General features: G+C 34.1%; 1 protein-coding gene across 1 annotated transcript; it reads right to left on the bottom strand.

Annotated features, from left to right (window-relative positions):
• Positions 1 to 50,940: 50,940 nt before the first annotated feature.
• LOC101696299 (centromere protein H-like) lies at positions 50,941 to 51,629 on the bottom strand. The gene is given in 2 exon segments (XM_087193038.1): positions 50,941 to 51,138; positions 51,141 to 51,629. Coding segments are annotated over 2 exon segments (627 nt in total). The 3' UTR covers positions 50,941 to 51,000.
• Between the last annotated feature and the right edge of the window lie 20,460 nt (positions 51,630 to 72,089).

Below are 72,089 nucleotides of genomic sequence, written 5' to 3'. Positions count from 1 at the left end.
TACATTTTATAACTCTTTATCCAGAATGATTTATATCCAAAGACTGTAGAGGATGTTTCCATTAAGTTTTTATTCCAAAAACAAGATCTGTTAAGATTTTCATTTTGTCCCCTCAGAACAGGTTACAGCATATTGAAGTCTGAATTCAAATATCAGTACATTTGACTTTTTTGGTCTTTATAAATGCAATTAGTAAGAGATCTTTGAGGGGAGGGAGGTCTAATGTAATATGGTTGATATGATGGTTAATATTGATCTAGACTTAATTGGCTTGAGAGGCACTTAGGAGACAAGGAAAGTAATCTGAGTGTGTCTGAGTGGGACGTAGGGGTACAAGCTTGGGGCACTATATCTGGTCGTTGTCCCCCTCCTGTCTGGCTCTTTCCCTACTCTCTTTTTCCTGAATACCATTAGCTGAACAGTTTCCTTCCTCCAAAGCCCTTCTCCATTATTTTTCTGTCTTAAAGCTAGTTCACCATGGACTGAAACCTCTGAAACCATGAGCCAAAATAAACTCCTTCTTTAAATTGTCAGTGCCAGGTATTTTGTCCCAGTCATGGGAAAACTGGCCAATACAACTGATATTTTTAGAGTGCAATTTGAACATAGAAGCAGGGAGAACAGCATATGAAGATGGAGACAGAAACTGAAGTGTTGCACCTGCAAGCTGAGGAATGCCTAGAGTTACCCACCATATGTCAGAAAAAGGAAGGCTATTCCCTGAATGGCTTCTGCTAGAACACAGTACTGCTAACAACTTGATTTCAGACTCTAGGCTCCACAACTGTTAGAGTAAAAAACTGATTTGTGGTAATGTTTTATGGCAGCCCTAGGAATCCAATATGGGACCAAAAATTAACTCTAATAATTTGAGTTATTGTATCCAGAAATTCAGTTTATAATGTTATTCTCTGATTCTTGTGGTCACTGGCTAGAAACATAACCCAGCCAGGGGTTTTCATTATTTTCTGAAGTTGACCAGAAATGGCTAGTATTAAATACTAGGAGTAATGTAAGCCTTCACAGAGCCGAAATTGAATAAGCACTGTCTTTCCAAGCCTAGGTCTCTTGGATTTGATGTAGAAGGAACAATATAACCATAATTGATGGTAACCTTCCATTGTTTGCAGTTAATATCTTTTCTTTTATTTTGGTTTTATATATTTGTTTACTAAAATACTGGCAAAAAGGAGAATAGGGGAGCATTGTATGACATACCAATATTTTAAAAAATAATTAGGAAACATTGCTCTGGCAGTGTTATGAGATTTAAGAGGCACTGGAATTAGGAAAATGAACTTTAGAACTGTTTCCAACCACTAATAGTATCAAATGGGGACCCTTGTCTATAGGAAACTATAAGGCTACTTAATTTCTAGAATACATAAACTTGGTACTGGATGATCTGTGAGTTGTTTTTAATGTATTAAGAAAAACAGAGTGAGAGAGAGAGAGATGCTTAACATTTACTCATAAGACTTTCCCTATTTTTAAAAATTTCAGGTGTATTTGATTTTGTCTTCAGTGAAGTGAGCTTAGTTTTTAAACCTTGAAGAACTAGTGGAAAAAAGAAAATGTTTTAGTGTCTATTCATTTTTAATGAGCAAAACAGTGTACTAAGGGAAAATAACATAAATGTTTTTAATGTGGCAGCTCAGGGTCATTGCCTTAGGGCTGGTTCATTCTGCACAGTGTGTGCTCATAGGTGGCCAGATCCCCATAGTCTGCTCTATCAGAAAGCTCAATTACAGACAGAAAAAAACAGAACCAAGGTTATTTCTTCTAGCTTTGGAATTGAGAACGATTTTCTTTTTCAGAGAAATATATAAATGCTACTCTGAATTCTATAAGGATATGTACATAGAAGAGTTAAAATAATTTCAAAAATGATGTGCTATATTAATTGCCAAAATATGAAGCTACTTTATATTCATTTATACTGAAAGTAGGACACACTTGACAGCTATTAATCCATACAGTAATTAACATTAGCTTTGCAAGCTGAAGATAATATAAAAAGCTTATGCTGAGATGCAAAATGTTTCAATAGATCATAATTGACACACCAACTTCAGTTTCTGATTAATCATTTTTTGTTAGATTATTTCATAGGCTACACCTAATTAATGAAAATAAATACAAAAATTGCTACTATGCACTGGATGTCCAAATAAAACTTATAATTTTGCTTTGCTATTACTTTTTATATATTTATTAAAGTTTGGAAGATTTTATATGAGATTTTTATTACTATGAAGTCATTTAATTTAAAAACTAAAGCAATCCTTTTATATCTTTTTGTAGATTTCAAAGAATATATTAAAAGTTTTACTATGGGAAAATTTAATTCTTAAATCATATTTAATAAAGACTGAAGATGTGAAGGATCGTTATACTCCAATGACTTATTTTCTTCAAAAATTTTTATTTTTATATAAAATTTAAAATCTATTGGCAATATTTTAAGAAAACATGAAATTATGACTTTAAAATTATCACCTATAAAATCAATCCTAAGTCAATAATTGGTTTTTCTAAATGAAAAAATTTGACAATTTATTATTACTAAAATTGCTAAAATATTATTCTTGCATTCAGAATTCCCCTGAATTTGGTCATACCAAATATGACCAAATATTTTTCTTTAAATGTAAAAGCCAAATTTCTTTTGGATGTTGGAATGCTGTGATAAAGTGTCTGAAATAGTGAATGTGTTACTTGTGAGAAAACACCAACATTAAAGGTACCAATAAGCTAAAGTCTGGTTTCTTTTTCACCCTGGGACACATGCTTTTATCCTATGTCAGGAGGACAGATTATATTACTAGTCTATTTAGTCACATAAAATTAATTCCACTTTTTCAAAGAATTCTTATGTTCTAAATCGTTAATATAGAACAACTCAATACCCTAAAAAACTATTGACTTAGCAATGCATTTGAGGTATTTCACATTTTAATCTTTTTATCATTTTAATCAAATTCCATTTTGAAAATCTCAGTTATCTATTCATAGTTCTCAGACTATTATCCAAAACAGATACTGATTTATATTCCTGGACAACTCACAGGAATATCTTTAGGTCAAAAAGTCATTTAATGCATTTTAACTTTGAGTCAAGGGCCACTTCTAAAAGAGCATATGCTTATTTGGCTTGAATCTTTATTTGGATTTTAAACAAAAACCATAAAAGATGAATTCTTTCAAAAATACTGTAGCATGAACAAAAATTATCTGTGTATGCAATAGTAATTTTGAAAGTATTATTCATACTCTTTCAGTAAATACTAAGCAGGATTTTTTGACTATTTTTATGTGAAAAGAACATCATAATTATATAGAAGACTAACATTTCTTTATATCTGTGTTGTGCTCCTGAAAAGCGTGGTATAATTTATAGTTGAAATGTGAGTATCATCTAATTCAGTCCAGTCAACTATGTGTTACTGTGGGCCTTGCTCTCCAGAATTTGGGGACTTCAAGATAGAGTATACTATAAGCCAGTAACATGTACCCCCAAGAAAGATCTCTTCCTTCTTCACAGGGCAATCTTGCCTCTCTCTACATAGTTCCAGTTCTTTTAACTCCCCTCTATACCTGAAATCCCTGCCTCTTTCCATTTTCCAGCACTTCTTGCATCTTGAGATTTTCACTGTAAGATACAAGCTAACCCACTTTTTAATCTTATTGGCTTTAACCTTGGAATGTATCTACTCCTGGGAAGTATAAAAGGTTTCCCAAAGGGTACAAATGAAGTCCTTTCTATCAGTTTCTTCTCTCCTCACCTTTCTAGTTGCTCATCTCTTACTTTACAAAAGAGGTATTTACTTCTCAGCTATCTTGTCTTCTTATGCTGTAGTGTGCTTAGAGTTAACAACCCTAAGGTGCCTAATAAAGGAATAATTTCAAATTTATATATTTTTAATGTTAGCAAGACCCATTTTCCATCTTTGAGAGAAAGGACAATTCTGAGAACTAGGAGAGAGATCATGGTGATTGGAATTGGCATTAATACAAAATCTAATTTGAAAAATGATTTCAATCTCTTTGTGATAGCTGATCTAATTTGGCTTATTGATTAAACAATGACACGTCTGTAATACCTGAGTTTGCCAATTGTTTCATATGGTGGATATTTTGTATATTCATTAAACTAGACTTGTAGCTCCAAAGTTTTCCTGGAAATGTATTTAAAACATATGATAAATTTATTCTTTTTAATGAAAAATATTAAACTGGAAAATACGTGTTGAGCTTTAAAATAAGATGATTTTCCCAAACTATTTAAGTATTCCAGTTTAAATTGAAGATTTTTACATGAAATTAAGTGATTATTTTGATGCCTTCAAAAAAATTAAAATGTGAATGACTAATAATTGGAAAAATTTTGCATTTGTATACTTGAACAAAACTGAAAGGAGTTACAAATCAAATTGTTAAATAACAAATCAATAAAAAACTTGTGATTTCTAGCCTATAATTCCAAAAAATTTAAATCATTGAGTAAAATATTATTTAAAATACCTTTAGTTCTCATTTACACAATTATTTCCCAGTACACACTTCTAAATATATATATGACTATAAGTTTTAGTATGTACTTGGTTCATTCTAGCAATGAGTATTTTGATTTAACTTTTGTTAAGATAATTATTTTAATAATAATCCATTAGCAAAATTTATAACATTTTGTGTTGTGAATTTTACTAATCCTATGGCACTAGTAACTGAAATCAAAACCCAATCTGGGGCTGGGGATTTAGCTGTGTTTCGCCACCTGCTGCGCAAGCGCAAGAACCAGAATACGATCCCCGGCACACACAAAAAAAAGTAAAACCTTAATTTGGATAACTTCTCTTAAAATTTAGAAATATCTAATTAGAGGAATAAAAATTGAATTTCAAATGTGTTGTAGAGTATGTACAAAAAAGAATTGTTCATTTTAGGAAGATTTTATGGGAGATTAATGAAAGATGTTAGGATAAAATTCTATTGCATATGTGGAACCGTAATAAAAGTTATAAATGAAAATTTAGACATCATAAAATTAATGCTAATTAAATAAATATTTGTTAACATTTTTGAATGGATGATTATTATCAAACATAGCCATGGCATTAGTATACATTTTATAGGTAAAACACTAATGTAAACAAATAAATCTAAATGTAAATTTAAATATAAATTTAAACTATGAGTTTAATATTTATAATATTTAACGTCTTACAACTATTTAACTCATAGTTTAAATATTTAGATGGCAGCCTAAATTGTGCAACAATGTGCATAATTTTTCAAATTCTTATAGCTACTACTTAAGGAAAATTACTTGGAAACCAATGTGGCATTCCATCCTTTTATTCTATTTGTCAGAGTTGTTGAGGAAGGGCTATTATTGCTCTGCACAGCCTACTGGAGCTTTCTAGAATGTCATCACTTCCTTATTCCTTTGCTCCTGTGTTCTTTGTTTTTCTTTTCTTTTGCTATGGCAAACCATTTTGCTTGAAAAATTAAAATCAGACAGATGCAATTACAAGAATCGCTTTCTGAAAAATAGCTGTCACAGGATCTAAGTCCAAGTTACATGTCCCCCACAGCCCTAGTATAATTTTTGAACCGTATTGATGTCTAACCTCCTTCTCATTTTTGACCTTAGATTAAATTAAAAGATAATTTTTAACTTAGTCCTTAGAGCTATCATAAAAAAAGAAGCTGCCACATCTGTTCTTTACTTTTCTAGACTCTTGACTACAAATGAACAGGAGTAATGTTTTCTCTCTTTCCTTTCCCATTCTGTCTCTTTCTTTCTCTTCCTTCTTTTCCTTTTTATAAACAGCATTCATTTATGAGTATGAAGAAGGCACATGGAGTCTATATGCCCTTTATATTTACTCTTTCTTGTTAGAATTCAATGCAAGCTGATTAGCCCTTTGTTAGTCTGGATTTCTTTAATTACACTAACAAAATTTGAACATACAGCCCAGAATTATTTCCTGGGGTTTTACTTTATGATGGAAATGTAGGCTTTGTATGGTTTGTTGGATTGAATTTAATTATGATGCTGGATTCGGTCCTTAGGCATTCTCTAAACCCTTTAGAAAAAAGTTTAAGTTAAAATAAAAGCACATAAGCAGTAATCATCTGTCCTAAATGCAGATTTGTGTCTGTACCTTGGTACTTTATTAGAGGAGATTAGCTTGCCAGGGAGAAAATTTGTATGATTATTATATTTTGAATATGCCCTTCTAACCTCAGCGACTATATGCAAAGGAGATACTGCTAATGAAAAATTAGAGAAGACCTTTAATATTTGTAATTATTACTTATTATGTAAATTTGGAGCTAATTTAAGAGCATATCCATATTAGGATAATTTATCTTAATGGAACTACTTAATAAGTACATCTTAATTTCCCATTGGCCAGGTTTATAATTAACACTTATGCTTTAAACCTTGTATAATGATTTCTAACTTGATTTTATTTTATATAATGGAATAGAGAAGTAGAATAATGTTTTAATTGTTTTTGAAATTTTTGAAGTATTTATATTTTACTTAAAAGTCAAAATATTTAAAAGTAAGTGTACAACTTCTTGCAAAAAATCATTCTCAACATAGTAAATAAAATCATATTATCTTTTTTTCTGCTTTATGATTTCATTTTATCAGTTGATTTTATTCCCTAGAGAAAAAGAAAAATATCAAACAGATAATGTAGGCTACTTTACATTGCTCGTACTTTGAAGGCAAAAAAACTTAGCTCAGTATTTTTGCTGTTCCATTACACAATAGTTTCCATCTTATTACCAGAGCTTCTTGCAAATATTAGTAGTATAATTATCAGTAATAACCATTGCAATGTGTATAATTAAATGCTCTGTAGGCATTTTGTCATTTTATATAAACAATAATAGGATGAAAGGATGAATAATAGGATTTTCTCATCTGAAATTTAGGTAAATTGTTCACATATAAATGACAGATCCAAGATGTAAATAAATACCATAGTACTATGAAAAGTAGTTATACTTCTTAATTTTCACACTAATACAGAGTTTGCATTTCAAATGTCAGATTTTAATGATTATTTATTCACAAATCCATCATTTTCAAGTAGAACTAAGCATGTAGTCTTCTGATACATTTTAACAAAGGGAAGTAGAATTCAGATCTTTAGAGTTTTCAAACAGGTTCTTTTTTTTTTTTTGCTGTTACAGTCTTGAGGATATTTTTTAAACTACGATGACTGCTGTATATAGACTATTCATTAATAAAGTTTATAACTGTTGCCTGCCACTGACTCTTTTTTGGGAGATTAAAATAGCCTGAAACTTTTTTCAGACCATAGAGAGATGAAAAGTGAAGGGGCACTTTGACAGCCTTGCCGTTTCTCGGCACACAGTAATTATTGTTGCATTTTATATACTGAAGTGCACTCACCTCAAATTAATCAAAACAATTAAATTGAAAGAATAGAGTTTTTCCAAATTCAGAATGTCCTTCTCCAGGCCAGAAAATGATTTTTTTGTACAATAACATAACGATTTTTTTTTTGGTACCAGGAATCGAACTTGGGACCTTGAGTTTGCCAGGCAGGCGCCTGCACCACTGAGCTAAAGCCCTAGCCCCATCATAAAAATTTTAATCACCAAGAAGAAAGACAAACTAGCTAAAAGTTTTCATCTTCTCTTTATTTTCTCTTCATGTGCACTTTTACACAGCAACTTAAGTTTCACCTGTACCATGTTTAGCCCAGTGGTCTCTAGAAATGCTGCTGTGCATAGAGCCATGATTGTTACTGAATGGCTGAGGACAGGTGAAAAAATTGTTGCTGTAACCTACTGAAGCTGATATGCTAGGAAATATGAGGTGTTATAGTTCTATTTAGTTAGATTTTCTAGGGACAATTTTGGTAAAAGGCAAAAGATTTATGCAATCTGAAGAGAAACCAGAGTAAAACTAGGGACAATTTTGGGCTTAAGTTGAAATCCAATTAAAGTTTCTTTGTGATTTCAGGATAACAAAATCCTTTTTCCTTTTTTAATAGAATGCCATTGAACAAGATTCCAAAACAAAGGAAGGATTATCCAGGGGATTAATAGATGTTATTAATTTTCCTTTAATGCCAGCTAACAAAAAATAGGTCAAAGATCTTGACCAAATATACTCAACAATGTAGTACTAAGTGAACATTTCAAAAGGAAAACATAATTATTAGTTGGAGGGATGGTTTCATTTTTCCATAACCTAAATCTACTAATTAAGTATATGTTTAAAGTTTGGGACTATTTTGTATCTTATTTATTTCTTCATTAAGTATATATTCATTGTTTCAATATTTATCTTATGAATCAGGCATTGTAAAGAATCTGAATTTTAATTGGAAATTAGATGGTGAAGATGGAAGGGGGAAAATTGCTGATCACACAAGAAATGACATATAAGAAATAGGAAATAATAATTTCAGATATAAGTCCTGGAGGTTGCCAGAGCAGGTGGAATCCAGGACAATAGAAAAACAAAAGAGATAGCCAAATGGTAGCACTAGGAGGCAGACAAATTGAAGTACTTGGGTGATATTTGAACTTGGACTTAGAAAACTATCTTACTCATTTGATCGTATCCTAAAGAAATAATACCATGCAATTATGATTATAAAATAATCAATTATTTAATGAAGACATGTGATTTAAACAGCCTGAAAGGTTTTCTGCTTAAAATTCTTCACTATATTAAAAAATAAAATAAAGAGAAATATATTATTTCTGTTAATATAAAATAATGCATGTCCAGGTAAGTGAATTCTTATTCAAGTTGAAAGCTAAATTATTTAATTTTACACTCTATTATAGATTTTTTATACTACTTTTAAATATTTGATCATCAGTTTTTACTCAATATGTTTTAAATATTTGAAATATAATGAGCATATTCAGAAACCACAAATTTTAAACTCTACATATTCTACAAATATATTTTGTTAATTTGACAATTAACATTTCTCTCACTGTGCCTTTGTTTTCTATTATATTTAAATGTACTTCTATTTCAAAGTTGATGTCTCCTAACAGTGCTTCTAAACTTTGTATTGTTTGTGGCTTCTTGTCTTTTGTGAACTTGCTTGACAGTTATTCTACAAGTAGTAACATTCAACTTGATTTAAAGATTACTATAAAAACACCCAGGCTTCTATATATATAGTGGCAGAGCTGTTATGACCCTGAACTTTAAAGTTTTCAATCTTTTTAATCATTTCCATTCATGAGTTTTCATTGTACCACTGCAAAGACAAATCTCACTTGATTGCTATGTTCAAAACTTAAATAAATAGGTGTTTTTCATAGTTACTTAAACCAAGAAGAAAATAGCTAAGCTAATTATGATACAAAACTTCCATCAGAATGATTTTGTAAAAATTCTTAGAGAATAATAAATATACAGAGCCTTTATGCCTTCATTCACAAATACTGTTAAATTTTGGGGGACATTATCATTGCAACTTTTTGTTCCAGTTAATACTAAAACGTCTTCTATAGCCAATCCCTCTTCAGCAGAAATATCTGGAGTATTTCCCTAGGAAAGAGCTTTGATAAGTCCTTAGTGGTCTGAAGAGCAACAAACAATGCCATTTAAATGTTGAATTGGCCACCTGATTTTGAGGAGTTTCAGTGGTAAAATTGAAGAGTCCTGGAAAAGCTTCAACAAGTGGTCAGTGGATGTACTAATTGTTGATGTGCAGTGTTTAAGGTTTCCCTAAAGACAATGATCTGAATAATCAATATATTTGAATTTTATTGATATAAGAGAAATACCTAAAATATGGAGACATTATTGCTTTCCTCTGCCATACTAGAGACAATATCTGATAAGGTTTTGAAGTTTTGGTGAATACATAAAAAGTCCCATCTAAATGAGGAGGTTTGGTATTTTCACATGCACCAGTTACTATATAGAAAAATAAAATTTTCTGCTACTTTCAGCTACTTGCCTTAAGTGTAGTGAAGAGTGACCATGGGCATTGTAATGACTCCCTGCGAATGCCACAGAAAAAATAGTCATGCAATATTGTCATTTCTTTCATCTCCAAATGTCAATTTCTATCATTCATTAGTAAAATAAAGACCACAACTTGCATTTATTCTGATAGTCTGCTTGAATTTTTAAATGTAACACAGTTTTAAAATATTTTGGGGCTGAGGATTTAGCTCAGTGATTTCGCCGCCTCCTGCACAAGCGCAAGGACCCGAGTTCGATCCCCGGTACCAAAAATAAATAAATAAAATAAAATAAAATAAAATAAAATAAAATATTTTCTATCTTTAGATGTTTAGACAAAACTTAAAACTTTGAATACACTCCAATCTTCCAGTTCTTTTCCTGGTCTCCTAACACAGATGGCTTTCACGTCAGAGCTCTGACTTTTGCTCATTCTTCTACTGGGACAACACTTCCCAGAACTTTCCATAGCCTCCTCTTCCTCAGCCACATGCCAAGTTGCTGTCAACTTCCTGAAGCTCTCCACTGAGCATTTGCTATTCATAGCATGTTTCTTCTTACTGTTAGCCTTCAGTGATGTTATCCTAATTTTACTTCCTATTTAAGTCTCAACAATATCTAAAAGTGCCTTCTCCTTAATTATTTATTTGTTTATTGTCTGTTTATCTTCCTACTCTGTATAGTGCTGTTCTTTAGCCTATTGCAGTGCTTGTCAGAGACCCGGGACTCAGTGGTCTGTAACTCTTTGTTATGAGTTGCCTAGAGTACTGCACAATCAGTAATGCTGTTATTCTTCTAGCGGGGGACACTGTAGTTTCCTATGTGCAGTGTTACTGTCAGGTGTATAAATAAGAATGCACACATCCTCTGAAAAAAGGGTGCAAGATGCTCTGCAGGTCTGTCAATAGCACCTCAAAATAAGACTCAAAGATTAATAGTTTTCCAATATTAGTCTTCTTTTACACTATTTTAGGTTAAATATTTATGTTAATTCACCCTTTAGAAGATTGTTATGGAATTTTCATAGATTCAATGTATTTTAATTTTAATCATTTTTCTTTAGATGTTCAGAATTTTACTGTTCTACATATTTTGCATGATCTCTTAATATTCCAATGGTTCATTACTTTTTTACTCTACTAGATGTCCCAGTTTTAATTTGTACAACCCTGCTCCCAACGTAACATCAACCACCTTCCCCAAGATTTCTGGTTACTCCCAGTGGAAAATCAGTACTAACTTACAGCATCTCTGTGTTGCCTGAATTGATTTGAGTCCACATCCAAAGACAGGTGTAGAAACTATTTTATAGATAGGTACATAGGTAGTAAAAAGATAGATAAATGGATTGATGATTTTGATAAAATGTTTATAATCCAATTGTAACATGGAAATGCTTTTACTTTTTATACTTTATATTTTTCTACTTTCTCCCTTATACTGGATAATTAATTAGCTTGCTAATAAAAATAGCATACTCATTTACTCTGTGTGAGAAAAATAGCCAGAAGAAAATAATTCAATATTAATGTGAGTAATGAAAGTACTGAATAAACTCAAGAATTTCTCTGGATTTTCTTTGGTTCTTTGATTGCGTCTGACTTTGCATACACAGTAAAGGTATTTCATGCAGTTGTCCACTGTTGTCATTTGTGTGACTGTATAATTGCTATCTAAAGGACCATTTAGTTGATAATTTCCATTTTCTTTCTACTTGTGGGCATTGTTACTACGATACTTGATTATTATAACTTCTGAGATGGTGAAAGCCTTAAAATAATGGTCTTTTCTTGCTAATTCATAAACAACTAGAGAAAAAGAAGGCTTTACATACTAGTATAAGGAAATAAGAAGATTCCAGCATGATAATTCCCCAGGTTCTGGGTGTTTCATTTTGCCATTGTTTTGTTTATCTACGTAATGGTTTATTATAAAATTATATATATATGTATAAATTCTAATCATACAAATACATTTATGTTTTATATAGAAAATTTTCCCATATTACTGTTTAATATTTAGTAATGTTATAACACTCTTATTTTAAATTTTTAATTTGGTCAAATTCCTTCCTGAATTAAACCTATTTAATTTGTATTGCTCCCTTTTCTGATCTTTGTTTGTTTTACTTTTATGATATGCTGAATGCATGCATTAATATTTTCAATACATCATTAATATTTTGTATTATGCTGAGTTTTGTTCTCCTAATATCCAAGTGGTATAGCTTCTAAAGACTTCCCAGTGTGACTAGGTATGGAGGAGATGGCAGTGATATTAATGAGCCTGACCTGGGTAGGTCTTGGCTAATGGGTGTGTTCATGCTTAGTTTAAAAATAAGTTATGGATTATAAAGGCTAAATGTTTAATGGGTTATATAACTTAGGTGTGTGTATTTAATAAGTAAAATCTGTATCTACATGATGAAAATTGTTAATCACACATATCTCAGTACATGTTTGTGATTAAGCGATGCATAATCTCTATAGTGAATGAAGGAGCAATGTGTAAGTAGGGGTTGATGGCAGCAGAGGGCCCACAAAAGAGGAAAGGGGCCAGATTTCGTCAAACTTTAGTTTGGAAATGTGATAAAAAGGGTCAGGACCTATATCCATTGGGATTGGCCCAAAGGAAGTCATTCATCCGTACTAAAAATTTTTGAAGACATTATAAAACCCCTCCTAAACCTTTGGGACAGCAAAACAAAAATGAAGAAGGGACAGTGTCATTTCACACTAATAGATATTTTATTTATATCTAGAGGGAAGACAGAGAGAGAGTTGACTCACAAGAAGATGTGAGGGACAAAGAGCCAATTTAACAGTTCCTCATAAATAAAGGAATTCCCCAACTCACCATGATCACCTGTTTTGTTACCTAAAAAGAAGGCAATCCATTTTTTCAATGAATACTCTAAAATTGTTTTCTTCCAGAAAACAAATTAAGTTATATTCCAAAGTCAGCCAGAGTTGAGCATAAAGTGCTGTACCAGGGAATCTATTTAACTATTAAATGCTAGTAATCTGCAGCTCAGAAACTGATGTCCTTTAATCAACAATGAATGACTAAACATCGAACTGCATAGTATATTAAATCATTTCTAAGCTTCAGGCCTCATTTGAGTGTTTTTTAAATCTAATGAAGCTTTTCATTTTACATTTCAAGGATGTGACTCCCCTGACACCTGCTGGTGTAGGCCATGCAAGTGATTGGCAGCTGGGCTGGCTCCTGGGTTAATCCGTCTGTCCAGGCCCTAGGCTTAGGGGTTGGAGTCCTCTGTTCCTCTCGATCTGGCCCTGCTTTCCAGGCTTTTCCTTGCAGAGGTCATGGATCTGGTTTTAAACTGTGCAGATTGTTTGCAGGTGAGAGTGACCGCTCAGAAGACTAGGAAGCTACCTCCAGTCTCAAAGTCTAGAGCTACACAGAAGGCGGTTGGTTATTGGAGATCATGGTGGAGCAGTTATACGCTTTGGTGCAAAGAAGGGAGAAACAGTGATGTTCAAGACATTACTAGGGAGAAGGTTGTAAAGCTGGAGCTAGGAGGGGTTCTTAGCACACCTCAGGAGAAAATCTTTACTGCTGCAGGGTCTGAGATTAGAGGGAAAACAGTTCCTTTCTTTTGAAACAAGCCTCACAGAATGCCTTACAGCTATGCATTTTTAAAAAATAAAGAATGTGTTCTTCTAAAAATTTTAGAATTAACATATTCGAGGTTTTTCATTATCTTTAACTCTGACAGATACAATATGTGTAGAAATTTTATGAAAAGGAAACGGCTTAAAACTATAAAATTACTGTTTAGTATTTCTTTACATTCTGAAAACGCTATTAGCAATTTCAAATTTTGCTCAAAAAATTTTAAAAATCACAAAAATAACACAATTTAAGAATTTTATAAGCAATCTTAGATATCAGAAATAAATGAAGCAATATCAAATTTTGAGGGGAAATAAAATATAAGATACAAACCTACTATTCCAGTCACACCTAATCAATTGGAATTAAAACATTCTGGGGCCAGGCATGTGGCTCAGTGGCACCGTGCCTGCCTGGCTAGCACAAGGTCCTGAGTTAAAAACTGCTGGTACCACTAAAGAAAAAAAAGAAAAAAAATTCTAAAATTTTTAGATAGACAAAAATCCTGAAACATATATGCATGTGTATATATGTGTTTATATATATTTGAAAAAGGACTATTAGAGAGAGAGAGAGAGAGAGAGAAGAAATTGGGAAATATGCACCTTACTTCATAAAAGAATAAAACAAAACAAAGCAAAAAACCCCACAACCGACCATGTCTTAAAGAAAGAAAGAGGTCAACACAGACTAAATGGTATAGAAGCAGTTGAGGATGAACTAGAAGCTTTGTAAGAAACTAGAAAAAACTTAAAAAACATTACTTAGCTCATTTGTTTACCATTAGGATTGCTTATGCTAAGATGCCTCATGGTTTAGTTAAATTTAATTTAAAATCAACCCCATGAGAACATTACATTTATACTGAACATGGGAAACCGGAAGCCATTTATTTATACTTTGAGTAGAGGCCAAAAATGGGAGTCAGTGTTTTAATTATGACTTTGTCCTTACCTGACTTCCTGACATTCCCTTATACTACTATCACATAGACCCATTTCTAAACACAAAAGTCCTACTTGTCTCCTTCATTCTCTCCTTCTTTGGAGCTGCCAAAATAAATAAAATGTAAGACAAAGAAAAGTCTTTGAGAAGACAAAATAGTTTTACAAGTAAAAGGGAGGAAAGGAGATGACAGGGAGATATAAATAGAAATAGCACAGGGCTTGGAGAAAATTCTTAGAGAAATTGTAGAGAAAAATAACAAATGTCTTGAAGCAATCTTTCAGATGAGGAAAAATTCATGGAGATTTTTATTAAGTAAACATTGCAATTCTCAGCATCCTCAAGATATACAGATGTAGATACATAAAAACACATACATATATGAAAATATGTGTTTGTAAAATACATACTTTAAATATTTTTTGACAGCTGTATTTTTGAGAATGGTATAATACATGAGGTAGAACCTGAATTCAAGTTAAAACAAAAGAAAAGGACTGATCTTTTTCTGGTTTAGACAAACTAGTAGCATATATTTCATAGTCTTTCTTCCATCTCTTCCTCCTTTGATCATTTTATATGAAGGCACATTCAAGGCTAGCAGGTTTCTTGAGAGGAAATATAAAAGTTAATTTTATTTTTTTATTTTGTAGCCTATTTTTTTAACTTAGTTCTTTTCCACCTTTAGATCTTTAGAGTCCGTATTTATGGACAGGCCCCATACCCTGGTGCATACATTTGTTATAAAATGATAATAATAATGCCTTCCTCTCTATTGACAACTCTATGGCTGAGCTATATAACCTCCATTATTCTGTTTACAAGGGTGATACACAACCTAAGACCTGCTCACTAGTAGCCGAACTTCACATTTTCTCTAATATGGTGTTATCTTACACAATTGTTCTTTTATAGGAAAAAAAAAAGCCTTCCTTTTTTCTATTTTTAAAGAATCATGTTTTTGGACTTTATGTACTTTTGACCACACTGATGACAACAGTGCTATAGAGAAATGATTTTTACCTTTTATAAATGAGATATTACTAAATGCAACTTTGATTCAGTAAGTCTGGGATGCAGTCCTCCCTTCTACATTAAACTTCTGCCAAGCTCCTGGTGACCTCAGTGGCACTAACCAGCAAGGGCTTCAGAGTAATGGAAAAGGGTGGACAGAACCTGAGTCTCAACACACCCAAACAGAACAACGTGTTTCATGTCCTTGATCATTTACCTGAGGATTGATAAATGAAAGAGAAATAAAGTAACATAACTTAAAACCATTGCATTTTATTTTTAAATTTTTACTAGGACACATTTGCAGTAAATAATGATTACATTTATTGTAGGGAATTGGTACACGTACACAATACTTAGTTCTTTTTTCCCTTTCCTCTCCAGCCCCCTTTTATTTTTAATGTTTTTGAACTTTTTCCCCCTTTTTTTTTTTGCCAGCATCACATTCATTTATTTATCTTAAAAGTCCTTATAAAGTTAAAATCACACATACAGATTAATAACCAGAACAATAAGGCAAAAACATATAAAACAATTACACTTAGTCAAGATACACTTTTGGATACATTGTCCATGCTAAACCACTGCATTTTAAAATTCTCTTCATTACAGCTACAAAAGTCCATATTAAACCTCATGCCTTTCATCCTCAAGCTCCCTCATGAGCCAAGATGGCAGCATGAGCTCCAGTCATAATATCTATATTCTCTTCAGTAGCAGAAAACGTAGAATGCAAAGAGGATATCTTTGTTTCTAAGGAAACTTCCAACAATTCCCATACAACTCTTCTGCTTGTAGAACTTAGTCACATGCACATACTTTTCTGAATGAGAGTGAAAAATTTAGTTTGGATTCTGATCAGTTATAGTTATATCATAAGAAAGGTGATTACAGAATTTATTCTACAACCAGCATGTTCTGATTGTGAAATGACATGCTGTGAGCATTATCCTAGATCCTAGCTCTGCTTAGGCAAATTATAATACATGCATATATTCATTATAAAATGGAAAAGAATGAATATTAAAATACAAAACTAATCATTGAGGTCATATAATGCTCTGAGAATCATCTGATGAGAGTGTCAAAAAATGAGACATGTCAAAGAATTCACACGCTTGGATGCATCTTTCTATAAAACCTTGGTTTATTTCTGAGGAGATTTTATTAGAAATTATATTTATAACTTCCCTTTATGAAGGATAATTATCTTCTGAGCAAAAAAGGTTTACATATATAGTGAGGGAAACCTAAGAAAAATTATTCTTTCTAGTCCTGAGATACAGTACTATGGAGTGCTGAGTCTACTTCCGGAAAGGGCTACCTGGTATTGGGGAACGGTGGTGGCTGCTGTCCAATGGAAAATATGAGAGGAAGTGCAATGCGTGGTAAAGGCTGACAGTGCTCTACAAGCTCAGCCTGTGAGACGCTACCTTCCCTAAAGGAAATATCCCTATGCTGGCTGAGTAGAAAAGCCCAACTATGTATAAGCTGGGAGAACCCAGGGAGCTATCAAATAGCAAAACATGAGTAATTATCTAGTGACAAGGCTTTGAAACTGATGTTTGTATGCATCATTTGGCTGAAGATTTTGGTTCAGGACATTCAGACCAAAGGGTTTTAGATTCACAAATATTCAAAGATAGAATAATCTCAGGTTGAGCCAATATTGAATGAAACCTCCATTTTTAAACTTAACCTGATGCAATATAAACATTCTACAGCTTTTTTATATTTATTTATTTATTTATTTATTTATTTATTTATTTTTTACCATCATACAAAAAAGAATTTTATTTTGGGAAACTGATTTCTAATTTATGGCAAGTTTTACTTTCAGAAATAAAACCACAGAACAAAACAATCTAATTCAACCTTAAATGCTGGCATGCTGAGCAAGGAATGTTCTTATTCATTGTAGGAGTTCCTTCTTTACACTGTCAGGTACCAGGGCTCTGCCTTTTGGAGTGATTTCAGCCACCAAGCCATCAACAGTAACATGTTCTAGTCCTTTTTCTTTAATTACCGCTTTACAGTGTGTCTTATTGAATGTGGCTGGAAGGATCAGCTGAAGGCACACTGTAAACAGCTTTTTTTATTTTTAATTATTCATGGGCCAGGCCAATGGAGGAGAAAGATTAGATCTTTCCCCTGAAAGGGGGTAACAAATTGCTTGGAGGACAGTTTGTTAGTAGGATTAATATAGAGCTTGACAGGAAATGACAGAGTAGAGCAAATATAATCACTGGGTGTTGTAAAGGCGTCTTCAGTGGGTTTTGGTAACACAGTCATAGGTACTCATATTCAAGCTTCCTAATGCTGACTAGGAAAAGAAGAGAAACTGAGTAAGCCAAAAACCAAGATCCAACTTAAGCTCATAATACTGTGGCATCTGCAAAGCTACGATGGAGAAGAGCGATAAGAAATCATTTGGATCTCAGGTTAACCACTGAAAAATATGCTGCACATAGCCACTGTTTCTTAGACAGATGCCTTTTCTCTGCATTTATGGAATAAATATTTCAATATTATATCCTCCTTCATTTTCCAATCTCTTTCAAATAGAAGCAGGGCTCTGAGTGGAGCTGAAGCTGGAAGCAAAGACAGAAGGATTTCAACAGTCAGTCCCAGTACTGCACTACTCATGATTGTCATGATCAAATATTTCTAGGCAAATATTGGCACTATGTCGTAGTATAAATTGGCTCTGCCCTCTCACCTTGTTTTCATAAACTTATTTAGAAATGGTTTAAGTGAATGTTTCTTGAAGGGATAAGGAAAAGGAGCTGGGTTTAGTGAAAGTAAATTCTCCTTCTGTGCTTTGATGTGATCCCATCAAAGGGATCACAGGGAGGCACAGGGAGGCACAGGGAGAACAGATTCTAACTTCTTCAGGCAGCATAGCCAGGCCGGCCACACACATGCCTGTTTCATTCACCTGTTACTCCTGAGATTCTCAGAGTTAGATAAAGGCCAAGTACAAGCACCAATTATCTGTCCCTGGTTATAGTCTAAGGTGGTGTACTGGATCCTGCCTCCAATTCTTCATGAATAAAAATTTGTTAATTTTAACTTATTTTTTAGTACAAAGATAAGTTAAAAAGGAACTCTAGGCCAGGAATGATAGGTATCTTACCTCTGAAAGAAATACAACTTGAATTTAGAATATGTATCATAATGTAAAATTCCAAGGATGTGTAGCATTTTTTAAAGAAATCAAATCTAATTTCATAGCTGGAAGCCATAAACATATGAATATGTCAAAAATTTTAAATTAATAAGATCATCTCTCTATTGCACAAATATTTGTCTGACCTTTACCCCATCTCATGGGGTCTGCAAGAAGTAGGGGAAAATGCAATTAGATAATTGAATGGATACCAAAGGATGGACTTGGATAATTCCACTCGATAGTGGATTGCCCTCCCAAATTGCTATGAAACCAGTGACCTTTAGTACTGCTTCAGCTTGAATGTTTCTATGCACTGACAACTCATATGTTGAAACATTGACTCTCAAGGTGATCAGGAGGTGGGTTACTTGGGAAGTGATTAGGCCAGGAGGGTGGAGCCCTTATGATTAGGATAAATTCTCCTATAAAAGAGAGCTTATTTAACACCTTCTACTCTGTCAGAACGCAGAAAGAAAGCATCACAATCCAGCAAGGAAAATATCTAACGAGGATTTGAACCCTTGCCAGACACCGAACCTGCCATCAGTACACCTTGCTGTGCCCTGTACCCTGCAGAACTGTGATCAATGAATTTCTGGTGTTTATAAACCAAGTTGTTTTCCTTCTGAGCTCTCACTGAAAAGCCGGGATGTGGGGGGGGCTGCTAAACAGCAGCAGAGGAGGGGTACGGGGGTGTCTCTCCCTCATCATTTCCACTGTGTCACACAGTGGATAAAGGGTAGAGGCCCTGGGGAGAAGTTGTCCTAGATGGCTCTACTGGAATTAGAGTGTTTGTAAGAGTAAGGAGGGTCCAGGCCTTCCTATCTTGGCATCTTTCTTTCATTATTTTCCTTTCAGCTCAAGGTACAGTGAGAACTTATTGCTGTGCCTTTGTTACATTCTACAATTTTTGGCACAAATATTTTTGTAAGTTTAGGCTAGCAAAATCTGTTCATTTATTTAAAATACATCAATGTGCCAGGAAGGACTGTGGAAGACAAGGACAAAGAATATGATAAAAATAGTTCTGGTCAAGACTATTTTTGTCAGACTTACAGAAAATATTCTGAGTATTTTACACAGGGTAAGCCCTTGAACTGGGGGGAGATAGGCTATAATGAAATATCATCATTATAGAAAACTAAAAACATCTTGAGTTTAGGGATTTCCACTTGACTTTTGCATAGGATTGTTCTTTATTGGATATAGTACTAAAAAAACCTTTTCTGAAGACACAGAGATTTTACTGAATTGCCTTTAGAAAAAATATACAAACAATATAGGGTTACAAGAACTTAGGAATATGCTGGCCAAACAACCTTTGGAAAACTAGTACAGAGGAGACCTAAAAGAATGAGTAGTGTCCTGACTACCCTTCTTTGTCCTTATTTGTATCCATGTAGTTTTTTTTTTTCCACTAAGCTTCTTGGTACATTTTAGGTATACAATACAGTTACATTCATCACTGGAATCTTGTATCTTTTAATGGCCTAAAGGTTGAACTGTGTAAAGAGCCTACCACAATGGACAAGAGTTTTTACCAACTAGTATCTATTTGACAGTGAGTACTAACATACCTTCACCTCAAATTACAATCCCTTAAGATAGGCTGCAAAGCAAGGTATAGCTGAAAGTTTGACTTTCTCCTTACTCCAGGATAAAGCAGTTATCTCAGGGGAGATGGGTAAGAAGTGTACAGAGCCATTTGCACAGATCTTGAGGTGGGAGAAAGATGAATGAAAAATAATCACGACTAAATATTCTGGGCCAAAGATGTAGGACACTCTCTAATAATTAAATTTTGCCAAATTGCAAAGTAAATAGATATCACTAATGGGTGCTGTGCTAATTAGTAATCTGTAGTAACATCTCACTAATGGAGTGTTTTATTAATCTGTAACTGCAAAAACAGAGCAAATAATTGATATTTCCCAGTGAATATCAATGCATGTTTTGAAAGCATTGCATAATCAATTTAATTTTACTAGAAAGAAAATGGTTATAAACCTGATATAAGGCTAATTTATTTAGCATCAGATGGCATAGGAAGTCAATCCTAAATTTAAGACTTGTCTCAAGTGTCAGCTTGCCCATCACTGTTTAGAAGTTCCTGAAATTAGGATATATGGAAAACTTTTATTTGGTACCCTACAGTCAGAATACAGGAAGCAATGTGGGGTTATTCAATCATTCCCCCTGTACTAATCAGGAACAAAATGTCAGCCCAGTTGGCTCAGGGAAAATGGAGACTGCACATAGCATTTTTACATATCTCTAATTCCACCAGATAATGTCACTGACATTTCAGTTGGTTCCTTGAAATTAAAAAAAAAGATAATGTAAATAAAATAAAGACTTTTGGTTGCTTATTATCCTGCTCTTTTGGATATGTGCAAGAGACACAGTGAAGGAGTGGTTGAGGATATGAGGATATTTTAGGAGAAGTTCTTGGACTTAATCCTTGGAGGATGTTGAATTGAGCAAGCTCTAGAGCTTTTAACTAAGAGAATGTTTAGTGATACCTCACTGGTTAGCAGTTTGTGATTTTGTTCACTGATTTTGCTAAGATTTTATAGTAACTTTAGGGAATATATTGCATAACAGAAAACAGTATCCACAGATGTGATGGTTTTTGTTGATTAATATTTTCATTATCTTTATTAAATTTTTAAGGAATCCTTCATGTGTAAATATTGTGCATTATTTTTCAGTATTTAATGAATTTCCTATGCAGAAAAAGAAATTACGTGTATGTGAATAGACAGACAAACAGACAGACACACATACCCCCCAAATTCTATCTTGTTAATTCTAGAAACCATAACACTTTAACTTGCTTAGAGAAGATATACTTATGGGTTATTTTCTTCACAGAGCAGTTATTATATATATATATATAGATATATATATATAATATATGCATGCCTTCATACTCAAATTTACAACTGAAAACTATACAACAGTGCTATTCATTTCATTTAAACAGTGATAAAGGTCAGTGTTTCAAATTAACAAGGAAATGTACAGTTTTACGATAAAATAGCTTAAATGTAGAAGCCTCACTGTTTAATAGTTAGATGATGTGACAGAATTTTTGTTTTCAAACTCCCCTCTTGCAAAGTTACCCTGTTTTATGTTAAACCTCTGGATAACTGGCACAGGAAAGCAGGTAGTATCTGACAAGTTCAAGGCTTGTAAACTTGATTACTAAAGTATTCTAAAATAAAGAAGGAGGCAGATGGAGTGATAAATTATTAATCCAGGTAGATACATTGTCTTTTCAGATAGTGTGGTCTGATATCATTAAGAATTGCTGTTCAGGTAGAAAGGGATGCACATCACAGCAGTGTGTGTTGCTGTGGAACTGTGAATTCTCCTCATAATTGTCCAAAAGTCCTGCTCCATTTCTCACTTATCTCCCAGCAGCCATTATTTCAGACTACAATGCTGAGAAATTTTCTACAGCTGCTAAAATCTGCGTTTTAAAAAAGACAATATTTTTTCTCAGAAAAAGAACAAAAATGTGCTCACCAAATAAGAGACACAATTTAGACACTTCTGGAATAAATTTGGAAATATCCTCCCCATGTCCACTAGAGAAAGATCTGTTCATTTTTACTACGGCATCTTTTAGATATTATCTAAAGAAGATTAAAAATTGCAGCACAAATTTCAGGTGCCTCACTAAAACTAGTTATCTGAATAAGACAGAGAAGCATGTAACTGTAATAATTTTAGAAATTTCTTCAGCAGTGATACAAATTGTTTTAATAGAATTTCCTTCCAATTTAAATTTTTTCATATATATATAAATAACTGTTTTAGGACATTTTTGAGTCAATGGGAAGTCAATACAAGACAACCACAAAAAATGAGTTCTCAGACAAAGAAGTAAAAGCAGCAAACAAATATATGAAAAAATGTTCAACATCACTTGTCATTGAAGAGATGCAGATGAAAACAACCCTGAGATTCCACTTCACCCCAGAAAGAATGGCTGCTATCAAAAAATCAACAAATAACAAATGCTGGCAGGGGTGTGGGGAGAAAGGAACCCTTCTCCATTGTTGGTGGGAGTGCAGACTGGTTCAATGGCTGTGGAAATCAGTATGGAGATACCTCAAAGAACTAGGACTGGAGGTCCCATATGACTCCGCTATTCCCCTGCTGGGTATCTTCCCAAAAGAATTAAAAGAATCATACCACAGAGATATATGTGCACCCATGTTTATAGTGGCACAGTTTGTGATAGGTAAAGCTTGGAAGCAGCCCAAGTGCCCAAGTGCCCATCAACTGGAAACTGGATAAAGAAAATGTGGTTTTTTAATAAAATGGAGTACTACTCAGCCTAAAAAATGAAAAACTAGAATCATTTATAGCTAAATGGATGCACATTGAGGCGATACTCTTAAGTGAAATAAATAGGACACACATGTGTAAATACCAAATAGTTTCACTAGTGTGAGAAACTGATAGTGTAAACAAGGATTAAAATGATTAAAATGAATAATCGATAATTTGAAATAGGAAAAAAGGTCCAAAGATGAAGGAGTGAAGGGAGGGGAAGGGGAAAGGAAAAGAGGGAAAGGAAAAACTATGAGAAAAAGAAAAAAAAATGGAAATGAAATCCATGCAAATATGTAAGGGTGGAAGGGTTGAAGGGTGCACAAGTAATGGGGAAAAAAATAAGAACCAAGATACATCATGTACAGGTACAAACACCCAATGATAAATGTAAATGAATTGTATACCTAAAATGTACCAATAAAATTAATTTTAAAAAAACAACAAATAGAACAGAAAAAAATGAGTATAAATATATATATTCAATAAGTATACATATAATCTTCTATCATGACCTTAGTGAATGCAATGGAATAAAAACAATATACTTCTTTAAAAAAGTCTTTTACACCTTCTGCTCAGGGCTGAAAATGTATTGACATAGTAACCTGAAAGAGTACAGAAATTTTATCTAATTCCTAAGAAGTAAAAATTTGGTAGCATATTTATCTCAACTAAGATATTAAATTTTGTTTGTTTTCTTTGCATGCCTTTAAACTTTGGCTACAAATTTATGGTCTCTTTTTTTTTCAGAAAATGGAGTGGTGTTTTGTAGCAGTTATTAATATTTAAAGTGGATTACAAAACAGTGACAATATGACCCTGTAGCAGCCACAGAGCTGCTTTGGCTATAATCAAATTGCATGGCTTTTATGAAAATAAGAACAAAGAAAAGCAATTCCAACTTTAAGATCAATTTGAGAAGAAAAAATTAGATTTCAAGAGTTCTGCTTATTTATCGGCTGCATTCCTCAAATCACCAAGACTCATCAGGGTCACTGGCATGAAAAGTCATGCTATTGGCAGCAGTATCTGTAATATTTAATAGTGCATACTTACATGCTACATAAGAAAGAGTATTAAGCAGAATCTCCCTTTTTAAAAATGGTTTTCCCTAATGTATATGTTTTTAAAAGTGATTTTCTTTGGAAATTCATTCAACTCTTTTGTTATACTAAACTCTAGGCACCTTTGAAATGCTACTTTGAAAATAGTCGTTTTAGTACACATATACATACTATTGGCAGGCTTTTCACAGCGCAATTGAGTTTTCAATACTATTTTTTTAGAAAAACAGACAAACTAGATCTAATTATTCAGTAGATTCTTTGGGGTTTTCCATGTTGATAGACATAACAGTGGCATAAAAAATTTTTCTTGTCTTTCTAATTTATATGTTTAATTTCCTGACTCAGCTCTCTAGGAAGGAAGGAATGTAGGAGATATTTTTTGTGTTTCACTGGACTTTGGGGAAGTATTTTTAAATTTTGTACCTTAAGAATATTTTCTGAATATTATTTTCATAAATGTAATTTATGTACATAACTTATCTTCTGTTCCCTATAGACTTAATTATGTTAACAGATATTTTAAAAATTGAATTAAAACTTTAAATTTTACCAAACACTTTTTCCACATGAATTGATGTTAAATAACTTGAATTTATGTAGAAAAAGTGAAAAAATTAAGAAGTTGGAATGCAAAATAATAAATTTACTCTGTGCAAAAAGAGGAGAGAAGAAGGCAGGAGAGAAAGAGAAAGGAATTAAAATAAAAGAATCCAGCTGTATCCTACAACCCAAGATGATTGTAAACTACATGTACTGCCAACATGTACTAATTTTTTTAAAAGAGAGGATAGGCAATCTGAACTGAAATATATACATATTTCATATATATTTGTTATATATATGCATATATATCACAAAACCAAAAAGTAAAAATATGAAAGTTACTGCCTTATTTTACATTTTTAATTTTAAAAGATACACTTAGAAAATGATAACACAAATCACAAATTTGAAAAAGTTATGTTCGATTTATTTACCTAAAAGGGATATTGTTTATATATATATATTTATATATATATATGATAAACTATGAAAATGCAATAACATTGTCAACAGTGATCTTTTTATAAATATTTATATTAGCATTTTTATTTTTATCAAATACTGGTGGCAGCATAATTGTTCTTTGAAAAGTTAGTCTATAAACCAGGTACAGTACCTCCATACAATGGAACATTACTCGGAATAAAAAAGATACAAGCCACATGCAATAGCATGGGTAAATCTCAAATACATTCTGCTCCATGAATGAAGCCCATTTTAAAGGTTACACATGGTATGATTCTATTTATGTGATATTCTGGAAAAGGAAAAATTATAGAGACAGAAATAGATCAGGGATTTTCAAGGATTAAAGGTATGGAGTGGGAGAGAATACAAAAAACATTATAAGAGGATCTCTGGACGTGCAGAGTAGTCCTGCTGGTGGTGGTGTTTATAAGATTCTATGCATCTTCTAAAGTTCATGGAAATGTACACTGAAAAAAGAAAGAAAGAAAGAAAGAAAGAAAGAAAGAAAAAGAACTTTCCTGCAAACATTAAGAGACTAGCTTTCCAGGGATTTAGCTCAGTGCTTCCACCACCTGCCTTGCTAGCGCAAGGTCCTGAGTTTGATCCCTGGTACCAAAAAAAAAAAGAGAGAGAGGGAGAGAGAGAGACTAGCTAAAAGAATATTCTAATAGAGTTAAATGATTTAATTAGTTGCTTTGATCTTTTGTTATATTACTCTCATTTTTCATAGATTTTAATATGTTTTAATTTCAATATTAGATGTATGTATTGCAGGAGTATAAAATATGAATGGAAACACATTTTATTTATGAGATGATCAATTTGCTTTTTCAGAAGAGAATTCTTTTTGTGCTGTCATAGGGACTTACAAGCTGGGCCTGCCGATGCCAATGAGTAACTAAAAGCAGGATAAATCTTAGCATCTCTCCCTTTGTTTTATTTATTGTTTGGTTATCTCACAACATTGCATCAGATCCTTGCTCAGCTATGCATATAGGCATGTTAATCATTTAGAAATGTCTGAAACCTAGCAATACAAGATTTATTCGCTCTAAATTTATCCAATCTACCTCATCCACCTTTAAGATTAGGGACACCGAAAGAAGAGTAAGGTAGTTGTATTCACGGAAATATCCAACTGGCAGAGATAAAGAAGTCTAGAAATCTCCTGTCATCACCCTGAAGTTGCAGTCATTGCAGGCTCCAAGGAAAGCAGTCTTGCTAACCCCCCCTTGATGTGGTAACCCTCTCCCAAGGAGGAGCAAATGCCCCAGAAGGAAACCCATGCTGCTCTCCTGACAGGCGCCTGCATCTCACACTGCTTTGCTCACTCAGGCAAAGAGGGCTCTCCTAGGACCTTGCCAAACCAGTCCTGAGCTGGCGATGATCAGCCAGTCCTCAGCTGGACCAGGATCACCTACCCTGCAGGCCATGCAAACACTAGCTATCCAGAACCCCAATCCTTGTCTTGTTTCCCTTTCCTTTAAAAGCCAGAGTTTCTGTCAGCTCTTCTAAGACAGTTCTTGTACTTTTTAACTGCTTTTCCCAGCATGGTTGTGTTGATTAAAGCTCCCTTCTTGCCCATCACTGCTACTTGTCCCCTTACTTGGTATTTGGGATGGGTGGCTGGGCATGGCTATCGCACCTCTGTACCGGAGCTGTTACCCTTAAACTCTGGTAACAGTGCCACAAACAAATTTAACTTTTATCTGGCTTCCCTCTCATTTATTTAACCTTTAATCTCTATACTCTAGAAGTATTTTTATGCTAAATCAAATGAGATTTATGAGAACTCAAATTATTTCAAATATGCATTTTTTCTTTTTTTCCCAGTTAATGATTATTTGTTGTTCTTATTATCATATACTAAGTTTTTGTGTGAAGTATAATCCATGTTTCCAGGTTCTTCTTTAATTTTAATAGATCAGTATGTATTATGCTTTCTCTAGCCTTATGATAAATTCTATGTCATCTTGTTATCAGGTTCTGAGGTGCTGGGGACTCTTTGCAGAGATTCTTCCTAGGTTCTTCTTGTCCTAAACCAAGCACTGCACAAAACAAGCATAATAGGTAGCAAGGTTTTATATTTATTAAAGGTAGGAAAAGAAATATGCTCTTCAGAGCAAGGATTTTTTAGCCTCAATTTTTCCTAGACTATCTCATCCCCCCTTCATGACTGGAGATACCAAGATAAGAGGAACTAAAATGATTTTCAGGGTTTCAGGGATACCCATTGCCAGCTTTTACAAGGTCCAGTTCCAGACCCCTCTGAATCAATGTCTGGAAGACTTCAAACATACTGTGACCTCATTTTCCAAGAAAAGCAGAGCCCGGCAGACCACCCTGTGATGAGCTCACTTTCCCAAGCAGGACAGAAACAATTACCCTTTGACAGGAACCTAGGCAGTACCCTTTCTAAGTAAGAAGAAATCATCTCCTGAAAACCTAATTGGCCCTCAAGCCATAAGGATTCCTCCAGACATGAGACCTGAGATGATTGGCTGGACCTTGGGCCACCTCAGCCAGTTCTTGAAAGCTGGCCTTGCTTTTTTTGTGAGCAGGCCAGTCTGAATGCATCATAGAGAGCCCCTTCCTGTTGCTCAAGTTGGATTCCTTTTCCTATTCTTCCTCATTTTAAAACTCTGACTAATAAATTGGCCTATGCTGCACACTGAAGCATCTTGAAATTCTTTTTTCCATCATGTGAATTAAAAAACTACAGGCTGAGCGGAATCCTTTTTGAGGGACCTCCTTAAGATGTCATCCGGTTACAAAAGTACCTATGCTTATTTCTCTCAGTTAATCGGTTTAATTGGGTAGCTTATAGATCAGCTTTTGAAACATGATAGGTTCTCAATAAATTTTGGTTAAAATTATCAATGCTTCTAGTCATAATGATTAAATAGTTTTGAAGTAAGAGAGTTAACCAAAAAACCCCAATAGCCTGTGCCTGAACTTTACCCCTCTTCCTCCATTTTTGTGTCAGCAGTAATACAGGCAGTAGGTAGAGCCTTAGGTACAGAATGGAAGCCCCATTGTGCATTGTACCTCAGAGTTCAGGACAGGCAAAGTGGGTCAATTAGACAGTTAAAACTACTCTATCCAAAGTGATTTTGGAGACTGGTGAGAACTGGCGCAGCCTCCTTCCTTTGTTTCTTTGGCCCTCCTTCAGGCACGTTGTACTCCTTACAAGGCTGGGTATACTCCTTTTGAGATTATGTTTGAGAGACCTCCCCCCTTGCTTCCCCAAATCAAGGACCCCCTTTTGGCAGAATTGACTAATGAACCTCTGTTAAAGTATTTACAGGTGCTTCAACAGGTCCAGGAAAAAGTCCATCACAATGTTTTTGAGGTCTTACTGCTCCCCAGCTCAAGGCCAGCCCACTCATTCCAGCCTGGAGACTCAGTGCTGATAAAGAGCTTTACCAAGGAAGGACTGAAGCCACAGTGGAAGGCGCCACATCTCATTGTCCTTCACCACCCTCTGCCATCAGGTTGACTGGGATCCCCACTTGGATTCATCACACCTGAATGAAGGCCTCTCCAAAAGAGTGGACTCTCAAGCTAGAACCGGAGCCACTTAAGACTTAAGACCCTAAAATGATTCTCCTCCTTCTGTGCTTGATTTGCCCTTGTTACTGTTGGGACACTTATCAAGGCTCAGGCCATGGTTTTAGGTTCCTTATGTCTTCTACTGAGGTTGGTTTTAAAAAAATGTTTAATTGGTTCCCATGGCTCACACCATTGATCTCCTCTATTGCAGGCCCTCTTACTCTTGTCCTGCTTGGACTCATGATAGACCCATGTATAATCAACTGCTTAGTTTCTACAAGATTGTATCTCCTCTGTAAAGTTAATAGTGTTAAGGTCTTCTTATAACCTCCTTGACATTGACGAAGAGTCAACAGTTTGACTCGATTTCCAAAGAAAGTGGGGAATGAAGTAAGTGAGTTAACCAAAAAACCTCCCAATAGCCTGTGCCTGAACTTTACCCCTCTTCCTCCCCTGACTCTCTGTTCAAAGTGATAAGTTAACCAGCACATAGCTTATCTTTCGGTTAAGAACAAAGGACAGGGCATGTTATACTGCAGCCCTAACCATAAAGATAGGAATTTCCTGCTGGATACCAAAATTGGATTTTAATCTGACTTACAATCTGCTTCTGTACCCCTGTGCTTGCTCAAAGATGAGATCATGACATTCTATTGTGTGGTTTTTCCCTTGAAGAACTGGGCTTCCCTGCTTGACTGGTACCAAGGAAGATGGGAGCGCAAGCTCGTCCTTGGTCACCGGCTATTTAAAAGACTCCTTTAATTTGGACATTTTCGGGGTGTGATTTTTTTCACTAAGACAGCTATCAGTTTTACCTCTCAAAAAGTAACACTGTATCATTACTCTCTATTAGTGTATTATCTGAATATCTATCTGCTTCCTCATATCTATTTATGATAAGTAAAGTTCTAGGACATGTAATAATTGCTAATAAATTAGCGTGTGTAGAGTAGTTGAAACCAGGCCTGGTGGTCCAGACCTATGATACCAGAACTCTGTGAGTCTGAGGCAGGAGGATCAGAAGTTCAAGCCCCACCTGGAAAAATTAGTGACCTAGTGAGACCCTGTCAGGAAATGAAAAATAAAGGGGTGGGATGTAACTCAGTGCAAAGGCCTTGGTTTCAACTCTCAGTATCACAAATAAATCACCACCATCATCATCAAATTAAAAAGTGGAATAAGTTGACATCACAAAGAATCCCAAATATCAATATTTCTATTATTTATTCCTTACGTTTGTTTAATATCAATGATGTCAATAGTTTCAGATATAATTATATAAGTAGGAAGTTTTACACCAACTCTGCTACAACAGATTACCAAGTGAGCTGTATTTCATGCAAATATTTAGATTTATTTTTATGACCTTCATAATTATTTTAATCTCCATAATACTTTCCATAGGAAACTCTATTAAAATGACATTGTTCACCTACTCAGTTGCACAATTCATTTGAAAATATGGTTAAGTCCCTTTTATTTAAGCACAAAGATTGCAGGAAAAATAATTCAGTTTCACCTAGAGAGGACACTTGAACAGATCAGATTTGTCAGTAAACACCATTTAAGTCACTAAAGTTGCTTTATTTAACCAAAAGGCCACAATAGCCTTCACATTCTCTTCTAATGACTACACTTTAGACAGGCTTCTTCCTGTAGGCACTTAACCTTCCTTTTTCTTAGAACATTTACATAAAACTTGCAATTGCAAATTTTATGCCCCTTTGAAACTTGTATATACTCTCTCCTTAAAGAAAGCCTCTTTCTAATTTTATGACCCAGAAAGTCTTTCTCAATGACCCTGGAACTGTCTTTTAGAAATGTAAACCTGGTAGAAGCTAGTGCCCCTGACTCCAGGTTTCTGTGAAAGGGCAGCAGCCTAACATCCTTGGGCACCATGCTCTAAGTTGTAAAACTACTTCAGGTCCTGCAGATAGGAGGAGAAACTTCTTTTCCTTTCTCTAAAGCCAATTAGCAAACCCTGATGGCCTGCAATCCTCCAGCCCATTTTTAAAAACCCTCCCACTTTTTCTTTGCTGGAGCTGAGTATTTAGACTTGGATTTTACTCTTGTCCCTTCTGCCAGTGATGGGCATACAATTACATCAACAGGTTTGTGCTGAGTACATTGTAGTTACTCACATGAAACAAACAAACAAACAAACAAATAAAAAGACAATTATCTTTATAATGGTTAAGTTATACTAGTAAAATTTCTTTCTACAAAAGTGGATTTCAATATTAGAAAAAGCCTCCTCTTGGATTTAGTAATATTAATTCAAGTGCTGAAGAGAGAAGAATGCAAAATATTACAGAAGTTACCAATGAAGGGGAAATACTCTTTCCAAAATATCTTTTGAGAAAAACATAGTGTCAATAAATAGCCCTCACCACAATAAGAGTAACTAAGGTATAATCCCAAAATCTTATCAGACAACCCCTGCAGAAGTACTTTAACTTACAAACTCTATGATTATAAAATAAAAATGGTAGATGGGATGGATAGAGTTTATTTCTGAGAAGCTTATTTCTTTAGGTTAAATAGAATAGTATAATTGTTTTCTTGATTTATTCAGGAAAGAAAGGATACAAAAAACAAAAATCAGTTTAAAAAGAGGCAAAGAAAACAATAATTTAGAGATAAAAAGTGCAGCTTCAGGACACAAGTGAGGCTTATTTATTTATATATTTATTTATTTTTTGTATCGGGGATCAAACACGGTTCCTTGTGCTTGCAGAGCAGGTGGCAGAACAACTGAGCTAAATCCTCAGCAAGTGAAGATTTTTTAAATGTGTTTTTTTTTCCCCTCCCCCCCAAGACACAATACACCTGGGCAACTGCAAATGGGTTTGGCCCTTCTGTTTTTATGTGCAATAAGCCTTTTTAACCTATGAATTGACCACTTTTTTTCACTTTTAAAATGGGATTTTTCCTAGGAGTGAGCCATAGCTCTCACCTATCCTGGCTGTCACCTAAGAATAGATGACACCTTTGCCCCACAAAAAAACTTTTCACCTTTGGTCTGTAAACTGAGTCCCCTCTTTCCTTAGAGTCTCAAAAAATACAGATTTCCACTCCAAAATCTCCCATAAAATAGCCAGCACCAGACTATCAGATCTATCTTACTGACACATCCTGAAGATTTTTTTTCCATTTTGGAAGTCAGCACACCTGCAGCTTATTCTGTGAGTAGCACGGGTTTAGGTTCCTTATCTCCACTTTAGAAACCTTCTAAGAAGCTGTCTCATGACACAGGTAGCATTTCCTTACATATTTATTCAGAGTTGTGAAATTTCTCCTGTCTTTTTTTTTTTTTTTGTACCAGAGATTGAACTCGGGACCTTGCGCTTGCCAGGCAGGTGGTGGAACCACTGAGCTAAATCCCCAGCTCAGAGTTGTGAAACTTGTACTCTTAACAGTTTGACCATTCTTTTAAGATTATGGTACACAGTGTATTAACTGATGTCATTCTTTAATTAATTTGTTATGAAATTTTGTTTTATTTTTTTCATAGAAATAGAAGACTATTTTTTATTTCAATGTAATTCAAGTAGATATTAATAAAGGAATTTTAAAAAGCAGTCAAGAAAGAAAAGGAATAAGCATAGGAAAGGAAGGAGTTAAATTATCATTATTTGCAGATGACCTGACTCTCTACGTAGAAGGGGCCCAAAAACTGCATCAAAGACTCTTAGATTTGATAACCAAATCCAGTGGCATAGCTGGCTACAAAGTCAACACCAACATCAATAGCCTTCCTGTACACAAATAACAAACTCACTGAGAGAGAAATTAAAGAAACAACCCCTTTCACAGTAGCATCCAAAAAATGAAATACATGGGAATCAATCTAATGAAGGAAGTAAAAGACTTCTACATTGAAAACTACAGTACTCTGTAGTTAGAGATTGAAGAGAATATCAGAAAATGGAAAGATATCCCTTGTTGTTGGATAGGAAGTGTTAGACAAAATGGCCACAGGGAGAACTGGTACTCAAAATTGTGCCTGCTTTTCCTAAACGGTCATTTCCCCTCCAGGAAGGCAGAACTGAACTTGCCATCCTGCCCCGCTTCTCATCCACCAATAAGTTTAAACTCCGTCATCTGCCCCAACGATGCAGCCAATCACTTCCCCTCCACGATGCTCTCCCACCTACAAAACCCTATATAAGCTCTACCTCCCCAACCCTGTCCTCTCCACACCGTTCTTTGAGACAGCCTGTCAACCACTTCCTCCAATAAAGCCCTGCCTTGGTGCTCCTGTTTCAGCTCAATTTCTTTCAGGAAGAACCACTATAATGAAAATGGCTATACTTCCAAAATTATTATACAGATTTAATGCAAGGCCAATCAAAATCCCAACAGTATATCTCATAGAATTAGAAAAAAACAATCCTAACATTCATTTGGAACCAGAAGAGACCTAAATAGCAAAGGCAATTCTGGGCAACAAGGGCAAGGCAGGGGCTATGACAATCCCTGACATGAAATCATACTACAAAGATACTGTGATAAAAACAGCATGGTTCTGGCAGAAAGAAAAGAAAAGAAAGGAAAAGAGAAAAGAAAAGAGAAAGAGCTAAAGATCAATGGCACAGAAGAGAATATTCAGAAACCACTCTAAGAACACTCAACTACCTTATCTTTGACAAAGGGGCCAAACACCTTTACTGGAAGAAAGATAACCTCTTTAATAAATGGGGCTGGAGAAAGTGGCTTTCCACATGCTAAAGACTAAAACTAAACCTATAACTTTCACCATTCACTAACGTAAAATTGAAATGCATCAAAGATCTAAATATTGAAAGAAGACTGTTTAAAAAAATGTTCTTTATTAATATCTGCTTGTATTATATTGAAATAATGTTTTTTTTCAAAAAAATATGATCATGTGTCATCAAAAACCTTGCTAGAGAGCAGGAAAATAATAGAAAAAATTCTATCTTGAGAGAACTCTAATGAAGACATTTTCAAATATATATCTTTTTTTCTAAATAATAATTATATAATTAAAGCTATAATTTTGAAACTAATAGTTTTTTGAAGACACATTAACATTGTATCATTTAGCCACTGCAAGGGGTGGGGCAAACACTAATCTCTTTAGGCAATAAAATTCTGGAGGCGAGTGTCATGACAACACAAGAAAAACAAGAATCAGTAAAGGGAAGACAGAGCCAGGTGTCTATTCTTAGGCCTCCTTCAGACTGGTGGTATTTGCTCCTATTCAGGGAGTGTCTCTTGTCCCCAGCGGAATTTCCATTTGGAAGTAGAGACTTTCCTCTTCTTCCAAGCATAGGAACATGTTAAGCTTTTAATTCTATTGGAGAAGAGGAGTGCATATTTCTATTTCTATTCATGAGCACTAAAGCTAATAATAATTAGTTTCCTAATACTGTTATACCAAGGAAACAAAACTGGGTGGCTTAAAACAACTGAAAATAATTCCCTCTCAGTTCTGAAAGTTCAAGTCTGAAATCCAGGCTCCCCAAGGGTCACACTCTCTGAGCAGCCTCTGGTGGAGGAGGATTCATCTTTGACACTCCAATTGCCATAGCCCCAGATATTCTTACCTCCACCTCTGTCTTCAGAGGACCATCCTCTCATCCTCTCACTGTGTGCCCTACATCATCTACCCTTGTACTTGTCTGTGTGCAAATTGCCCCTTCCTATAAGGTTATGGTCATAATTCACCAAGACCCACTCTAATGGCCTCATCCTGCTCACATCTTGCAAAGAGCTACTTTCAGATAAAGCATTCATAGACATCAGGAGGTAAATCTTCAACTTATTGACATTTGAACAAATAATACCTCCTTTTCTCTCTCCTTTCTAGCACCACCCCCATTAGTTTTCCTTCTTTCTCATGCTATGAAACCTAAGTAACTTGTCTATCTATTGGATCAATGTTACTTAGACAAATGACTTTACTCATAGCTCCTATAGGTTGATGAAGGTTTGGCCCAAGGCAACCTCTGATGTAACTGTAGAAAAATTCCTGACAAAGAGTTTCAGCAGCAACCCACTTTTGAGATCCCTCCTGCTTCTCCAGAGCTTCCTCCTAATAAAATTTTCCAACTCTTCACCTTCATGCTTTGCCATTTTAAGACACAAACTTGGCACATGCACTATGACACATGCACTAAATATTCCTTGCCTTTTTTTTCCCCATTAACTTTATTGGTACATTTTAGGTATAAAATTTTAGGTATAAAATACAGTTACATTCATCATTGGGATCTTGTAACATTACATGAGTCTCTTGATTTGTATTTTTTCCCCTTCCCTTGCCCTCCCTTCACCCCCTCCACCCTTCCCTATTTGCAAAGATCTTGTTTCCATTTTTTTCCTCTTCTCATATTTTTTCCTTTCCCTTTTTTCCCTTCCCTTACCCCTCCCAATTCCCCTGCTCTTTTACACCTTTTCTTCCTGTTACACAGTATCAGTTATACATTTTTTAAATTACAGTATTAAGATCTAGGAGACATTACCACAGATTTGACAGAATTTAAAAGGATATAGAAAGCATATTACAAAAATCTTTTTTGAAATACATTTGACAACTTCTAAGAAGTAACTTGGAAGACAAATTAATGAAACTAACTCTGGAGGAAATATAAAATTTGAATAGCACCTAATAAAGAAAGTATATTCCTAGCTTGAAAACCTACCTATATGACAACAGCAGGCTCATAAACATTTTAACTGATAAATTATATCAAACATTTAAAGCAGAAAAAAGAACGAACACTTCTCCCCTCATTTTAGGAACTCAACATTGTGCTAATCCTAAAACCGGATAAAGATAATAGAAGAAAAAAGTATGAACATAGATAGAAATTTGTTTAACAAAACAAACTATTAGAAGTCAGATCTGGCAGGATGTAGAAAGTGGTTTTGTTATAGGGATGGCAGTGTTGGTTCAGCATTGGAAGATCCACCCCCAAAACTCATAATTTAAACAGAGGAAAGGAAAAAGCCATATGATCCTGTCACTAGTTGGAGAAAAAGTATTGGACTAAATTCTACAGCTGTTCATGGTAAAAGCTATCAGGAGACTAGAAGTAGAACAGAAAATTCTCAACAGATTAAAGACATGTACTCCATACTTCCAGTGAGAATGCCTTATATGAATGGAGAAGATACAATGTTTTCTCCTTAAAGTGGGGAACAAGGGCAGATATGCTTACTTTTTATCTGTCCATTAAACTTTGAAACCTAGTCCTCACCAAAATAATCTGGCAATAAAATGACACAACTAGGATAGGACTGGCATGACAGAAGCAAAATCTTTATATGTAGATGAAATGATCATCTACAGGGAAAATACTAAGAACTCTCTAGGAGTCCCTAGAACTTGTACTTGAATTTAGCAGGATTAGAAAACACAAGGTATATATAAAAATTCAGGTGTGTGTATACTTGCTTTAAATGAAGACTTGGATGTTGAAATTTAAAAGTTATGTAGGAGTACAAAGGACCTAGAAAAGTTAAAAATAAAACAGCGTTGGAAGACATTTAGTACCTAATTTTAAGACTTCTTCTAAAGCTACAGTAATCAAGAGAGTGTTGGTGTAAGGAAAGACATATAGATCATTGGAATAAATCAGAGAATCTAGAAATAGAACCATACATATATGGTCCACTGAGTTTTGAAAGATTATTTAACATTAGCATTTTATAGAATATAAACTCAATTCAAGAGCCAAGGAAGAGATAGTGTTTTCAGCAAACGGCACTAGAACACCTGGTCTCTGTATATAAAAAATTAATCTCAACCCTTTTTTTCCATACATGAAAATAGCTTGAAGGGAACTATGAACCTAAATAAGAAAGCCTAAAAGTATAAAACTTTAAGAAGAAATTATAAGGGAAAATATTTATGAATTCAGGGTATGCAAGAACTACTTAGGATACAAAAGACATGATGTATAAAAGAAAAAAATGATAAATGAGATTCCATCAAAGTTTAGAACTTTAAATGAAATCATTAAAGTGAAAAGTAGTCCTTAAACAGACCATATTTACAATACATATAAACTATGACCAGAATATATAATGAATTCTTTCTTAGAGCTCATTCATAGACAACCCAATTAAAATGTAGACATAAGGAGATGATAAATAGCCAGTATAGCACAAGGAAAGGTGTGCAACTCTAGAATCAGAAAACTACTAATCAGTACAATAATAAGATTGAATTCTACACTCATTGGGGAGATGAAGTCAAAAGTTTTAAAAGCCTTGTCATGACTTTTTCTTTTTGTTGGATTCTCCCCCTTTGTGTTTAATTTGTCACGCCCAATAGATGCATTCTGCTGGGTTTCCTGGGGTTGTGATCCTCATTGTCTTTTCCTAGGGTATTGTCTAAAATTTTTTGGAGTGCTGGTTTGGTATTCATGAAGTTCCTGAGGTGCTCTTTATCATGAAAGTATCTTATTTCTCCATCAATTTTGAAAGATAGTTTTGCAGGGTACATCAGTCTGGGTTGGAGGCTGTTTTCCTTTAGGGCTTGAAATACATCACTCCAAGCTCTTCTTGCCTTGAGGGTTTGCATTGAGAAGTCTGCTGTGATTCTGATGGGCTTTTCTTTGTATGTGATTTGTTTCTTTTCTCTCACTGCTTGGAGAATTTTGTTCTTCTGTTGGATTTCTGAAATCCTAACTATTATATGCCTATGTGTAGATTTTTTTTTTTTTTTGGTCAAGGCTAGCTGGAGTCCTATATGCCTCACTTATCTGAATGTCAAGTTCTTTTCCTCTCCTTGGGAAGTTTTCTGCCATCACTTCTGTGAACAGTTTTTTTTATGTCATCTGTACTCTCTCCTCTTACTTCATTAGCTCCAATCAGTCTTATGTTATTCTTCTTTGCATCGTCTAGCAGCTGCTGGATTGATTTCTCTTTTTCCCTTACAATTTTAAAGCAATTTTTCTTTTCCTCCTCACTATTTGCAATCTTATCTTCTATATGTGAAATTCTATCCTCACATTCGTTCATTCTGCTGTGCAGACTTTTGATGGAGTTTTTAATCTCTTGGAAATCTATTAGCATCTGTTTTATGGATTCCATTTGTTTCCTATGTTGGGATTCCATCATGTTCCTCAGATCCTCTATTTTTTTAATCTGTGTCCTCTCTAGATTTATTAATCATGTCTTGTACCATGAGCACAATCTTTGCTGTTATCTGAGTAATTATTTCTGATTTCATTTTTCCCAGATCCTCTTTTGTTGCCAGTTCAGAGAGTCCAGGTGGTTGAGTATCAGATTGTTCCATCCCATTTCCCTTTGGGGTTGCTGTAGGTGATCTGGAAGTCTGTTTTTGAGGCTTGTTTATGTGTCTTCTCATTTCGGGGTGGGGGGGTGCTTCTGGCACCCAAGAGGCTCACCTTCTCTGCCCTAGGAGCCTGGGATGGGGACGGGAAGCTTCCTTCTGGGTTCTGGGACCGGCTGAGCTTCTCTGCCCTAGGAGCCTGGGATGCCAGTGAGGGAGCTTCCTTCCGGGTGCCAGGACCGACTGAGCTTCTCTGCCCCTATTCCTTTTCTTTTAATTCATCTCAGTTGTGAAAAGTCGTATTCTCTCATTTGTCTTGACTTATTCTTCATCTCTTCTCAGTAAAATCCTTTTGTTAAGCATTTTCTCATTCTAATAATATTAAAAGTCTGTCCATCCTTAATGCAAAAATAAAAATAGAAATATAAGACAAATTCCATTCTGATTCTTCTTAAATGCAGAACTTTACCACTCTTTTTCATTATTTTTATCACAAATGCTTTCAGAGAAAGTTAAAGTATTTTAATTATCACCTAATCACTTTTTTAATTCTCAAGTTCTTGGCTTTCAACTTCCTCCCTTCCCAAACTTTAATCCCTACTCCCGAGGCAACTTGTACCGTAAGACAGACCTCGCTTTCAGAAGCTCCTCTTCTATGTAGTTGTTTGATCATTTAAACATTACTTAAATGTCTAAGTCTTCATTTCCTCATCTATGAATACTCATAATAACATTTGTTAAAAATAGAGCTTATAGAGGAAATGCATACACATATTTAGTTGTATAGTATAAGTACGACAACATTTAACTGCCAGTAAAAGTTATTATTTTAATAATAGTAAAAAAGTGTTATACATAACACTCAATAAATAAAATTGAAAGTGATGTAAACATACAACTTCATTTGGTCTGGTCTCTTTCAACTCCTTAAGAATGTCTTTAGACTCTGTGCTCAGCAAAAATATCTTCTGCTTTGAAATTCATTTTGTTTGATTATACCCACTGGATTTGCTAGTATGGCCTACTAGGTTTAGATCACTCCTTCAAATTCAGATGATCATTCCTCCAAATTTATCAAGGACTTTTTACAGAACCTGCTCTCTTTTCTCGAAACTCCTTTTAGAATTCCTGGCAAAAGCAGAATGCATAAGGCCACACATCCTGTCCCCTAGGTTGCTCTTTAGAACAGTGTGACAAGTCATCAAAGGTGGTCAACCTTAACAAGGCTTCACATTCCACCTCAACATCAAATTGTGTTCCCTGTTAGCCAAGCTTCACTTTACACCCTGTGTGTTTTAACAACTGTATAATATTTCTCAAGCAGAAGTTTTGGGTTTTGTTTTATTTCTTTGATTTTAAGCATTATCTTTAATGTATTGAGTTTGAGTTCTGAGAAGTTTGAAAACAATCCATCCAGGTTCCATTTTTATTCATTAAAAGAATCAATTAAGCCTGTATTACAGCACTTCCCCCTTTAAACATTCTTTGGACAGATGACCTTGCCTCATACTCTTAAGTAATTGAGACTATCAGTTATAAATTCCCTTAACTACTTACTTTCTCTACCCATAAGCTTATTGACACTTATCCCAGGCTCTCCTTTTTCTCTTCAGGTTAAGTGGAATTGATGTATTTCTTCTGAGCCACACTGAACAGTTTCACCGCTGCTCAGGGTTCCATATTATCCAATAATTTCCTACAGGTTCTTTTTCTCTCAGCTTTTTGTCTTTAGCTTGGGGTGCTATAACAAAATACTGTAGACTTGTTGCCTTAAAAAGACATTTATCATTTAGTCTCTACAGTTCTGATGCCTGAGAAATCCAAGATTACAATGTGTACAGCTTCAGCTCTTGGTGAGGGACTTCATGCCTGCAAAGAGCCACCTTCTTTCTGAGTTTCAAATGGCAAAGAGAAAGAAAGCTCTGGTATATTTTTCTTCTTCTTATAAGGATACTAATCTCATTATTATCCACATCATAACCACATTGTGGTGGTTAGGTTTTAATTGCTGAAAAAAATGTATACCCACAACTGAAAAACAGAGAGGTCTATTTTGGCTCACAGTTTCAGTGGTTTTAACTGTTAAGCACCTGGCTCCTAGGAAGAAACATCATGGTAGAAAGCTGTGACAGAGGAAAGTTGTCCAACTCATGGCATTCAGAAAGCAGGGGACAATGGAAGCACCAGGCACGAAAGGGGAAGAAATCTCAAGGTCATGCCCCCATGACCCAGTTCCTCCAAGTAGGTCCTACCTCCATTATCCCACTCAACTCTGAACTAACCCAGTGATGAGAGTGGTGTCCTCACAATCCAATCACCTCTCCAGGAGTCTTTTAATCCAGTCAAGTTGATAATCAAGATTCACTGCAGAAATATCCAAACTTAATTACCTTCTAAAGATCCCTATCTTTAAATAATAGTAATAATAACAATCACATTGGAAGTTAGGGATTTGATATTCACATTTTTGAGGGATGCATTGAGTCTATAACCATGTCACTTATGCTCTTTCTCCTGATTTTTTTTCATAAATATATAGTACTTCAGGTTTATCCTTTTAAAAAACTAAATAAATTAAAAAACTGCCAAAGTCTTCATTGAGAATTAAATTCTAGACAGCATATATCTTTCTTTTAACTTTGTATGCAAAGTTTCTAGAAATAACGCTTTATGCTCATTGACTATACTTTCTCACTCTTTGTATATTCATCCATCTGTCTTCAACATTTATTTCACTCTGAAAGTTTTCTTATACAATCCAACAGACCAGATGGCTCTGAGAACATACACTATGAGCTAGTGATGCTGAGAAAAATCTGACACTTGTTACATTTTTAAGAGTGGTGTGAAGATTATCAAAATCAGAAACTTTATATGTAATCATTTTAATTCCACACACAAGATTCTGACAAAATTCAGGCTTTAAATGTGTATCAATCTCATTCACCCATGGTCATTCTGTAATTTTTAATGTTTTGCATATCTCCTACATGGCTGAAATCTTCAACTTCCTCATTGTATATTATTTTAGTAAAAGACAGGTACAGATAGTACTATAATATTGCATCAGTTAAATTAACTACCCAAAATACAGACTGGTCACAATTCCTAAATCATCTAAAATCTTAAGAGTTTTATAGGAAGGTGTAGTATGATTCTAGAAAAACCATTCTGATATTATAACAAATAGCACTTAGATTTAGGTCTGAGACGATATACATGCAAGCTAAAATGTAGGTAACTTTCTACATGTAACTTTGGAAAATATTTCATGGCTGATTATAAGTGTATATAGAAAAAGGACTCAAATTTCTAGGGGCAGAAATAATTTGATACTGGATTTCTTGAAGAGAATTTATCAATAAATATCATACAACTTGGTTTTTAGCTTGGTTTTAATGGAAAGATAGTATTTTAGACTATTGCATTACAAATAGTGAAAATTGAAAATATAGTATTTCAATATATTATCTACAAATATTTTAAATAATGTATAATTTCCAGGTTAAAATATTATCTGTATCTTTAGAGTTTATGTGAGATCATCAGATTCTAATTATTCCAAAATTAAATAAAACTCTGAAGAAGTTAGAAGTCATTATCTTGTACTACAAATCCATCAAGGACTGGTGCACTCATGTACAGAGTGTACTTGGAAGTAGTTAAAGAATCTACAGAACCAAAACATACAGTAATTATAAAACATCCTAACTTATAAAAAAATTAAATGACATAAATTTATCCAGCAGTATGTATCATAGGATTCTAATTTTATAAATCAAGCATAATGTCTCAATGTATACGTCTATTCAATTTCTTGCAAATATCTAAACAAATGATTGGAGAGATTAACTTCAGTGGTGGATTCTATACATAATTGCATTATAAAAAAATCTACCAAACTTCCTACTTCACACTTCTAAAAATGGTGACAAACAAATTATGCTAGACAGTATAACAAATTTCCAGTCCACATATGATTAAACTTTGTAATTACCTTTGCTTTAGGTAAGTCTTTGGGTCAAGAATTGCAGGCATTAACTTGGAATATGTGTCTATCACTCACGGAGTTGTTCACGAAACGACACAAATACTAGTACCCCACTACAGTAGAGCCTTTACAAGATTTTTAAACTGTGCTAAATATACATATATATAATGTATATAATTATTATCTGTGTACACATATATCAAAAGACCTAGTATATTCAACTTTAACAGAGTTCATATATCTAGAATGCTATAGATTCCTATTCTCTTAACTCTCAACTTTACCCCCTTCTACTTACTGCTTTTCAGAATGAATCACTGGCCATTTTGCAGTTTCTTCTCTGGTAATAAAGTTTAAAACCATAGTGTGCTTGGGATTGTATTTACATAGTTGATAGATGTCTTACTACACTTGAAATATGATGAAAACTAATATTTTATTTTATCACATAAGCAGTCAATGCGAGAAGAGACTGTTGTTATTAGAGAAACATTTAGTGAGCATTTAGTGCATTTTTATTCAAGTTCTTTACCTGTATATCTTAATTCATAATAAAATGCATTTTTTTTTTTTTTTTTTTTTTTGCGGTACTGGGGATTGAACTCAGGACCTTGGCTTTGCGAGGCAGGCACAGTGCCACTGAGCTAAATCCCCAGCCCACAATAAAATGCATTTTTGCCCACATGTCCATTTAAGGTATTTTAGACATCTCAACTACTCATTCTCAGAATCTGTCCGTATTGGATATTTTTTTGTTTATTTGAGAGTTTGATGTATTTGTTTACATTATACCATTTTTTTTTTGTGGTACCTGGGATCAAACTCAGGACCTTGTTCTTGTGAGGCTGGCAGTGGCACCACTGAGCTAAATCCCTGGCCCTATACCATTTTTATATTTTATCATCTACACAAAATTTAAATAATATAAAATTGCTATATTAAAATATTATTTCTGCTTCTAGAGTTCATGTAAGACCATTAAATTCTAATTACACAAAATTAAACAAAACTCTTAAAGATATTAGAGCTCATTATCATATGTAGAAATTATACATACAGATAGATACCTTCAAAATTTTCATGATTTGTTGGAAAAAAATTTGTAGGAGGAAGCCATTTTATTTTGTTTATCTGTATCTAGTTTTCACACTTTCCTATCAATCTCCTTGTGACCTGATGGGGCCAGAATACCATTTTATTTGGACAGATATACAAATCATTTTCTTCAACAAAAATTATGTTTAACTTTTAAGAAAATCTATTTAGCCCATTAATATCTATTATGCCTATAGTGATTGCTTTCTGTTACATAGTACCTATAATATTTAGTTGCTTTAAAACAAATGTGTAGGAAGGCCTAAACTTAATTGTATAATGTAGTCCAAATAATCAGAGACCCTTAAGTTTGATTAATATGTGACTGCGTAATATCACCTTCTGTACATTTACCTTTAATGCATCACAAAAATTAATTCAGTGAGGTTGCTTCTGCGTCTCTTGTTACAATATACATATCCCTTTAATACAGTGTCAGTAAGATGTGCTTTGAGTAGATTCTGGCTAACTAAATTCAGTTGAGATCATATTCTCCTGTCTATAAATTCATATATTGTTATAAATCTATATTTGTCCAATTTAGTAAGTCATCAAATAGACTAACATTAGTACTTTTCAAATATTACATTATATCCAGATGCTTTGCGCTTAACCATTTTAACTCATTACCTTGGTATAATAGTTGACTGTAAAGCACTTACCATTCTTAATTCTAAACTAATAATTAGATGTTGGCATTTAAGATCTTAGTAGAGTAATGAACTGTCAGGAATGTCATGAGGCTATTTATAATTCTGATATTTCCAAAACTTTGTTGTAGCTGTAGTTAAGGAAATATATTACATTTAATGCTTTTAACTCATCATAGAATTCTTTGAAATAGTAGTTCCTCAATATCAGGGTATTATGGACTTTTGCAGATCTAATTAGTTTTTAGGGTGTCAAGCTTGTAGATCAAAATCTAAAGAAAACAGAAGGGGATTTAAAGTCAGAGAAGGTTGGATATGTTTTATTGCTGATGTATCACATTTTCTTTAGGATGCATATTATACCATACAAAGCAAAATTCAGTTCTATAGAATTGTATACTTTAAAATAGAAAAAAGACATTAACCTATTCAATTTTAATAGATTTCCCCTCATTTATTCTTTTTTTTTATGGTATCAGGGATTGAACTCTGGACCTTGTGCTTGCAAGGCAAGAGGCACAATCATTGACCTAAATCCCCGGCCCTGATTTTCCCTCATTTAAACATAAATAACTGCATTGAACAATCAATATTGTCAAATTTACTTCATCATTTTAATAGATTCTTTGTTATATTAACAGTGGTATTGTGAGATATGAATTCAGAGATATACACTCCGTAGTTCAAGAAATTATAAACCTTTAAAGAGGAAAATAGAGCTGGTCCCAGCACCCAGAAGGAAGCTCCCCGCCGCCATCCCAGGCTCCTAGGGCAGAAAAGCTCAAGGGGTCCAAGCACCCGGAAGGAAGCTCCCCCACCACCATCCCAAGCTCCTAGGGCAGAGAAGCTGAGCTGGTCCCAGAACCCGGAAGAAAGCTCCCCTGCTGCCATCCCAAGATCCTAGGGCACAGAAGGTGAGGCGCGTGGGCGCCAGAAGCAACCCCCCCCCCCATGGAACTGAGAAGACACATAAACAAGCCGCAAAAACAGACTTCCAGATCACCTACAGCAACCCCAAAGGGAAATGGGATGGAACAATCTGATACTCAACCACCTGGACTCTCTGAACTGGCAACAAAAGAGGATCTGGGAAAAATGAAACCAGAAATAATTACTCAGATAACAGCAAAGATTGTGCTCATGGTGCAAGACATGATTAATAAATCTAGAGAGGACACAGATTAAAAAAATAGAGGATCTGAGGAACATGATGGAATCCCAACATAGGAAACAAATGGAATCCATAAAACAGATGCAAACAGATTTCCAAGAGATTAAAAACTCCATCAAAAGTCTGCACAGCAGAATGAACGAATGTGAGGATAGAATTTCACATATAGAAGATAAGATTGCAAATAGTGAGGAGGAAAAGAAAAATTGCTTTAAAATTGTAAGGGAAAAAGAGAAATCAATCCAGCAGCTGCTAGACGATGCAAAGAAGAATAACATAAGACTGATTGGAGCTAATGAAGTAAGAAGAGAGAGTACAGATAACATAAAATAAACTCTTCACAGAAGTGATGGCAGAAAATTTCCCAAGGAGAGGAAAAGAACTTGACATACAGATAAGTGAGGCATATAGGACTCCAGCTAGCCTTGACAAAAAAAAAAAAAAATCTACACATAGGCATATAATAGTTAGGATTTCAGAAATCCAACAGAAGAACAAAATTCTCCAAGCAGTGAGAGAAAAGAAACAAATCACATACAAAGAAAAGCCCATCAGAATCACAGCAGACTTCTCAATGCAACCCTTCAAGGCAAGAAGAGCTTGGAGTGATGTATTTCAAGCCCTAAAGGAAAACAGCCTCCAACCCAGACTGATGCACCCTGCAAAACTATCTTTCAAAATTGATGGAGAAATAAGATACTTTCATGATAAAGAGCACCTCAGGAACTTCATGAATACCAAACCAGCACTCCAAAAAATTTTAGACAATACCCTAGGAAAAGACAATGAGGATCACAACCCCAGGAAACCCAGCAGAATGCATCTATTGGGCGTGACAAATTAAACACAAAGGGGGAGAATCCAACAAAAAGAAAAAGTCATGACAAGGCTTTTAAAACTTTTGACTTCATCTCCCCAATGAGTGTAGAATTCAATCTTATTATTGTACTGATTAGTAGTTTTCTGATTCTAGAGTTGCACACCTTTCCTTGTGCTATACTGGCTATTTATCATCTTCTTATGTCTACATTTTAATTGGGTTGTCTATGAATGAGCTCTAAGAAAGAATTCATTATATATTCTGGTCATAGTTTATATGTATTGTAAATATGGTCTGTTTAAGGACTACTTTTCACTTTAATGATTTCATTTAAAGTTCTAAACTTTGATGGAATCTCATTTATCATTTTTTTCTTTTATACATCATGTCTTTTGTATCCTAAGTAGTTCTTGCATACCCTGAATTCATAAATATTTTCCCTTATAATTTCTTCTTAAAGTTTTATACTTTTAGGCTTTCTTATTTAGGTTCATAGTTCCCTTCAAGCTATTTTCATGTATGGAAAAAAAGGGTTGAGATTAATTTTTTATATACAGAGACCAGGTGTTCTAGTGCCGTTTGCTGAAAACACTATCTCTTCCTTGGCTCTTGAATTGAGTTTATATTCTATAAAATGCTAATGTTAAATAATCTTTCAAAACTCAGTGGACCATATATGTATGGTTCTATTTCTAGATTCTCTGATTTATTCCAATGATCTATATGTCTTTCCTTACACCAACACTCTCTTGATTACTGTAGCTTTAGAAGAAGTCTTAAAATTAGGTACTAAATGTCTTCCAACGCTGTTTTATTTTTAACTTTTCTAGGTCCTTTGTACTCCTACATAACTTTTAAATTTCAACATCCAAGTCTTCATTTAAAGCAAGTATACACACACCTGAATTTTTATATATACGTTGTGTTTTCTAATCCTGCTAAATTCAAGTACAAGTTCTAGGGACTCCTAGAGATTTCTTAGTATTTTCCCTGTAGATGATCATTTCATCTACATATAAAGATTTTGCTTCTGCCCTGCCAATCCTATCCTAGTTGTGTCATTTTATTGCCAGATTATTTTGGTGAGGACTAGGTTTCAAAGTTTAATGGACAGATAAAGAGCAAGCATATCTGCCCTTGTTCCCCACCTTAAGGAGAAAGCATTGTATCTTCTCCATTTATATAAGACGTTCTCGCTGGAAGTATGCAGTACATGACTTTAATCTGTTGAGAAGTTTCTGTTCTACTTCTAGTCTCCTGATAGCTTTTACCATGAACAGCTGTAGAATTTAGTCCAATACTTTTTCTCCAACTAGTGACAGGATCACATGGCTTTTTCCTTTCTTCTGTTAAAATTATGAGTTTTGGGGGTGGATCTTCCAATGCTGAACCAACACTGCCATCCCTGTAACAAAACCACTTTCTACATCCTGCCAGATCTGACTTCTAATAGTTTGTTTTGTTAAACAAATTTCTATCTATGTTCATACTTTTTTCTTCTATTATCTTTATCCAGTTTTAGGATTAGCACAATGTTGAGTTCCTAAAATGAGGGGAGAAGTGTTCGTTCTTTTTTCTGCTTTAAATGTTTGATATAATTTATCAGTTAAAATGTTTATGAGCCTGCTGTTGTCATATAGGTAGGTTTTCAAGCTAGGAATATACTTTCTTTATTAGGTGCTATTCAACTTTTGTATTTCCTCCAGAGTTAGTTTCATTAATTTGTCTTCCAAGTTACTTCTTAGAAGTTGTCAAATGTATTTCAAAAAAGATTTTTGTAATATGCTTTCTATATCCTTTTAAATTCTGTCAAATCTGTGGTAATGTCTCCTAGATCTTAATATTGTAATTTAAAAAATGTATAACTGATACTGTGTAACAGGAAGAAAAGCTGTAAAAGAGCAGGGGAATTGGGAGGGGTAAGGGAAGGGAAAAAAGGGAAAGGGAAAAATATGAGAAGAGGAAAAAAAATGGAAACAAGGTCTTTGCAAATAGGGAAGGGTGGAGGAGGTGAAGGGAGGGCAAGGGAAGGGGGAAAAAAATAAGAACCAAGAGACTCATGTAATGGTACAAGATCCCAATGATGAATGTAACTGTATTTTATACCTAAAATGTACCAATAAATTTAATGGGGGAAAAAAAAGGGGAAAATAAATCTAAAAGTTAAGAAAATTTATTTTTTTTAGTTAAAATACTTAATATATTCATAATTCCAATGAAATAGTATTGGAAGAATGTTATCAAGTCTTCCAAATAACTTAATATAATAGTTACTTTTACATTTAGCCCCTTTAGTTTAAACTTCAAGATAACAATAAATCTGTAAGGTTAAGAGAATAGATTGATGAAACAGAGCAAGTACACATGTATATAAAATGCTAATTTAGAGTCCAAACAAAATTAATTGAAATGATCCAATCCTTTACAATACAGTATCTTCAATGTATCACATTTTGTTGCAGGAAGACTTTCAAACTGTTCAGTGTTAACAACTTGTCTTGTTTCTAAAATTAATTGCCTTCTGCTGTTTTAACAACACAGCATGATCAAGTAACATGAAAGCTTTGGATAGATCAATAATAAAGGCATCCTAATTCATCCTTTATCCGCCAACATCACCATAAGATTAATACTTTTCAAGAAGGGCAATTGAATGGAATCTTCAACCTAATATTGCTATAAAAATATCACCTATATAGAAAGTGGGACACAACTTTTCAGAATTGCTAAAACAGTCAGGCAAAATAACACAGAGATAACAGTAGGGGGAGGAAGCATTTGAATATTTTGCATGCGTCTACTATAAAATCCTGTACTCTGTAAGAGACTGAACTCTTTTTTGTATGTACTTCAAGATGCATGAGAGAAAAATAAAATAGGGAGAAGTGTAACTTAATGAAGAAGAGGTTTTGTTGCACAGAACCATACTCATTTAACTTTATTTTGTCTTTTTCTACGTAATCCTTGTTGTTTGTACTAACAAGGACAAGAGCTATACTAGAAAACAAAACCCTGATGCTACAAATTCTTCACTAGGAAAAATATTTAAATACTAAATAAGGCAACTATACAAAGAAAGCACTGAAGGTGCATATGTAGGTAAATATATACAAGAGCACAAAAAACAGTAAATAAAACACTTCTGATAAATTATAATTTGGGTAGTCTGGCTTTAATACATCACTGTAGTAACAGGAGAAATTTATTCTAGCTCTGGCATAGACAAAAACAGTTTTTTAATCTTGGGTAAACAATCTGTGCAATATATTGAAATACATTTTTAGTGATTATTTACAAGTCTTTATGGCAGGATTCTATCTGTAATCTGGTAAAAAATAAAAAACAAACAAACAAACAAACAGAAAGAAAAGAAACTAATAATAAGGAGACTAATGTTTCAGCATGTTCAAAATAGGCCCCTAATAATATACATTTGAAAATATTTGGCCATTCAAATGTAATATATATTTATGCTATATTTGCATATATACATACATTAAATATATTAATTTATTACAGCAATTCAATTTTTATTTTAATATGAATATAATTCATTTTGTATAACATAAATATCCCAAGGTCTTGAATATTTTTATGGACTGGAAAACTTACATATATAATCAGAATAGATAATATTTCTAAAAACTTGATATTACAGGACTTAATCATGATTTATGATCAAAATATTTTGAAAGTTAATATGATTTTAATTATTCCAGAAGTCGCAATTCCTTATATGTAAATTGATACTTTATTAATCTTAATATTCAAAATTTGGTCTTGAACGCAAAGATTCTAAATGTAGTATACTCAAAAAGTAGTTAACTATTAAAAATTAGCACTTGAAATCCAATATTCCAACAAGTGGAGATTATGGTTTACATCAAAACATTTTCTACATAATTTTATAAATTAAATAATGTTCTGTAATTTACAAAAATTATCTCTACTTTAAATAAAATCATCCCATAAAATTACTCTGAAATTATTAAAAAATTGAACATAAATGAAATTAATGAAGAAACATTGATGAAAAATCTTTTCAGTCAACTCATTCACTAGCAATATCTATACAAAGATAAATACATTTCTAAGTTGATTTCAGGTAAAATTTCAAATTTGAAAAGGAAATTTCTGGGAGGTTGGTAGAAAAAACAATAATATATGTACTGAAATATTATTACAATCAACATCTCAAGGGCATTACTAAAGATAAAATTCACATTAAAATATGTAAAAGTTCAATATTTTATTTGCTCATATAGGACATACTATTCTGTTATTGAATGATTCTTAGAAATGTCAACGCTAGGTAAAATGATCAAATCAAAAAAGGTTAACTTTGTCATTTCTGCTTTCTCACATTATGGTAGAAGTGAAATAGGAAGAAAAGGTCTAAAGGAATAGGGGAAATGGGAGGGGTAGGTGAAAGGAAAGAAGGGAAAAGAAAAATATGAGGAAAGAAAAAAATGGAAACAAAGTCTTTGTAAATAGGAAAGGGTGTAGCGGGTGAAGAGAGGGCAGGGGAATGGGGAAAATATAAGAACCAAGATACATCGTGTAAAGGTACAAGATCCCAATGATGAATGTAACTGTATTTTATACCTAAAATGTACCAATAAAAAAAAAATTTAAAAGATGAGAAACTGGTAAGATTGATGGTGAGTGAAGCAATGTATATTTCTGCCTCAAATGGTAGAAAAAAGTCTTTCAACCCAGAATTTGAGGCAACTCCCCCTCCTTCTCTTCCATATGATTCATACCTTACATGGCTGAACATTCAATGTCCAACCAGGTATTATTTCTTTCCTCTTTTTTTTAACAGTTTGGATACTTCTCTGTATTTTGATTGACAAATGCATAAATGCACATAAGTATCACAAATAAAAGCTGGGACTGCTAGGAATATCCAAAAAAAATGTGCATATTCATCACAGGTTGGACCAGATGTCTTTTTTCTATGACTAAGATTTTCCCCCTTTTTGAATATTTAGTCACTTTACTATTATTTAAAATGAGTGATTCTATGCTATGTTAACTCAAGCTAAAAAAAAATTATAGCATTAGGATAGTTCCAAAAACACTGGAATTCATTTCACTTGAAACTTGCTATTTAAATGATATATCAAAGACAAAAACCCCAAAATGCAAAATACAGTTCTCTGCTGGTCTTGAACTTGCAGTGATCCTCCTGCCTCAGCCTCCCAAGTGCTAGGATCACAGGTGTGCTCCACCACACCTGGCCCAAAACAGAATTCTTATTAGATCATGGTGAGGTCCTTTTCAAGCTCCAGAACAGTTTCCTTGAAGGCTGGATCCACTGCCCAGTTGACTTTACTCCCCCAAATGAGGTTCTGGAACACATGTTGAATAACTGTAGCAATCTGTATCTCCCTCTGTATAGCCTTTGTTGCATGGTTTTTATCTTTTCTGAATTTTCCATACTGGCCAACTCCTCTTTCTGTTTCTTCTTCTCAGTTTGTACTTCTAAAAGCTTACTTTCTGAAGCTTGTTTTAATTGAAATCTCTTCTTTCTAACATTGAGTAGTTTTTCTTCTAATTCCCAAGATTCCTGCTGTAATTTCATTACTGATTTATTTAGCTTTAATACTTCTTTCATGGTATCCATGAGCACACTGTTCCCAATGTTAATTTTTTCCAGGTCATTTTTAAGTGCAGCTGAATGTTGCATCCTGCTCAATGCAAGACTTTTCATTTCCAAGGGAATTTTTACCTCTTCAATTTCATTTTGCAGGTCTTCAAGTTTAGCTTCAATTTGTTTTTCTTGTATGATTTGTTCTGGAGTTTTTTCTTCATTTGCATCAATCATCGACTTATATTCTAAGAGTTGTTGTTTTGTATGTGCTCTCAGCCTGAGCAGCAGTGTCATGCAGTCCTGCGACCTGTGGAGGTCCGCCTGCCCCTCCAGGGTCTGAGGACGCAGCACCTGGCGGGTCCTCCGCCTGCAGCTCCACTTTCCTCCTTATTGTTTTCTGTCTCAATCTCATTTCCTTCACTAGAATTCCCACTCAGGCAGTGCTAATGCTGAAGTTTGTAATACTCTGAAAACAACCACGTACATTACTTTTTCACATTGGTTATAAAAAGCTTTCTACCTATTTAGTAGTTTGATGTGTCGTACATTGCAAAGTGATGAAAATATATTCACTCAAACATCCATTTGATGTAGTCTCTGTCTTAGTTACTTTCTCATTGCTGGGATAAAATACTTGACATCCACAAATTAAAGAAGAAATGGCTCATTTTAGCCTACAGCTTGTAGAGGTTTCAGTTCATATTACCTGGCTCTAAGGCAAGGTGTCATGGCAGACGTGAAAGCAGAGGAGAACAGTCCGTGGTATGATAGGCAGGAGACAGAAAGCCTATCCTCCTTCTTTCCCTTTATATTCCATCCAGCCTAGAAGCCTATTGGTCGGTGCCACCCACACACAAGATGCGGTTCCCCTTTCCAATAAGTAATCCCTCCACAACTACACTAAAGCAATCACTACACTAATCTAGTTATCACATGCCAATAATCCAGGATCACATACCCATGATTCAGCCACCTCCTAAGAGCCCCACCTATGAGCACATGAGGCTTTGGGGGGACATCTAGATATAACCTATAATAGTCTTCAGATCAAAAATATAGGACAAAGCCTGTCATTCTCAGTTATTCAATTAGGTCAATTTATTAGAAAAAAATTTTCTACTGATACAGAAAATAATTCTATTGATCTACTAAATCTAAATGAGGTGAACTGGGTAATGTTGCTATAAAAATACTTTGACATTCAGTAAAAGTATGTTTTATGAAAACATCACTCTAAAATTGAGCATCATTACATAGACACTAAAAATAACTACTTTGATCTTAATTACCCGAATGGTAATATAATGATGAACAGACTATAACACAAGAAATAAAGCAAATTCCTCATATCTTTCAGAGTTTGCAATGCAATTATTTTACCAGAAATAAACTTGATTTCTTGAGTTATTTTTAGTTATAATAAGATTTATTTCATATTTAATTTATTTTATATTTATCAATGCACGGCTAAGCCCCAAATGCATAAAGAGAAGTTTCAATCTATATTGTTACTTATGTTAGTGACATCTAAACTACCTTTTGGTGGTAAAATAAGGTGCCATTCTAGATTATGAAAAATCTAATTTAAGTAAGTCAGGCAGGACTTGGAAATTGTATCATCAAGAGAAAGATTAAATGTGGCACAGCATAGAGTGTAGATGCAATTGTTAGAACTGGCTCTTCTTGAAAAGGGAACAACAGCTTTCAGCTCGAAAAATAGTTGCTGAAAAGGTAATCTTAATTATAGAAATAAAAACCAGTGATTGTGATGAATAGGAGATAAAAATATCAGGAAGAAAAGAAGAAAATGGAAGGAGCTGAAGTTATCCATTCTCTTTTAGGCTACTGGGCCAGTTTCACCAGCGTGATGCAATTTCTATGTCTAGACTCTGGCCCTTACCTTGTTTAAGGATGACTGTGACCATTTTAACTTCTTCCCTGGTTGTCCATTTCTTCATCATCTGGCTCCTCCTGTGTAGCCATTCGTAGAGGTAGAGTATATAATTTTAGTTTCAAACTACATTTCTAGATGAACAGGATTGTATGTTCTACAGGATTGTATGACTACCAACTACCTTGTCTCTCAAACCTCTCTTGTTTTATTTCTTTAACACTTTCAACGTGGTGAGTTAGTTGCTCTTAACCTGTCTGCTCCCCAAAGGCCCATGGCTGTCAGATTAATCTGCAGTCATTTTCAAAGATATTTTAAATTTGAAAAAAAATCTGAATACCAGATATTTTTCTCCTATACCTGTATAACCATCTTATCCTTAAATTCTGAACTGTGTTTTCAGGAAAGTTGGCAGCACCTGCTAGTCCTTTGCTATATGTGCAGTTTTGTTGCCTCAATCTCCACCACTCCCTACTAACACACTTGGTTTCTCTACTTCCTTTGTTGGCTAGCTTCTCCCTTGAAGCACTTATAATGCATTCTGACAGTAAGTACTGTTTTTAGTAAGATCTAAATAGACTAATGAGTTAATAATCAATGAATACATACTTTCTGTTGAGTTATTTCTGGCAGAAATCTGCTAGTTTTTCAACAACACTTAGTTTTCTTTGACGACTTCTAGTCTATATTTCTAAGCCTCTTTGCAGTTGTACAGTCCAGTGGTTTCAGTTCAGGTCTGTGTTGTACAAAAGGAAATGACGGAGATCTTTCTGGGCATGGACCTCATGCCTTCCTGAACTCTTCCGAGCACTTTCCTTACCTGAAGGCCAGCAATCGAGTGGAGGATGCTGAGACTTTAAACAGCAGAATCCTGACATGGAAATTACCCCTGGCTCTGATTGAAGGAGCAGAGATCTCTGTTCACCTGCATTGTAGTAAGATCTGAGAGAGGCTCAAACCATGGTCTGGAAACTTGAATATTTGTGAAAGAAGTTAGAGAATCCTCATTAGCACAACTCCACTATGTGGAAATTGTTACTTGTAACCATTGCTGCAGTGTTATAGAGCTATTTTTTCTTATTTTATTTTTTTCTGTAATAAATAATTAATGACAAAAGCATCTTTATGAACTTTTTTTAAGTTCTCTTGGAAATTTTATTCCAGATGATTTACTTTCTTTCTAAATGTCTTAAGATCAAGGAATGAGACTTTAAAATGTTATGATATTTGATAAATTAAAATGTGAATGTTTTTAATAAATTGATCATATAATTTATTGCCTAAACTAGAATAAATTTCAAAATAAAACATTTTTCTAAAAATAACTGAAATTATGTAATTTTTGAAATACTGACTAAAATATTTTATCGTACTGAGACAGAAACTCTTCAAAAAATAAATTTTTTAAATTAAAAATTGTCAGAATAAGTTGTTCAAATTAAAATTATTTGCAAAAAATGTGAAGTAATATTATATATTAAAGCAAAACTTCTAAAATAACTTCATATTGATTAAACATTGAAACATAAGCAAATCAGAGTACTTATTCTCATTACATATTTACATATTTTAATCAATTCCCCAGTATATTTCTGATATAAAATAAATTATTTTTAATGTTTAATATTCAATTTTTATGAAGTTTTCATAAACATGGTCATGATCTTTAGCACAGTTGAGTTGAATGTTTACTTGACATGTTTATTTTGCCCTTAATCTCAGGTAAGAATATTTTAATTGATGGAAAGTATAAAAAATATGCTTTTAAACAAAAAATAGTATGAATTTTTGGATTTTTTATTCATATTAAAATATTACAGCCCAAATATTTCCAGGTGCTGTCACTCCACATATGCCTTTCTGTGTCTTTTCTTGATAAATATTTATATAAAAACGTCATTCCCTTTGTTTCTTCCTATGTGAAACTTATTTTGAATTACTCCAATATACTTAAAGCTTAAAGTGATTACTTTTTAGCTGTGCATTAACTGAACATTTCTACTAAAATTTCTGGCTCCGAATAAATTTCAATGAAAATATAGGCTGTTGTTCTACAAAATATTGAATATCACACTGGAATCTTAGGTTGATCTACAGAACAGTTTTTCCAAGAGCAGACATTTCTAAAATACTATTATTAGGGGGCTTCAGACTAAAGAAAGACATTATATGATGCAGAAGTTCCTGTTTTGTTTTATTCAAGAGCTACATTACAAAATTTTGTATTCTACTTTATTCAGTCTGTGTGCATCAGTGTTGATTATCACTGTTTCCATTTCCATTGGTAGGATATGACAGATAATATTAACTTTATAGTAGCATTCAAAGTATAGTCCTATGTTTGGGCCTGGGATGAAGCTCAGTGTCACCACACCTGCCTGGCAAGCGCAAGGTCCTAAGTTCAATCCCTGGTACTGAAAAAAGAAAAGAAGAGTGTAGTCCTGTTTGACCTTAGACAGAATGAATTCTAATGGCTTCATTTTGATTTCAAAAACTGAATGAAAACTCAGCCCATATCAGGAATTAAATGACCTTTATTTCAAATATCTAATGACATTGAAATAAACTGGGATCATTTCGTTATCTATGGAGTTCTGTTATCATAGCTATATATTGCTGATTAGTTCATTTTTCCTAGTGTATAAGAAAATTTTGAAGATGAAAATAGAGTAAAAAGTGCTAGAAAGCAATCTTAGATTGAATGGAAATTTGCTTTACAGATGGTGATGTTTAAACACATGTACCACAGTTATACTTGCTAACTTCTAGTAAAGTAGCTCATACTTCTTATGCTGCACATATTTCTTCCTATGCTAATTAATTTTATACTGTTGCTTCTCCAAAAGATTTGACCTCTTAAATATCTGTGATCAGCTGTGTTACCCATGTGGATGGTAAAATTACATTAGCATTTTGTGGGGTTATATTTTCAACATCATCTTTCTTAGACAATTGAAACTCAGACCTCATTTTTTGTTAAACACGAAAATTTCTGGGATCCTTGCTGTTATATTCTTTATAATGCAAAACCAAAAATATGTCCAATAAATATAAAATTGTAGTTTTTGAACAGTAAATGCAAAAGAAATCACTGCATAAAAACTTACCAATATATTCTGCAGCAGGACTCCATACTTAATCTCTACATAATACATATATTTGGAATATAACCAATAAAAAGTCTAACATTTCCCATTGATCTTTTTGTCTTCTGGTGTTGCCTAAAGTTTCAGCAAGAGTTCTGGCATGCTAGCAATTTATAAATTGGTTAGCAATGACAGCCAGTAGAAGAGCACACTCCAGTGTTTAATTAGAATTCTATCCTTAAAGAAGCGAAGATGTGTGTGTGTGTGTGTGTGTGTGTGTGTGTTAGAGGTGGGGGGAGAAAGCATATCTAAAGAATCTTATTGCAATCCAAGAAAAACATGCACAGGCCACAGTGGCTCTGTTATGTCTAAGGAACAAAGAAATGTTTGGGAGTTTAATTGCAAAAAAGAACAAATAAATAACATTTTAAAAAAAACTAGCTGAAGTGTTTTATAAGAAGCTCATTGGCACTTTTATGTTATATAAGTGCTGAATGAATGCAATTATTTGGTAAAACTAGTCTTAAAGTCACTGTGCTTGGAAGACAGTGTGTCAAACAAATGCTTTTGTATAAGTTGTTGTGTTGTTCCTGTGTTGGTCCTTGTATGAGTCCCTGTTATAAGGCAAATTGTGCAGGAGAGCCCTTCATTTATGGCCTGCCCTAGCTCTGTTTGTCAGAATTTGAAATGGACAATTCAATTTTAAATTTGACAACTTTAACAAAGATTTTAATTTCTTGGGTTCTGGAGATGACCAGAAAGTGAGGACTAGGTTTTCATTTGTCTTTCAGAATTAAATACGTGTTAGAACTCAGTTTACTACCCATGAGTTTCTTATGTAATACAATAGAGACAATGGCGGAAGGTAAAAAATAAGATGTACTAAATGCATACCAAGTTAATGCAACAATTGATAAAAATATTTTATGATAACAGCAAATCAGGAAGAAAATATAAATAAATGGTATGGATTTGGGGACAATAAGCATATCGAGAACTTTGCCATGAAATCACATTTTAAATTGTCAGTTAGAGTTTTGTTGACTATCCCCAATAAAATAGGAAAATTTCAAGGAATATATAAAATAAAAGTATGAAGATTTAAGTTGTAGAGAAAAAGAAAAGCTTAGTGTCTGACAGCTAGAACTGTTCAGAGTATATATCTGGATGGATTGTGAGCCACAGTAAAATTTTTTTAAAATCTTATTTTAATCTCTTTTATTTTGGAACATTGAGTCATCAGTAAATGTAATCTGAAGTCACAATCCTATAATATTATAAGGCCATACAGAAAAGGCTAAAAATTGCTGGCTCTGAAGGTAGAGAATATATTGGATTAAAGAATACTTGCGTATTCAGTATTTGCTTAGTGAGAGAGGTGTGAAAATGGGAAGTGATAAAATTAATACAAAGGTCCCTTTGTCGCTAACATCTGTGACAGCCGTCATTATTAATATCGTAGTCATTTTTTTCACAGCAGGAATGGTTTCAACCTCCATTTTATGTTACAACAAATAATTTAGGAAATGATTAATGAGACTTTAAATTATAGGTTGAGTTTATTTTAAAACAATCTGTGCCACTAGAGCTGGAAAGGATCAAGCTTTAATTATATCCAGGAAAAACTCCACAGTGAAGCAAAATATGTCCATTTGAGGGTTCCCGGACCTTTTCCATGCCTGATTCACCTTCACACTTGGCTCCTTAGCTCCATTCTTTAGAGCATGGTGCTAATGAGGCCATGGTCATATTTTCCCTCCCATATGTGCCTGTTAGCTTCAGTCTGTTCCAGTGCCACAGATTGCTTTTGTAAACTTGGACTACCAACTCAAAGATTTCTCCATTCATTCACCAGGGATAACTGGCAATAAAAGTCATGAAAGATGCAATATGAAGCTGAAATGACTACTTATTTCTTTGGAGTGGGGTAAGAAAGTGTGTTTTGAAAAATTAGGGCCACCACATGCTTCAAAATTATACATTAATTACTTTGACTTTACTATTTTCAAATTTATATTTAAAAATAGTTATTTAATAGAAACAGTATGGAAAGAAAGAAGGAAGGAAGAAAGAGAGAACAGCAGGTTATGATTTGAAAGCTAGATCTTATTTTGGTCTTTTTTTCCCCCGAAGTAGATATATGACCTTGAGCTGTTATCTCATTAGTGTATGCTCATTATCCTTATCTGGAAAGTTTGAGGATTGCCTCAGATAATTCCCCACCAGGCAAGCTCTAATAGTTTATAATTCTGTGACTCAGGATGCCAGGCATTGGAAGTGACTCTTGATGTGGCTGCTGACTGGCAGGGGAACCTGATGCATCTTAAAATCTTGAACTGTGTCTCAGGCAGATGGCTGTTAGTTGTTAGTTGTCAGGATCTCTTGTTGAGCAAAAATGTGTTCCCATGGACTTACAGGTGCTTCTGTTTTGTAGCACTGCGTTTACAGTTTTGCTGCTTGCAGAAAGAGTACATCAGCAGCCATCAAGCCAGAGGGAGAATGATAACGGTCTTGATGAATTTGCTCACTAACTATGCTTCTTCGGTTTATCTCAGCAGATTCCTGCCCGAGGCCTGGAATGAATATGCTCTTCTTTGTGGAGTACTGGGAATTATTTTTCACCATAAGCACAGAACCCTTTTCAGTTTTACATCAATGAATAACTGTCAGAGACAAGAAATGTTCCTTCTTAAAGCGATTTATTTAATTCTACCCAAGGACATCTTGTTGAGAGGTAAGGTTCATGTAAAATCTTCTAGTACACACACACACACACACACACACACACACAATCTAGAAAGCTCTTGCTTGTGACTTTAATCAACAATATAATTGTAGTTAGCAAAAGTCTACCATAAGGACTCAGTGTTTGTTTTATACATCTGTGCTGACTAAGCACTATATCTAAGTTAGTATCTCTTCTTGAAGAATATAAATGATCATAACTAATAAGAAACACAAATTCATTTTTACTTTATGAATATAGCTATGTTGAGGGGATAGAATGCAAATGTTTTTATTTATGAATGAATAGATTTCTATGACTTCACTTTTTTGGAGATAATATTGACTAGTGATCCATAGACTAATAACAGTGTACATGATACAAATACTTCATTTGCTTGACTTCCTATGCATGCAACATGTGAACACACACTTAGAATGTTGGTGATCATTTGATCATTTATTTCATCTTCTATTACACTCCATTTATCCTTGACCTTGGATAAAAGTGGTTTTATACCATAGCCCTCTGATTCTAAAACTTCTCAAATTCTCTATCAACTAAGCTCTGTCAGTACTAAGGGAAATAATATAATTTTTAGGGAATATTTACAAGGATCTAGCTTATTATATAATGCATTCTTATATAAATGGATAATGTGGTAAAATAATGCAAGTGGACACATACTTCTTGGTGAAGAAGAGGGCCCAGGTTCAATTGGAAAAACATACAGAGCAGACCTCCCTAGTCATTCTTACCTTCGGAGTTAAATCTGTATGTCGTACTAGGAAATGAATCTCATGTACGTAGGAAATGGACAAGCACATTTATTAATTTTCTTTGAGGTCATTCACTTTTTATATATTTTTGTATTGATATAAGGACTGGGGGTCATTAAGTATTTGTATATATATTTTATATGAAATTTAATTGAGAAGAAGAAATGAGTTGGCAGTTTTGTAGCAGTTTATACTGATGGTTAAAAATTTTATGGCATTCAGATTTTGAAAGAAAATATGTTTGGAGAAAGAGTAAATTCCAAGTTGTCAGGGAAATCATTTAAAAAGAAATTGTTAAGAACTTTCCCCTCCCAACTTTCCACTCTTTCTCACCAGTTTTTTAAAATTTTATTTTATGGTTATGCACATTAAACAAGAGGATATTTATGAGAAATATCTAAAGACAGTATCAAAATTTAAATAGTAAAACAATGAACATTCTCTATTTAAGACTAGTGATAAACAAGAACACTTAAAATCACCTTAATTTTGTCATTGTTCTGAAACTAAGGGAAAATACTATTAGAGCCAAGAAAGAAGCAAGAGATTTTAATTGGAAAAAGAAAGGCAGAAGTCAGTTTATCATTCTCAGTTGATGTGATTAGGTGCATACAAAATTTTAAAAAACTGATTAAACTTTTAGAGTTAAGCAAATCAAATAAGGTAGTCAGTTATATATCAATAATCTATAATTAAGTTACATCTATAAAGTATAATTACATAAATAACATTTTAAAGGAAAATATCCCACTTCAGCAAATAAGAATACTATAAAAATACTGGTTCTATCCTGAACTACCTTCTTTAAAAAAATTACAAATAGATCACTAAGAAGGTATATAATATATATATTATATATATTGTATATTACATTGTATATTATATATTTTTTTCCAGGAATCGAATTCAGGACCTTGCACTTGCCAGGCAGGCACAGTGCCAGTGAGCTGCATCCATAGCCCAAGCAGTTTTTTAGCAACTTGTAGTGTTAATGTATGTAGTATGTTGATTTATCTAAAAGTGAAAAAAAAGAAGTAAAAAAGTAAAAGAAGAGTGATAAAGTAATTTTTTTCATTTCCAAAATATACTTCAAAGCAATATATATGAAATAAATTTTAAATAACTTAATTAATTACTTAAATTTAAAAACTTAAATAATTACTTAATTACTTAATTCACAACTTAAATTAATTTTAAATAACTTGTGGACTTAAAAAATGACAAAATGTACTTGGATTATAAATATTTTATGTTTTGGGAATTAACCTCTTGAATATGAAACAAAAAATAGTAATTGTGTTTAAAATTTTCATGTGGCCAATAAATCAAAACTGTAGCATGAAGTATATAAATTTCTTTGAGTTCTTGTTTAGCGATATCTAGATATTTTATATTTCTCAGGTAACTACTCTTTTTATGAACCTACAAATGAAGTTTAAACAACTACAAAAGACAGTTCAAAAGTTATATCATGTAGGCAGTATTTTGGAAATCGAGTACACAGTTTATCACAAAGTTATTGGTGATTTAATTTGTCACATCTCTTAAAACCGATTCTTGCTGCTTTATCTTGTGCTCCTTTCTGTAAAATAGAAGTTGTGAAGAAGAATTGAGTTAACACATGTGAAAAGTCTTTGGTGCTGATTTGAGGTACATTTATTCCACCTTTGCTTTCTTACATTCATAGTAAGATGTGTAACACAAATGGCAGAAAGTAAATAAATATCAGGGATAAACTGTTCTTACTTATCACCCAACAGTTCACCTTGGTCTTTGTAATTTGGAGAAATAACTCAAGCTTGAAGTTAAAAAGAAATCAGTGTAAACCATCATATTATCTTCAAAACATGTGCTACAAGTAATGTACTTTGAAATTAATTCAGTTAACCAGCAGCTTGATGGGTTTAAAACAAAAATTAGAGAAATGGAAGAAAGGGTAAAACTATTGGAGAAACACAGTGGGGAATGTAAGCAGAGTGTGAAAACTGCTGTGGAACAGATTGCTGTTATAATTAGAGACAACATTTCACTCTCCTTTAAATACGAGGCCCTGGAAATTGCTCCAAGTGAAGGAGGAGGAGGCACAGCTGCTTGGGTGTACAGCTGGTGGGACTGACAAAGATCATAGTCAGTTCCATGTAAATCATTAAAAAAAATAAACTAGCTTACTAAGTAACAGTGACACCTGGCTCAAGCCATAAAAACATAAAAACATACTATTCTTAAGGAAATAAACTACAGTCTTAGGGAGAATAAAAAAATGCCTATCTGATACAAATATATTGCATACATAAGCTGTATTCAAGTCATTACATAAGTAAAAAGCTTACATCTAAAAGGATATGTTTGTTTCTTAGTATTTTAAAGATCTTCATTTGCTTTATTTTCAGTTTTACAATCAGGCAACATCATTACATAAAATACTGTAAGTGGTCTGAGAGTTTGATCAAAGGAGGTTAGTTTCATGCACACAGAAAGGCTTGAAAAACAGCAGAAACAAAAACAAAAGCAGATTCTTCATTCCCAAGTCACTTTCCTTGTAAGGCAAGGTCAGGGAGACAGAAAAGTAGGAAAATAACTGATTGGTTAGTATGAGGTTATTTCAGGCTACTTCTGTTATAAGATCAGTGTATTTATTATGTGATTAATGATAGTAATTGTAGTTTTCACATTAATTTGTCTTTTGTTTCATTTAAATCATGTGAAGTGATCCAACACTTCATAATTAACTAAGTGTCTCCTCCTTGTACAGTCGAACAAGGTAATGAATCGATGTCCTGGAAGTATCTTTCCAACACTCCATTTCAAGGCTCTCGGTATCTCCATGACTTCTTTGGAAACCTCCCAGACTCCACCTCCTCTCTTATTTTTGTCTTGCTCTAGAAATGCTGGACAATTTAAGTAATAAGGGATGTATGCTCTTTTGACTTAGAGTTGACCGAAATCTCAGAAATACCAGTACATGTACATCTTGTTCTGTCATCTTTTGGTATTATCAAATATTGACATCTCCATCAGAATATATTATTTTTTATAGCCCACAGAGAACAGTTCCTACCAGTCCATTAGCTTTAAAATTTTACAAGCAAATCCATCTTGGAGATTTCCTTAGAGAGGTTATTATGATATTTTTCAAAAACAAATTATCTGTGAGTGAGAGGACTGGCTGAGCCAAGATGGGAACTCTGTGAGCTGGCCTGCAAGAATTCACAGGCTGCCTCTGACCTTCTTGGATCACACTTGAATGCAACCCAGGAGGCCAGATAGTGCAGCTCTATGATGCAGAAATTTTCACTTTTCTAGCCTTCACTTCATTCTGTCAGGGAAGAAAGAGATGCAAAGAGGGACAAATTGTCTGACAAGAATTCAGATACTGAATGAGTATTTCTTTTGCCTATACTCCTTTCTCATGGGCTGTTTTATGGCGTACTTATTCTTTATCACTACGAGGAAAGAAGCAAAGCTTTTTTGTAAGTCAGGAAAATTATTAGTTAAATTTTTCATTATGATTTATTCACATAAAATGTTGCTATAATTTCCTGTATAAAACTATGAAATACAGTAATCCTAATTCCATCTCCCCTTTACTTGTATAGAAGACAAATATTTCTCATGTCTAATTTTCATGTCTAAAGAGTCACTCATGTTTGTGTCTTGATTACTTCTGCCAGTATGAAATGATCCCTTCACATTTTCCTTTGGAAGAACACCATGTACTTAAGTAAGATGGAAAAAGTCCCAATGTGTACAGGTGGTGTGAAGGGAAGGGGAAAGGGAAGAAGGGAAAGGAAAAATTTTAAGAAAAGAAAAAAAATGGAAACAAAAATCGATGTAAATAGGGAAAGGTGGAGGGGATGAAGGGCGCACAGGCAGTGGGGACAAAATAAGAACCAAGATACATCATGTACAGGTACAAGCACCCAATGATAAATGTAAACATATTGTATACCCAAAATGTACCAATAAAAGAATTTTTAAAAAAGGAAAAATGGAGGCAGAGTCTCACAAGATGTTGAATATAGTGTGAAAACTATATTAGGTCAACAAATAAGGTTGCTCGTAAAGGTCTGAAAACAGCCTTGCTTATAACAGTTTTAAAAAAATTTCTCCTCTTTCAGAATAGAATTTTAACTGAGTTCCTTGAAGTCCCAGTTATTATATATGTTATTGCACTCTTTCTTGTAGTTTATATTTATTGATCAGAGTAATCATTTGTCTAAAAATTGTATTCCACAGTAGAAAGATTTCTGCATAAAGGGAAAGAAAAATGTCTACCTTTAATGTTCTGAATAGGCCCTGGCTGGCTCATTTACTCATTTTGGTTTATTAAATACTCATCAATTATTTACAAGATTATTATCCATTTACTCATTAATTCCACAGATATTTATTGAACACCTGCCCTTGCAGAGCTTACATTCTGTTTAAGAGAGGATCAGATAATAAAAATATGTAAGCAAACTGCCCAGTAGTAAAAAGGAGAGAAATGCCATGGAGAAAAAGAATCCTAGAACAGGATAGGAGAGATTAGGGGCTCTGGCATGAGGATCACATAAGGAGGCTTTATGCAGAGAATGTGATGACTGTATATATCCCCTTATTATCTAAAGAAGTGAGGGAGATGCCACTTGAGTTTCTCATGGAAAACAGTTCTAGGCAAAGAAGTCAGGAAAATGTCTAACATGCTCAAGAAATAGAAGTTAATTTTAACAAAATACAATAAAAATATAATGAAGAAATCAGGTATGCTTTTACCTCATCTCTCATTCTAAAGATTATTTTTTAAATTTTCAGGATGTCTTTAGAGATCACCTATGAGTTATTTTCACTGTTCAGCTGATGGGAATCCTAATATTGTCTTTTGACACCCCAGATCTGTTTTCCAACAGAGTATTTGTTCCTTCCATCTGAAACAACCATGGGGAAAATAGAGTTGAGGTGTAATAGAGTATAAAATAAACTTTATTAAATTGAACTTCTTTGGACTTGAGAAGACATCTCACTTTTCCTATAGCCTTCAGGTGAACACTTCCACAGTGGTATTTTAATAACCATTTAAGCACACAAGGACAGCTGTTCCAGTGGTTTCAGAAAGAATGAAAAATTGCATATATCATCTGCCAGAGCAGATACTAAATTACCTTGGCCTACAGGAACTTTTATTTGCCTAGAGGGTATTTATATTCTCACTTGAGGTACTGGGAAAACAATAGCCTAAACTTCCTATGACAGAAAATACATCAGTGAAAACTCAGTATCACTGTAATTTTTTATTATATTCCCTGTTACTAGTGGTATAAACTTTCTATGACAGAATATACATCATAGAAAATCTAGGACAACTTTAATCTTTCACTAGGTCCTATGTTATTATATCATCACGGTGGTTATTGTTAGAATATGCCAAGTATTTGGTAGGCTTCTTAATATACAATTTTAAAACATGTCACTCAATATTTTCAGTCAAAAGAATACATAGTTCTTATAGGTTTAAATAGGCATTTTCTGTTTGCAATTTACTAATTTGTAGATAAAATATTACCTTTCTGAGTACTTTCTTTTTAGAAACATTCCAATATAAGCAAACAGTTGTTGTTAATGTGTAGAAAACTATTTGATTGACTGCAAGTGTTATTTCATTATTACATTTAACTTTGAAGGGCTGGGGATTTAGCTCAATGGTTCCATCACCTGCCTTGCAAGGGCAAGGTCCGGACCAAAAAACAAACCCCAAAACAACATTTAACTTTGAAAATCTATGTTTTTACCATGGGGAAATTTGTACTACACTAGGGAAAAAAAGAGAGTCAATACAATATATTGGTCATCAAATTCCTTTATAGGATTAGCTTTTATGTATAATTCTATAGTAAGGAAAATTGTTTTCAGAATTAAGACTGAGTATGAAATAAAGATTCATTAATGCTTCTAAGATTCATAAAACTTTTTACAGAATTGTAAATGCATCAAGCAAGATTTGCCATATCAGTATTGAGAACAGACAGGAAGAGGAGTCCAGTGAAGCCATTAAAAATTAGTTATCTTACATCATGACAATTATATTTTAACCCCACAAATCCTACTTGATTTCTTTCTTTAAAAAAATGTGCCTGAGCACCCAAAAGGAAGCTCCCCCATCACCATCCCAGGCCCCTAGGGCAGAGAAGCTGCGCCAGTCCCAGCACCCAAAAGGAAGCTGCCCTGCCGCCACCCCAGGCTCCTAGGGCAGAGAAGCTGAGCTGGTCCATGCACCCACAAGAAAGCTCCCCTGCCACCATCCCAAGCTCCTAAGGCAGAGAAGGTGAGCCAGGCCCAACACCCAGAAGGAAGCTCCCCAGCCGCCATCCCAAGCTCCTAGGGCAGAGAAGCTGAGTTGGTCCAAGCACCCAGAAAAAAGCTCCCCCGCCACCATCCCAAGCTCTTAGGGCAGAGAAGGTGAGCCATGCCCAGCACCTGGAGGAAGCTCCCCAGTCGCCATCCCAAGCTCCTAGGGCAGAAAAGCTGAGCTGCTCCAAGCACCCAGAAAAAAGCTCCCCCACCACCATCCCAAGCTTCTAGGGCAGAGAAGGTGAGCCAGGCCCAGCACCCAGAAGGAAGCTCCCCAGCCACCATTCCAAGCTCCTAGGGCAGAGAAGGTGAGCCACGCAGGCACCAGAAGCAGCCATCACCGTGTAGAAATGAGAAGACTTGTAAAAAAGCCTCAAAAACAGACTTCTGGATCACCTACAGTAACCCGAAAGGGAAAAGAGATGGAACAATCTGATACTCAACTACCTGGACTCCCTGAACTGGCAACAAAAGAGGATCTGGGAAAAATGAAATCAGAAATAATTACTCAGATAACAGCAAAGATTGTGCTCATGGTGCAAGACATGATTAATAAATCTAGAGAGGACAGAGATAAAAAAAATACAGGATCTGAGGAACATGATGGAATCCCAACATAGGAAAAAAATGGAATAAATAAAACAGATGCAAACAGATTTCCAAGAGATTAAAACTCCATCAAAAGTCTGCACAGCAGAATGAACCAATGTGAGGATAGAATTTCAGATATAGAAGAAAAGATTGCACTTAGTGACCAGGAAAACAAAAATTGCTTTAAAGTTGTAAGGGAACATGAGAAATCAATCCAGCAGCTGCTAGATGATGCAAAGAATAACATAAGACTGATTGGAGTCAATGAAGAAAGAGGAGAGAGTGCAGATGACATACAAAACTCTTCACAGAAGTGATGGCAGAAAACTTCCCAAGGAGGGGGAAAGAACTTGACATACAGATAAGTGAGGCATATAGGACTCCAGCTAGCCTTGATCAAAAAAAAAATCTACACATGGGCATATAAGAGTTAGGATTCCAGAAATCCAACAGAAGAACAAAATTCTCCAAGCAGTGAGAGAAAAGAAACAAATCACATACAAAGAAAAGCCCATCAGAATCACAGCAGACTTCTCAATGCAACCCTTCAAGGCAAGAAGAGCTTGGAGTGATGTATTTCAAGCCCTAAAGGAAAAAGCCTCCAACCCAGATTTATGTACCCTGCAAAACTATTTTTCAAAATTGATGGAGAAATAAGATACTTTCACGATAAAGACCACCTCAGGAACTTCATGAATATCAAACCAGCACTCCAAAAAATTTTAGACAGTACCCTAGGAAAAGACAATGAGGATCACAACCCCAGGAAACCCAGAATGCATCTATTGGGCGTGACAAATTAAACACAAAGGGGGAGAATCCAACAAAAAGAAAAAGTCATGACAAGGCTTTTAAAACTTTTGACTTCATCTCCCCAATGAGTGTAGAATTCAATCTTATTATTGTACTGATTAGTATTTTTCTGATTCTAGAGTTGCACACCATTCCTTGTGCTATACTGGCTATTTATCATCTTCTTATGTCTACATTTTAATTGGGTTGTCTATTAATGAGCTCTAAGAATTCTTTATATATTCTGCTCGTAGGTTATAGGCATTGTAAATATGGTCTATTTAAGGACTACTTTTCATTTTAATGATGTCATTTAAAGTTCTGAATTTTGATGGAATCTCATTTATCAATTTTTTTTTGCATCATGTTTTTTTAATCCTAGGTAGTTCTTGCCTACCCTGAATTCATAAATATTTTCCCTTATAATTTCTTCTTAAAGTTTTATACTTTTAGGCTTTCTTATTTAGGTTCATAGATTCCTTCAAGTTATTTTCATGTATGGAAAAAAAGGGTTGAGGTTAATTTTTTATATATGGATTCCAGGTGTTCTAGTGCTGTTTGCTGAAAACACTGTCTCTTCCTCAGCTCTTGAATTGAGTTTATATTCTATAAAATGCCAATGTTAAATAATCTGTCAAAACTCAGTTTACCATATATGTGTGGTTCTATTTCTAGATTCTCTGATTTATTCCAATGATCTATATGTCTTTCCTTACACTAACACTGCCTTGATCACTGTAGCTTTAGAAGAAGTCTTAAAATTGGGTGCTAAACGTCTTCCAACACTGTTGTGTTTTTTTTGTTTTTTTGTTTTTTGTTTTTGTTTTTGTTTTTGTTTTTTGGCTTTTTTGGGTCCTTTGTACTCCTACATAACTTTTAAATTTCAATATCCAGGTCTCCCTTTATAGCAAGTATACACAGACCTGAATTTTTATATATACCTTGTGTTTTCTAATCCTGCTAAATTCAAGTACAAGTTCTAGGGGCTCCTAGAGATTTCTTAGTATTTTCTCTGTAGATCATCATTTCATCTACATGTAAAGATTTTGCTTCTGCTGTGCCAATCCTATCCTAGTTGTGTCATTTTATTGCCAGACTATTTTGGTTTAAACCTATGTTTCAAAGTCTCATGGACAGAGGAAGAGTAGGCATATATGCCCTTGTTCCCCACTTTAGGGAGAAAGCATTGTATCGTCTCCATTCATAGAAGGAGTTTTTGTTGGAAGTATGGAGTACATGTCTTTGATCTGTTGAGAAGGTTCTGTTCTACTTCTAGTCTTCTGATAGCTTTTACCATGAACAGCTGTAGAATTTAGTCCAGCACTCTTTCTCCAACTAGTGACAGGATCATATGGCTTTCTCCTTTCCTCTGTTAAAATGATTACTTTTGGGGGTGGATCTTCCAATGCTGAGCCAGCACTGCCATCCCTATAATAAAACCACTTTCTACATACTGCCAGATCTGACTTCTAAGAGTTTGTTTTGTGAAACAAATTTCTATCTATGTTCATACTTTTTTCTTCTATTATCTTTATCCACTTTTAGGATTAGTACAATGTTGATTTCCTAAAATAAGGGGAGAAGTGTTCCTTCTTTTTTCTGCTTTAAATGTTTGATATAATTTATCAGTTAAAATATTTATGAGCCTGCTGTTTTCATATAGGCAGGTTTTCAAGCTAGGAATATGCTTTCTTTATTAGGTGCTATTCAAATTTTTTATTTCCTCCAGAGTTAGTTTCGTTAATTTGTCTTCTAAGTTACTTCTTAGAAGTTGTCAAATTAATTTCAAAAATGATTTTTATAATATGCTTTCTATATCTTTTTAAATTCTGTAAAATCTGTGGTAATGTCTCCTAGATCTTAATGTTGCAATTTAAAAAATGTATAACTGATATTGTGTAACAAGAAGAAAAGGTCTAAAAGAGGAGGGGAATTGGGAGGGGTAGGGGAAGGGGAAAAAGGGAGAGGAAAAAATACGAGAAGAGGAAAAAAAATGGAAACAAGGTCTTTGCAAATAGTGAAGGGTGGAGGGGGTGAAGGGAGGGCAAGGGAAGGGGAAAAAAAATAAGAACCCAGAGACTCATGTAATGTTACAAGATCCCAATGATGAATGTAACTGTATTTTATACCTAAAATGTACCAATAAAGTTAAAAATTAAAAAAAGAAAAAAAAGAAATGTATTTCATTACATAAAATATAATTTCATTAAAATATTGAATATCTATAAATATTTTTTGTTTGTTTGTTTGCTTGTTTGTTTTTTACAGCACTGGGGATTGAACCAGGGCCTTCACACAGAGTTACTCCCCCAGCCCCGTTTCATTGTTTATTTTGAGGCAGGGTCTTGCTAAATTGCTAAATTTTCCATAGTGGGCTCAAAGTTGTCATCTGGTTGCTTTAGCTTCCCAGAACACTGGGATTACAGGCTGCCCCAGCCTGCCTGGCTATCTACCTACAGGTTTTTAATTAAGCCAATTTGTTGTAATTTGTGGCCACATAAGAATAAGTAGGATAAGCATAGCCTTATACTTGATTTCACCCATGAGTTTCTTCATTACAGTTTTTTTAATTTCTGCAATGTTAATCAATATTTGCAGTTGTCCTATCAATTAGAATTACTTTAAACCAGTGGTGGCAATCTTATAGCACATGTTCCATAATGGGATATTGATATCATTGAAATACCTGTTACTGTGTTTTTCTTTTAATATATAAGTTACTTTTTTTCATTAAGTTTATTGGTACATTTTAGGTATACAATAGCTACATTCATCACTGGGACCTTGTACCTTTACATGATATATCTTGGGTTTTATTTTTTCCCCATTCCCCTGCCTTCCCTTCAACCACTTTGATGAATAACAGGGTTATAGGTTGTACTTTGGGCACTAAGTCTCTAAAAGTGTCACAATCTCACTGCTGTAAGCTGTATGAACCATTGATTTGTGTTCATCAAATAGAATATATTTTTGTCACATAATGTGGAGTAGTGTGGAGAACTGCTTAGATAAGGTATCATGGCTCGATTTTGCCCTTGGTGACCTTACCTTTTTTTAACCATCTTCAGTAGCATGTAGCATTTATCCACATTCTTACAAAAATTAGTTTCCAGCTCTTGAGGCATCATATTTGTATTCCAAGGTAGAGGAAAGAAGAAAGACATAAGGTAAAAATCAAACAGTTAAAATGTATTCTGATAGATTTGCCAACCTACTTTAGTTACTTCTCTCATTGCTGAGACAAAATACCCAACACCTAAATTTAAAGGAGGAAAGGTTTATTTAGCTCACAATTTGTAGAAGTTTCAGTCCATAGTCAGCTGGCTGCAAAGGCAGGGTGGCACTGCAGAGGAGAAACAATTATGGTGGGCAGAAGGTAGCAAAGCAAGGGATGACCTCAACTTTTTGTATCCATTATGACTTATCCAGTCTACTTAGGGTGTGTAGCACTCACACCCTTAATCCTAGTGCACTTGATCCTAGCACTGCTCCATGAATCAATCCCAGCATCACATACTCTAGATCCAGCCACTTCTGAAAATCCCCCACCTATGATTGCATGAGGCTTTTTGGGGGGTGGGGGAGATCTAGACCCAAGTCATAGCACAACTCTAACAACCTAAAGGAAGAGATAAAAGTAAATTGTATGATATGAAAAAAATACATCAATGTGTATTTAAATTTTTTTCTCTGTAAATATGAGACTGAAATTAAGAGCCAAATGTTTCATGGACAACAATTTGGTAAGTTAAAAAACTTCACATTTCAACAGGAATAAAATACCAAAGCTGAAATACTAAATAGAGTATTTCATATTATTCAGGATCAGAAACAAGACAAAGAACTAAAAGCAAAGCTTAAATCAAGAAGAACTGACACCAGAGGTTAAGCTATGTAAAGAGGCAAGTATTCTGAAATCACATATATCAAAACTGTAATTGCAATGATTGCAACTAAAGAAAATGTAAGAAAAATGAATCTTTTATATTATACTACTTTTAAACTTTCTTTTGATTAAACTTGTTTTTCTTTTGAGAGAAATAAAGGGAATACACATTCTGAGCACTGTATATACCAGCACGTTTCTTTTTTTTTTTTGGGTAAAAACTGGAGAATAAATATGAGTGATTTACAGCTGTTTCAAAGAAAATGATATCATTTTTGGTGGCTAACTAGAGGGTTAAGATAAGAAACTTTATTGTGGCTAGAGTGTTTTAGAATATGGTATCAGTATCAGATACTACATGGTATTCAAAAGCACCATTCATACAATCTTTATTTTTAAGAGCAGTTTCAGATTCATGTCAAATTTGAGAGACAGATACAGAAGTTTGCCATCTATTTCCTCTCCCAGAACACCAGAGGCTCCCTATTGTCAATTCCCTATGCCCCAAGGATGGCGTGTTTTTGCAACTGATGAAACTACACGGACATGTCCTAATCGCCCAAAGTCCACAGATTACATTAGGGATCTTCCTTTGTTTTACACAATTCTATGCAAATGTGTTTTTTAAGAGAGCATAGTATTTTAGTCAGGGGTCTATGGTGTAGAGAGTCCATGCA

This window comes from Heterocephalus glaber, unplaced genomic scaffold (assembly GCF_053883595.1).
Source record: "Heterocephalus glaber isolate CG9 unplaced genomic scaffold, H.glaber_assembly_v1.0 deba00001577, whole genome shotgun sequence".
Classification (NCBI taxonomy): Eukaryota; Metazoa; Chordata; class Mammalia; order Rodentia; family Bathyergidae; genus Heterocephalus; species Heterocephalus glaber.
Note: the sequence above shows the minus strand (reverse complement) of the source record. Positions and strands in the feature narration are given on the sequence as shown.